This window comes from Onychostoma macrolepis, chromosome 04 (genome assembly GCF_012432095.1).
Source record: "Onychostoma macrolepis isolate SWU-2019 chromosome 04, ASM1243209v1, whole genome shotgun sequence".
Taxonomy (NCBI): Eukaryota; Metazoa; Chordata; class Actinopteri; order Cypriniformes; family Cyprinidae; genus Onychostoma; species Onychostoma macrolepis.
Genome location: NC_081158.1, coordinates 27287108 through 27359196, shown reverse-complemented (window position 1 = coordinate 27359196; position 72089 = coordinate 27287108). Strand labels below are relative to the sequence as shown.

General features: G+C 37.1%; 2 long non-coding RNA genes across 4 annotated transcripts; both read right to left on the bottom strand.

Annotated features, from left to right (window-relative positions):
• Positions 1 to 11968: 11968 nt before the first annotated feature.
• LOC131539487 (uncharacterized) lies at positions 11969 to 61864 on the bottom strand. 3 transcript variants are annotated; one of them, XR_009270883.1, is made up of 5 exons: positions 61757 to 61864; positions 50976 to 51049; positions 50803 to 50883; positions 37103 to 37209; positions 11969 to 12151 (listed from the first exon to the last, which is right to left on the bottom strand). It is a non-coding gene; the product is annotated as an uncharacterized LOC131539487 (long non-coding RNA). The 3 variants fall into 3 exon arrangements; XR_009270881.1 differs by lacking the exons at positions 50803 to 50883; positions 50976 to 51049; positions 61757 to 61864 and adding an exon at positions 37338 to 38446; XR_009270882.1 differs by lacking the exons at positions 11969 to 12151; positions 50803 to 50883; positions 50976 to 51049; positions 61757 to 61864 and adding exons at positions 14592 to 15012; positions 37338 to 38446.
• Positions 61865 to 69112: 7248 nt separating this feature from the next.
• LOC131539631 (uncharacterized) lies at positions 69113 to 71682 on the bottom strand. The gene is made up of 3 exons (XR_009270931.1): positions 71555 to 71682; positions 70939 to 71058; positions 69113 to 70364 (listed from the first exon to the last, which is right to left on the bottom strand). It is a non-coding gene; the product is annotated as an uncharacterized LOC131539631 (long non-coding RNA).
• Positions 71683 to 72089: the final 407 nt, after the last annotated feature.

The following is a 72089-nucleotide window of genomic DNA, read 5'->3' as shown; positions in this document are numbered from 1 at the left end:
AAAATATCCTTGCAAGGAAGAAATTCGCAAAACTTGCTACCTTCTTGTGGTCCCTTTGGGACAGCTGGCCTTGGGGAGCTCCAGACTCCAAAATGGAGGCGCTGGCAGGGATACCAGCCACTAAGGGAATGGCAAGATGTGCGTGTCGTATTGTAGAAAGTTTTTGATCACTCACAGTGGAAGTCATCAGCAGGGTTCTCCGTCTGCTATTTACCACGAATCAGTCTTACGTCTATCATGGTTTGCGCTTCTTGGTCACGGGGGATGTTTTACCTCTCGTTACTAATGCTGAAGTGTGAAATGTGAAGTGAAACTCGCTGGCAATAACTTTCGGTAACCGTCTCGTGCCTTCACATCATTAAAAAGCTACTGAGGCAACCCAAGTATTTCAGAAAAAGCTTATTTCTTAGAGCACACAAATATTTACCAGAAAGATCTCAAATGTTTTAATGCTTATGCAAAGGCTTAAATGATTGATAACTTAAAAACCTAATTTTATATCTGCTTTATACATAGAACTTATCGTTTGTAACCCATTTTTCTTATGCAAGGTGCCATATTTCCAAGTGAGTCACAATAAATTAATTTATTCAACAAGAAAATAAATATATATTCAACAAAAGGGCATTACGAACCAGAACACAGCCAGATTGAATTCATGTTGAAGTTTGAATTTGATGGCATGCTTTCTGACCAATTGGTGAGATTAAAAATTAAGTATCAATTCAAAATTATATAGAAAAGCAATTTTAACATGAATCATTCACAATAAAACCAAGAATGGCTTTTAAAGTAAAGTAAATGGGGCAGAGTTATTATCGTTAATTAAAACTAAAACCATAAAAAAATTAATTACTTGCAATTAAATAAACATGAACTGAAATAAAGTTTACTGAAGTACTATTTAATTATTATATTTAAAATACAAAAATTAAAAAATTACATCTTTTATATATATATATATATATATATATATATATATATATATATATATATATAGTCTATTATTTGTTGTCTTTTCTTTAAAGTGTCCCCAGATTCCCAACAACATAAACCAGTATGATCATCAACGGCTGTTAATAGTGCATTATATAGCATTTATTTTAAAGAATTGAAAAAAATTGCTGATCGTTTGCAGGATTTTTTATTAATCTTTCATTAACTAAACTTTGTGCAAATGAAAAGGTAAAAATGAAGAGCGGATGGCATTGGGCTTGCATCACTGGCCTCCCTGTCTCTTTACAGCATGTGCCATTGCCTCAAATTATATATCTGGTAACCCCGCTGCCCCCTGTTCAGATAGCTTTTGACTGTAATAAATTGCCTTCTGAGTTTTCGCCTCATAAATGGCTCCTAAATCGAGATGTGGAGTGGTCTGATGATGTTTTAATTGTAACTTGCAAAATGTATTTGCCGTGACCTACAGACTTTTTGTGGCAGCTTCTATTCAATATGTATGTGTGTTCCGACACCTTGGGGTTTAAAAAGGTTAATTAACCTCTGGTGGTAGACCTTTCCTTTGCACTTAACTTGGTCTATGTCCTGATAGTACCATTAACCCATGCCCTAGCCTCTTAACCTCCTCTATCATTACCCACATAAAATCCATTAAAACTTCCTATTGATCTTTCCTGTTCAACCGAGACGTGTTTTTCAGCAGCTGGTTTGCGATTTTTAATTCCTACAAAGCCACTGGCTCACATAACGGCTATAAGTGGAGACACAAACAAAGCTTTCAGAGTTTCTATGCACGAAACTTCACCACACCTAATTTGAAGCCATAATTGGCTGTGATTAACCTGATTATATGTACTGTATGCTATCCTAATGCATGCACTTTAAACCAGCAATTCTCAAAATTTAACATCCAAGCCGGGACAAGCACTTGTACATGACAATTCGCAGTGAGAGTTTAAAGAGGAAGGCATAAATGCGCTTGTCTCTCTATAAGCTGTGAGTGAGTCAGACCATAATTGATTAAAACATTTTCCACTGGTGAGGTGTTACTAGTGGTTAATGGAAACAACGCCCCGACTAAGTTTGATGGAGAGACATCGGGCTAAAATGAGAACATTGTCTTTATGAGCAGACGTCAAACTGAAGCCCCCTTTGCTCTGCTTGCTCTGTCTGAAACAATAAAGCACAATTAGCGGGGGATTCAGGACTCGCTGTTTATTCTGTTACTATGGCAGCGGCATTGATTAACACTTCAGCAGTCTCCAAATTAATGATGTAAAAGCTCCTATAAACAGCTACTCAGTGCATCGGTGCATCAATGCCTCTGTGCAGGTGTTACAGTGTGAGTGTTCGGGCTGGGAAACAAGGCATTGTGGGATGGAAGTGTTGCAGGTGGAGGGTGGCATCTAACTCGCTAATATCTTGAAATGTAGATGTTAATTTGAAAGCCTCTTACGACCACTTATCAAGTCGTACCGACCAAATCTGCGGAAAGAAATTGTGATTCAGTATTATTTTGTGTCTCGTCAACAGCTCTGTTTTCAGTATTGATCAAGTCTATTCTTTTCCTCGTCTTGTTTAATCAACGCCTCGTACAGCAGCGTTAACATTTAGTCGCCCAGCACACGTCTTTGTTGTTTAAATACATCGATTTCCACAGAAAAACAACACGTCACCTTGCTTGGTCTGAGGATAATTGTGAGAAGCAACCAGTGTTGCGGAAGTTAATTTGAAACTGTAGCTTGCAAAGTTGTTCGCAAGCTACTCATAATTTGATCTACAGTCTAGCTAATCATGAAGTAGTCAGTAACACTCATATACACACACTAAAATAGAAATTAAAATACTATAATTTTTTTAATATACTAAAAATACTATTTTTTATTTCTTAAGTAGGATATATATATATATACACACACACACACACATGCACATACACATATTACTATAACTAAAATTAATTACACCACTATTTGGGATCAGTAAGGTTTTTAATTCTTTTTAAAGAAGTGTCTTATGCTCATCAGGGCTGCATTTATTTGACCAAAAATACAGTAAAAACAGTAAAATTGTGAAATATTATTACAATTTAAATGACTGGTTTTCAATTATAATATACTTTAAAACAATTTATTCATGTGGTAGCAAAGCTGAACTTTCATCAGCCATTAGGCCTACAGTCTTAAGTGTCATATGATCCTTCAGAAATCATTCTAATATGCTGATTTATTGTAAATGTTGGAAGCAGTTGTGCTGCTTAATATTGTTTGGAACCTGTGATACTTTTTTCAGCATTTATTCAAAATAGAATTTTGTAACAATATACACTACTGTTCAAAAGGGGTCAGTATGGGTTTTTTTTTTTCTTTTTTGAAAGAAATTAATACTTTTATTCAGCAAGAATATTAAACGGATAAAAAGTGTAAACGATTGTTACATTGGATTGCACTGTTACAAAAGGATTTATATATAGACGGACGGACGGACAGACAGACAGATAGACAGATAGATGCATCAGCTAGCTTAGCAATAAGGCTATGTGTGCTAAAGTTTAACAATAAAATAGCTTTGGTCATTGCTATTTGTTGACCAAAACTGCTATCATGCTACTTTAAAATGTTTTTAAGTTAATAGGATCACATGTTTTAGTTTAGCAACTGCACAGAACGTAAACAACACAAGACAATTTGTGCAATTCAAAGCAGTTCAAAATCTGAGCAAATAAAAAGACAGTACCATACTGCTAGTCATGGCCAGTTCGATGCAAAGAGCACTACAGCACACCTCCACAAACGCACTTGTAATCACCATTGATGTGGGCTTAACGCAGCACTCTGTGGGTAGCGCGGCCGCGAGAAACATTAACTCCCATTAGCTACAGCTTCTCGCCAGGAGTAAGGCAACTGATCAAAGGTGGAACGCTGGGGAATAAGAAAATGTGGGCTTTGTTCAGATATCTTAAAAGTAGCAGGGATTTAATTATGCCATGGATTAGCAATAGCGCAGGAAAGAAAAGACTTGCTGCCAGCCAAAGGTCTGAGATGCGCTTGAAGACAGAGATCTCATATAGACTATAAACTCATGAGATCAGAGGTAAGGATTCACGCAAAACACATATTTGTCTTTAATGGCGCAGCTGGAAAGGTGTATAAATTCTATGGGGAGAATTCACATATGTGGCAGCTAATAGCAAAATTTATTTGTGCTCTCCGCTTTGTTTTTGCAACTGATTTAGCAGAGGTCTTCTTTATCTTTCCTTACTGCTACAACAATCAATAAAAATGTAAACAAATATTAAATAATAAGCTTTTACAGCTTTCTGTGGCCGCTAAATGCTAATGCTAACAGTTTTCCTAATAAGGCGCAAAAAGTAAACATTAGGGTTTAGAAGATAGATAGATAGATAGATAAGTTTATATGCATGCTGTCTGCTTTGTTTTAGCAAATTATTTAGCAAAGGATTTGGTCTTCATATATTGGTATCATAATCAACAGAAAATGTAAACAAATCTTTTTTAAGCAAAAATTGCCAACTTTAGGCTTTCTGTGGGCGCTAATTGCTAATGCTAACAGTTTTTCAAATAGAAGCAAAAAGTTAAAATGGTTAAAAAAGGCTATGGGTAGAATTCACTTGTGGCAGCTAATAGCTAAGTTTATTTACATGTGCTGTCTGCATTGTTTTTGCAACCGATTTAGAAAATCTCTTTATTTTGTCTGTACTTGCCATTACAATAATCAACAGAAAATGTGTACAAATCTTTAAGTCTTTAAGTTTTTTTTCTATGTAAACGTGTCGTAGACAGACATGTTTGACCACTGCGCTTGTCTTTTGCAATTCTAAATACGCACCACTCAGATTTAAAAAAAAAAAAAAACTCACTTTTTTAACGCAAATATGCCTTCTGTGTGAAAGGCATCTTGACCAATTTTGGTGGTTTGTGAAAAAGATGCCGTTTTTAACGCTGAAATATCAATAGTGTGCAAAACTGGCACAAATGGTTAGTGAATTAGCACCCTGTGCTTAAACAGACCTTATTGTTTATTTGTATTGTTCCAGCTTTTCGACTTAGGATCAGCCCCGGGCACCCCATCTTCAGATTTAAGCCTCAGCGTGAGGCAATGACAGCCTCCTTTTCCTGCTCATTTAGCCCACTAAATTCAAGGCACACGCCGGCTGTAACAAAGTGACAGGTGGGACGCACGGCAAGACAGCAAGTTCGCAAAGGTTGACTCTCATTAGGTTTCCAAAGCCCCACCGACAGGCCCTCGCAGCTGCCTCCTGATGCACGTTCATCTGCACCTGCATCTGTTAACTGCAACGAGACAGCGAGCCGGAGCAGACAAGGAGGACTTGGGAGGTGGGGGGCGGGTTAAAGGAAGTGGGGAAAACCATTTTTGAATCCCTTAGTCCACAGCGGGTGAACTTCCTGCCCTCAGCCATCTTGCCAGCCTAACTCCTGTCATGCATACCCTGACACACTGCACACTCCGGACTACGCGCTTTACGATCCCTAATCCCAATTAATGTCCAGGAGAGGTAACGGAGAGAGAATCAAAAGAGAAGCTGTCCCAGAGATGGGGCATGATGGGAAAGGGGGAGTGTGGTGGAGGAGGGGTGGGGGGGTTGGCTGAACCAATTATTTTGAAGGGTATTAAGTCATCAGATTTACTTTTATCTTGATTGCATTGTGGAAGTCGTGCATAATTAATGGAGGGAGCTTATTAGGAAAAGATGATTAGGCAAATTACACAGGTGTCGGATGCATTTTTCATGATGAATTTTGCTGGGACAATCCTGTATTTCCATCTGTTCTGCTCCTATCAGAATGTCACTGCAGGGGAAATTAACACGACGGCATCAATACCAAATAAATGAGGAGCCGACGGAACACAAAACAAAAGTAAATAAGTCTTTAGAGGTTGACTCTGAGCTACGTCCTTTTTCGCTAAGTAACTCAATTGTTAGCGGTAGAAAGACTTCATCAATAAAATGGCTTTCTAATGGCCATTTCAGCCTCCTGTTTTATGACTGCATGGAGCATGACCCAACATGTGATACAAGTTCTTCTATCGATAGGCTGAGGTCATTTATGCTTTAAGGTTAACACATTTTTGACGCTTATAATGAAGATTTTCTTCCACTTAGCGCACTAAAAGGAATGAACATAAGGAAGGAGCTCAATATTATGACCCTTTTACTTCCTTTGGACATAAATTTGGGTTTATGGGTCATTCAGCAATCCTTCTTTTATAATAGTACTAACGTAATTCAACACAGAAGCTGTGGACATGCATGATGGTAAAAGTGAAAAGGTGCTAAACTAAACTGGATTCTCAACCAGGGGGGAAAAATGTATGGAGGAATTTGATTTTATCTACCAATTCAATGAAGGCAACTGAAATTAAAGTATTTTCTAAGGCACCAAGTTATTATGTTTCAACAAAATAAGCCATTTTAGTATGTAAAGTAGTGACTTGTTTTACTTGCTTTCCCACAACATCTATAGTGTTTTCTTCTGCTGTTACAGTCATGTATATTTGATTCATATTGTATGTATTAAAAACAACAAAAATATATATATTTTTTTGACTGAAATTCTTGAATCGTCAGCAAGTGGTGATTGTAAGGTATACAAAAGTTATATATATATATATATATATATATATATATATACTTCTATATATTTTGGCTTGTAGAACCCCAATTCCAGAAAAGCTGGGACGTTTTGTGAAATGTCAAAATCAAGAATATGTTAATTGTTCATTCTCTTTAACCTTTATTTAATTGACCAAAGTACAAAGAAAAAAATTCCAGTGTTTTCACATGCCAACTTAATTAGGTTAAAAGGTTAAAGACATTTAGCAAACCACAGATTCACGATTTTTTTGGATTTTTACAAAACGTCCCAACTTTTCTGGATAAGATTGCCCCAAGAAAGTGGCAAGAATGTAATCGTAACTCTTATTCTTTCTGACATCAAAGCACTTGAACCCGACAAATTCGTAATAACAACTTCGGAAATGGGATGTAAGAAATTTATGACAGTACATGAAGGCAGCATAAGAAGCAAGTTTTTGAATAAAAAAAAAAAAAGAAAAAAAAAGAAAAAAGTGCGGTGAAGTGAATTTGTCCCAGAAATACCCTTAAAGTATTTTAAGCGAATTTTGCTTTCTTTTTATGATCGACTGAACGTTTAAAACTGAATTTTAACAAACTTAAGCCTTTTTGCCTATATAATTTTCCACCCTAGGTGCATTGTTTTAAAGGGAAACTAGCCTGAAATATATTTGCATACCAACTAAGGCATCGCTTATTGGAGTCTTTCAAAACCTTGTCTTTCAGGTAACCCCTCACAAAGATCTAACCATACTGTCGTTCCCATATCTCCCCCACAATCTTACAATGGCTTCTTTCATTACATGATTCTTCTTCCATGTGTAGTGGGGTTCCCCAAGGAGCACTTCAAGGACCCCTCCTGATCATTAGACGCAGTGCGGTTCCTATTCTCACCTCGTGCACCTGTGCCACTACTGACTCCTCATCAGGAATTCTTCCTCCTCTTGTTCTCCTTCTTCTGCAGGCCAGTCATTAAAGCCCTGTGTTCTCTTTCCTCTCACACTCCTCTGTTAGTCTGCTATTCCTTTGTTTTGTCTGGGTGGCGTGCGATTGCTGTAAATCAGCCAAATCGCACACATTCTTGTTTGGTCTGCTTAGGCATTCATTTGAGCTTCCCAAGCAAACATTCTCACCCGATGTGACTAATATGTAGGTGTGAGGCTTCAACCATCTGCCTCGGTGTGTGTTTAAAGGAAGGTGATAGAGTTTGTCTACACTATTTAGAGCAGAAGGTGCCTCTGCGTGACTTCTTAAGCACTATTTGGGTGGGATTAGTTTTCAAAACAACATTTTAGTTTCAATTATTAACATAGGACGTCCGATTCGAATGGTATTGGGTGACCTAACCAGTGTTGGGGGTAACGCATTACAAGTAACGCGAGTAATGTAATCAGATTACTTTTTTCAAGTAACTAATACTTGAAACTAGTATAATATTTATTGTAATATATAATACTATATATAATAGAAATATATAATAGAAAAACATAGAATATATAATATAAAATAAATTATAAATAATAAATAGTATTATATATTATAGACCTTTTTCACATTTCCAGGTTTCTCAGCAGTGGAAGTCGTCATAGTTGGGTAAACTTCGAGAGCAGTGAATGGAAGAGTACCACAAATATATGTTTTGCATTCCCATTTGCTCAAATAGCAAAAGAAAACTGTGAAAACAATAGTGTTTATCAGTCCTGTGCACTCAAATTGAGCGCTGTCTTCTCTCTATCAGTACAAGACACGCCCCCTTACTGCTGATTGGCTGCAAGTGGGTTTTGGGACTCGGTCATTCACTGCGATCAAAAGCGTTTTACCACATACACAGAGTAATAGACTTTCAAAAAAGGTAAAAAATTTACTGATTTACTGAAATTTAGTGTCCCTCCCATAGACACTGCATTAGAAACACCCTTGAATTTGTGTTAACTATTTTTTTTGTAGTTTTTTTTTTTTTTTTGTAATTTGATGCAAGGTGATATAAATGTACATACATTAAAAAAATAAAAAAATAAATAAAAATATAGAAAAACTTATTTATGATGCTGATGACCATTTATAAAATATAATACAATGGTCAGGAATTAAGATGAATATCATACTTTAAACTGCTACAAGTGGTTATTCTGAGTATAGAGGTTGGACTTTCCTAGCAACTTTAATTCCCTTTATCCATTGGATTGGATGCCAGCAGTACTTGAACCACCAACTGTAATTTTACACAGAAAGTTGGTCAAAATAAATAAACCAGACGGTGTAGAATTTAGCTTTAGTTATTCAAATAAATTAGGAGAAGGGTTGTGAAAAATATAATATACATCCCTTCCCGAACAGGATTAGATTTCTCAGAGGACCCCTGAGTTAGCCAAAAACAGGCCATTTTCTTCATAATTTTGTTGTTTGAGAAAACATGCTCAATTTGGATGGGATTGAAATCACAAATAAAATCACAACTACACAAATTTGTTCCCTCAGGGAAAGGCCATAGAGGTGCTGTTCCATTGGAGATGGGCGTGAGAAAATGAGTGTGAAGGGTTTGATGGATGAATGGACAGACATGAGACTGTAGAGAAGAAATTGGATGTGGCTCCTGTCTCTTGGCACTAACTGAAGGTGGCGCAGAGCTCTGTAAACACCCGGGTGCCGTTTCAACTGCCTTTTTTTTTCTTTTTTGCAAAGCATGAAATTAAAGCTATTTATAACCTGAGTGATAATTACATTATATTTATTCCATCATGATTAGATTCCTGCTTTTTATGATACAATGTCACAGTTTTAATTAAAACGTCTCTCAGGCAGCTCGGCTGGCCAACTGGGCTGTTTGTTCATTTGCTCTAGTTTTCAAGGGGGTCTTTCTTGACTTTGCATGCTGTCAGTGTCAGGCGTGCTTAAAACTGCAGATTGACTTGACCTAGAACACACAAACTTAAATCATAATGTTAATTTGGGTGATTTGTCGTCAATGTGTATATAGTTTATTTGAAATTAATGGCATGAGGCTGTATTGAATAGACCTTGACCATCTGTCAAGCTTTGATTTGCCAATTTAATAGCTAATTTTACTGAAAATCACATTTAATTTTAAAGAACTGGCATGGGCCCTCTTAGATTTTTTCAGCAAATTGGATGCAAATTTAGAATGCAATTTCCAAAATAAAATAAAATAATAAAATAAAATAAAATATTGCAAAAGGATTTGACAGTTTTAAATATGGTGTACAGGTTTTTTAATAGGGCATTTAAACCCAAGTCGCCTTACACTCTTAACGAAGAAAACAGCACTACAAGATAAGAAATTTCTCTTTGGTCATGTTTTATTTCGCATAGGACACCAAGTGACCCAGAACTGCCACTGGTGTTTGACGGCCTGTTTTTAATCTTGAAGGACTTATGTTAGAATTATGGAACATAAACTCCTGAGGTAGTTTAGAAAAGTTTTGAGTTAATGTTAGCAGTGATACTTGTGAAAAGAAAAAAAAGAATACGAGAATACCCTGTAGGTATTGTGCACTGAGACCTAACTTAGGGCGAAGAAAGAAGTAGGCAATACTCTGTAAATTTTTAATGGATGATATATACTCAATAATAAATAGCTGATAAATAAAATATGGTTACTTGTCTTGATTAAGGTGAGTGTATTCCCTTCCCCTGATGCCAACATGTCTTTGATTCTCATATCTGTGGTTGTGCAGTCCTCCTTCCTTTCTGTATTCAACATTTCCACTTTGTGTTGCACACTTGAAAAGAGAACGGCTCTTGGCTGGAGGGTTGTTGTACAGAAATGAACCGCAGAAACGTTTCGCCGAAGGCATTGGCTCGGGGTATTGTTCGAAGCTGAGGCCACCCCGGATATTCATTCATGTTTTATGGTGAAGAGGCTATCGCTTTAAACGTGTCCCACTTGAGTGAGTTTCGGCGATATGGCACCAGGTGATGGAGTGGAGCGGTAATTAATACCTTGTGGATATTCCACATATCTGAAGATTGATTAAATCATGCAAAACACCTCTAATAACAAGGCCCACCCAATGGATCCTGACTGCAAATGTCACGGTAAGGGTGAGAAGCAACAGTATTTAGATGGTTATGATTACAGTGGATGCTCTAAAACATCATGTACTGGGATGTGTCATCTCGGGTTCCATTTCTGACTCTGTGACATTTCATAGATCTGTCAGTTAGGCCAGACCAATTCACAACAATCATTATCACTGGACATTTCCAAAAGATATCAAGCTGTCATGAAGACTTGTCTTTCAAAATAGATTGATGAATGCCTTTAAAGAATCAAATTAACATGTAAATAATGTAAACGTATGTTAAAAAAGTACTACATATAAAAAGGTAGGTAGTAACTGATTACATGTATCAGATTCCTGGATTACGTAATCAGATTCCAAAAATTAAGTAGATTATACATTTGAAAATACTCGGATTATATATTATTCACAAAATAACAATAAATCATTCATAATTTATTGATTCTCCCTGTATAAGAGTTCATTTGTAAAAACATAACAAAAATCATGTTTTTTCATTGTGCATTCCAATTAATCTCAATCAAACTGCAGTTGTTGTTTTTTTGTTTTTTTTTGACTAGGTTAAAAAAAAAAAAAAAAAAACAGCTAACTAACACAATAAAAACATGATAACATAATAAAAAAACATAATTTTGGAAAAATTTTAAAAACCGAGTTATGTGTTTTTTGCAAATAAACTTCATATATATACACACATACATATATATATATATATATATCCTATATATAATTTTAAATATTTAAAAATCATTAAAAGTTAACTTAAACAGATACATTTATTTAGAAGTAAATGAAAATTATTATTATTATTTTTCATATATTGACTATACTTAAAATTAGTGGGGACAACATAACTTGTATATAAGATATATTCTCTTAATTTTTACAGTAATGCTTCTAAAGTTAACATAGATTTGTTTTTTATTTTCCAACTAAAATAATTGTATTTATGTAACTTTTATTTTATTCATTAATAACAGTTTATTAAAATAAAAAAAAAATAAAAAAGTAATAATTAAAAATCTCACCGCACTGGTATTTACACTTAAAACTATATATAGTGAAAAAAAGACAAAATACACTTGTGTTAAATATATATTCCCTTTAGTTTATATCGATTATTATATTAATCTTAATTCAAGGATTTTTAGATTGACAATAGTTTTTACTCTAATACACAAAAATATTTAAAGAATAAACATCATTTTTTGGTAGAAGGAGCAGGTCAAAATTCAACTTGATGTTTCATTAAGTTTCTGATTTAATATCCCCTCGAACTATCCTTTGGCATCTAGCTTTGTAGCTCGACAGTTCCCAGTTCAATGAGGTGATAGATATTCAAGTCAGAGAACTGCTCTTTAAACCCTGGGAGATAGAACTAAAGGATACAGGGGAGTAAACAGAATATATGGCCTTTAAGGTGATGTTTGGGTGCGGTGGGCTGCGCTCCTGAGTCGAGGGACACTAAAGGTTACACACCTTTCTCTCGACAAAGACCCGAACAGTTTTGACAGTCCCTCACCAAACGCCCTTCCTGGTGGCCAAGCAAAAAGACTACTTCAGGTTACGGCAAGAAGTAAACCTGACCTTTTCTCAACACTGAACGTATAGGAGAGGTTCGCTGGGAGCGCAGGCCTGAATCACAGCTGTTTCCTCCACCTACAGTGAACTTAACGTAAAGCCCAGATGACAGTTCCTGTTGAAAGACTGTTAGATGGTTAATTACTCAGAACAACAGCCTGACCTTCTCGGTAGTTCCTGCACAGAATGTTTGACACGATGGCTATTATTTATAGATCTAAGCATAGGCGGAGTTGCCTTTTTTACTTTCAGCTGTACAGGCACTAGAATTAACAATCAAGTCAGATATATTTTTTCACACAATCAGGGTTATTGGATAAGTATCTACTTCTGTACATTACAATCTGTGTAATTTTCTTTTATATGTCCAGGGTTCAAAAGATACTACTTGCTAAAGTCAGATTTTGCTTGCATTTGATGTTTAGTGCTAATTTTGGACCCTGCACTTACACAGGCGCGCAGATGGCACATGTACATGTACATGCCCGGCTCGCCGCTCCTTAAATGTGCACTAAGCGATTTTTGAAAAACGCTTTTGATCGCAGTGAATGACCGAGTCCCAAAACCCACTTGCAGCCAATCAGCAGTAAGGGGGCGTGTCTTGTACTGATAGAGAGAAGAGGCGCTCAATTTGAGTGCACAGGACTGATATTAGCAGATCGACTATAGATAGAGAGAGATGGCAGATAAAAAAAAAATATCAGAGAAACAAAACATTAAAAAGAAGGGTTACGATCAGGCAAGAGGTAGGAGCCACGTAAATATCGGAGCAGCTTTCCAGCAGTGGAGAGACAACTTATCCGTGTTGGCTTTTGCTTGAATATGCTTGTGTGTCATCTTCGCTCGTTTACCGCGATTGGCGTTGCCATGGTTGTGTACATACCTGTGGATGCAGAGATTTCAAAATCGTGATTCCCCCCCTGTATATAAATGTATATTATACTGTATGTAATTTGCGGGCATCAGGGAGCCGCTAATATGCCTAGCATTGAAACTGCTTTTGAATGTACGATCGCTTTTTAGTTTCACTTTCACTTTGGAGATTTGTGATCGCACGTACTCTGTTTATATTATGGAGCGGCAGTACTTACCACACATTTTACAAGATTAGAATGTCAGTGGTGCTCAGAATCTGTAAATCATTCGCCATTGTCCTCAGTCATCTCTCCTTACTCTGTGTATGTGGTAAGTGAAATTTTATGTAGGCTACTGTAATGTAACAGGCAACCGTTAGCAATCGTTATTTGTTTCCATGCCTTTCTGAATATGGATTCACGCTTCGGGCACACCCCTAATTGTGATTAAATAAAAGTCCAAAATAAAAATAAAATAAATCCAAAATAAAAGTTTGTGTGTACATAATGTGTGTGTGTGTACTGTGAATATTTATTATGTATATACACACACATGCATATATTTAAGAAAAATATGTTGTTTATATATTAAATATATTTATATATAATATAAATATGAATATAGATATGTACATGTAAATATTTTCAAAATATATACTGTATGTGTGTCTTTATATAGACATAATAAAAATACACAGTACACAAACATATATGTACACAAAAACTTTTATTTTTGATGCAATTAATCGCAATTAATCGTTGCCCAGCACAAAAAAATAAATAAATACAGAAAATAATAAAGAAAGAAAAAAGGTAATGCAAAAATACAATCAAATGTAAATAATAACAATAAAAAATTTGTATTTGTTTAATCAAGTCATTTATTGCTTTATTTATTTTTCTATAATTTGTTTATTTATTTAATGATTTTTCCCACTGCAGATTTGGGCCTCCATACATGACCCTGTTAAGTGACTGCCACATTTTCTGTGGCATTTCCTAAATGAGGAAAAATGATCATATTATTTTGAATTATTGCTCAATTAAGACACCAAATTGAATTATATCATATTAAAAATATATACATACAATTATATATGAACAAATAGACACTTGTTCCTTTAAACAAACAAATTAAATAATTTAAATAAATTAAACTTTGTCTATTCATAAAGAATAAAATAAATAGAATTAAAAATAAATATAGAAAATAACAAATAAAGGAAAAAGTAATACAAAAATGAATTAAGTTAAATGAAAATGTTATTTTATTTTATTTTTCCTGGCCTCCATACTTGATGACCACATTTTCCATGGCGTTTCATATATGAAAAAAAAAAAAATCAGATTTGTGAAATATTACTCACATTAAGCCACCAGATCATAATCCCAGATTCATAATAATATCATATTTAAAAGTAATATAAAATATATATATTAATAAGACGTAACAAATTGCATAAATGTTATTGACAGGTACGGGAAAGAGTCATTTGGACCCAAAGTATTCTGCTTCATATACACTGTCTGCCACTAAACTCCAGTGTCTCCATGATCTCAATGGCCAGATGGCAACTCAACCTAATGTTATTAAAATTATCTTTAAAAGAATTTAAAATATTCCTATTTTAAAGGTCTACTCTTCACAAGTATGCTTTCATTATGATGGTGAAAATAACTCATCATCAATAAACAAAGACCTTTTCACTACATGGGCTTACTCAAGGGACTGCATTAAAAACACTCTAGTTAATGAACACCTTTTCAGAAGTTGCATGTTGGAATGTCTCATTATGCTGCACTTAAACTGACTGACCTTTCGTTTTTGGAGGACACATACCTCTTAGTAAGCCAATCCCAGCTGCTCACTGAAGTTTGAAGTGATCCCATATGTAGCACTGTTTTCAATTGATGTGTCCGGTTATTAACACCAACTTGTTATTAGTAGTAGTTGCAGTTTCTGTATAAAACGGAGTGCAATGATCTTTAACAGAGTGTATTTTTTAATTTTTGTTTAATCTCGACCTACAATAAGACTGCATAATTAATGGAAACAATGCCAAGTGCGCAAATTAACTATAAAAGGTGTATATTGCAGCATTCAATAGATCTAAATTCGCTGTGTCAAAGGTTTCTATTTACAACATGATTTTGCAGCGTTGAGCTTTGTAGCCAATCACAGATGTTTCTGTTGAGCACATGAATGGAATGGCCAATCAAAGGCATTTACTTCACCAGAGCAGAAGAAATGTAATCAATGCCACTCAAAACGCCAAGGACTTCAACAAATATCAATGCACCAAACTCTCATAATAACTACCAAACTCCTAGTAACAATGCAAACAAGCTATATAACAAGAGCTATATAACAAGAGTACAATACTTCTGCAGATGTGCAGAAGTATTGTACAACAAAACAATAGCACTGCTATTCTTGTACAGAGCAGGGCAACTGATTGCATGTCATCTGGATTATGTAATCAGATTCCAAAAATGAAGTACTTGTAATTAGATTAAATTTCATTTTAAAATACTCATAATCAGACTACAGTTACTTTTTATTGATTACATGGTTTCATATTATTCACACATAGCAATAAATTATTCCTAATTTAATGATTCTCCTTAATTTGTCTTTTTCATCTGTTAAGTGTTCCTTTACAAAATAGCCTACTGCTTATATACATTTAGAAAGTATTTTAGTTTTGTTTTAGTTTTAGACATTCACGCAAAGAATGAACAAATTTAAAATGCACAAATTTACGTTATTTCTTATTTACATGTAATGCACGCAGTCCCAAACTTTTTGTCATCTTTCACCTAATATATTTTCTTGAAGTACCCTGAGATTTTATTTGAATAATTAAGTAGGTCTATAACATTTGCATGTTCACGGTTCTCTGTGGGTCACATGACATGCAGGAAAACAAATAAAATATTGTATTTTTTAGTAAATGTTTTATTTTTTATCAATTTTATTCTAAAATGACTTATTTTAATTGGACATTTTTCTGATTTAATTATTAGATTTTCTTTAACCTCACAAAACTCCTGCAGTTCCTTTGCAAACCTTGGTTTGGGAAACCTTGACATAACATATTTAATGCACTTCATGTTGTTAACTACAACGAATGAAATATATTTTCTTACTCTTTGTATTTTTCTATCAATATGGTACGAGATTATCCTATTGCGTGATAAATGACTTGGGTCAAAAGTAATCTAAAAGCAATCAAAAAGTATTCTGAGAACATGAAATATATGTACGTACGCACACACACACACACACAATATTAAGTTAAAAAGTTCTATTAATACATATTAATTGCTTAGATACCTTTTGTTATAAACATGCAGAAATATCTGACACAAAAACACAAAATTATACTTTAAAAATGTCTTTTGTGCAGACAAGTAGCAACTGTGTGATTATTTATAAGGTTAAAGCATTCTAATTTCACTGTATAATAGAAGCCATTATCTACTCAGCTACTGTAAAACAGACACAAATAAAAAGTCTGGCTCCCTCGTCTGGGTTACCTTGCAGGTGGCCTGTGGTGCCGTTTTCTCTTTTTCCAGCTGGTAAGTGTTTGAAGGTACATTTGAGGATGGGGTGCTTTACATACAATCACAAATCCCTAATAGCTCAATCTGAGGCCAAGCAGCAATTCTATTTTTAAAGGCAGTCGTGGCACTTTCATTAATGAGCACGCGGCCACCTCCCGCCACGGCAGCCGTCTCCATTGTGAAGTCTGCCACTCCGCTTTCATTAAGCTCCCACACTCCGACGGAGACAATAGAGCAATTCCAAACCGCGCTCAAGGTAATCTTTATGGAAGGGCGGAAAACAATGGGGTGCCGAGGGGGAGTTCACATGGTAATAAGTGGACAAACCCAGAAGCGATTAACTCTGTTGTAATCCCATTGAGTTCAATCAAAGGGAGCAAGCAGGGACTTTTTCAGAAATCAAGCGAAGAGCGTCGAGCCAAAGGAAATGGCTGACTTTGAGTGCGGCACCTGTAGAAATCCTGGAAATATGCCACTTTGGGTTTTTAGTTTTGATGGTTGGTGGAAGTTTGTTATAGGATTGTAAAACTCTAGCTGGTTTGAACTTTTCCAAGTTGGATTGTACTGAAATGATTCGCCATATGCTTGAACGTGAATGCAGTACTGAGTTTCGATTGCTTCAGTGAATTGATACACTTATACAATAGTATATAGTTTCGTTTTCTCCACAGGAAATTCAAATCCAGTAATAGATTCGGTGTTTACTGAAATCATGCACTGCTTGTGATATTTGAATATGTGACCAGTCTCTGTCACATAAAACATTCCCATAAGAGGAAAGATCAATTCCTCATCATCACAATAGCAATTCATAGGGACCCCGAGCTATTGATTTGTGGGAGTGTCTGCAGACCATTGGAGACCATTGGAGACATGGACTTAATGAGAAATCATAGAGCACTGCAACATTTGTTTTGTTTTTGACACAAGGGAAAGTATGACCCTCGGATCGATGAGGGACAAAGAAGATTGATTGAGGAATCCAATTTTTGTCATAACTTACACAGCACTTTTCCAGTTTACCGTAACTGATACAAGCTAAATATCGCAATCTTTATGTACTTAATATCCGACGGCCTTAACTTGTCCTCCTCTATTTATTTTCCTGCACGAGATGAATTTAGGAAAATAAATGAGCCCCTCTACTTCAATACTTTTAACTTTAATATGTTGGCTGACGCTTGCCTAAGGTGGTAAATGCTACTGACAACAAATCTGTCACATTGTTGGAAGAGAGTCAGAACTGGTTCTCTTGTGAGCAAAACTAATATTCGAAGCAATTTCTGAAGTCCTACAACTTCAGGTTTGAGGCGAATACATTTTAAAGGGACACATTTAATAGGAGAAAGTGCAATTAAATGGATGTTTCTCTCGAAAATGAAAATTCTGGTATCATTTAATCACCCTCATGTCTTTGCAAACTTGCATGATTTTCCTTCAACGGGACACAAAACTTTCAAACTCAAAAAAGAACAAAAGCTACATCAAATATGGCAACAAAAACCTCAAATGTCATGATGCTTGGTCACATGATGTGCAAGAACCAATGAAGTTTGGAATCAGCTGACATTTGAGCAGATATTAGCATATTTATGCAACTTTTTGGAAAGTTCGGGGTCCCTTGACTTTCATAAGGACAGGATTTCTTCAAAATATCTTTTTTTGTATGTTTAGCAAAACAAAACAATTTGAGTTTGGAATGACATCAAGGTGAAAAAAATACTGCAGAATTAGAATTTTTGGGTGAACAATCATTATTTAAATCAATGTCATTAAAAATGGGCAGTAGTCCAGAGACAACAGTGTTATTATTATTAATAATAATAATAATAATAATAATAAGGAATATAATAATACTTACAGTCAAAGTCCTGCCAATTTTCAAATAAATAATAATAAATTATTATTATTATTATTATTATTATTAAAAATACCAAGAGGTAAATTGAGATTATAAAATAAAAATCTATAGTAAAATATAACACATAATAAAAATATAATATATTAAAATTACAATGCTATATAACCTCATGTGTAAAGATATAATGTATAAAAATATATAATTATACAAAATTATTTGCTTTTACATTATTGTAATGACATTGAGAATACATGATCGCAGCATTTTTATTTTTGGGAGAGCAATCCATTTAAATTAATGCCATTAAAAAATGGCCACTTTCATTTGTCCAGAGATGATGGTGTTAATTAAGAGGACGCTGTGTACCACAAGGTTATGAAACCAGGAGGAGGCAGGGATCTAGGTAAGATAGTATTGATAGTATGGGAAATACGATCCCCCACCAGTCTGTCCTAGGATTCGGAGAGACAGAGACAGGTACTGATCAAGAGTCTCCTTGCCGCTTTCTATCCCTCTGCTCTGTTCTAATCAGCATACAAGCGACAGGCGTCCTGTGTTACAGCGGCTTGGCTGCCATTCCAGTGGCTATTGATGAGACTTCGGGGCAGGGGGGCGGCCCAGCCCAACACTTTCTCATCTAGCGCTGGAGTCAGGCCGTCTGTCCGCCGCCCATCCAAAATGAGACACCCTGAATTTAATCTGAAACGGAGAGGGGGTGGCAGGCAGGAGTTGGTGTATCATATCAACTCCTCTGATAGTGCCTCTCCTGCTTTCAGTGAGGGATTGGAAAGTGGCACCACTTTTTAAGCCAGACTGATCAATGGCGCTTATGTATTGGGTCGAGCGGCATAGAGCAGATGTATGGTTCCACTTGTCTGCTCGCAATTAAAGGGGGAAATAGATTGCCAAAGCATCGCACGGTAAGACGAACCCGTACGGGTGCCTGGTCCCATCGGAGCCATTTGTTTTTGAAGTTTGAGTGTGAAAAGGCAGTCTTTCCCTCTAAGGTGAATGTGAAGACATGTACTTACACTATTAATATCCTTAATTCAGCTTTGGATTCAAAACTGTGATTTAATACTTTGTTTTCAGAGGCAAAAGAAATGTCAAAAATATTTTTTTCTACTGTAGATCGGTGGTTATCTTGCTACAGCAATGCACACCCAAGTGCTATGTGGCAGGACAAACAAAAATTTAAATACTAAAAAAAAAGTAAGCTGTTTCATTTTTCCATGTGTTATTTGATTGATACAGAAATCTTTGTCCGTCTCTAATAACTCTAAATGTTTCTAATTGGTCAGTATCATACAGAGTTGAGCTTCAACTGAATTCAAACACACCTGAATGAGCTAGTTAGGGTCTTCAGAATTACTTGGAAATTATAGGCAGGTGTGTTTGATTAGGGTTAGAGTTAAACTCTTCATGACACTGGTCTTTCAGGGGCAGAACCGAATAGCCCTGAATAGACCTTTCACAATGGTGAATTATATTTTATATAATACATAAACATACAATGGTGGAATTGTATTCACAATTTCACCATTGTATGTTTATGTATTATATAAAATATAATACATAAATATACAATATATTATAGGAATATATTAAGATGTAACAGAAAATTAATATATATGTAAAAAATACAATTATAATGCTATATATTTTCATGTAATGTATACAAATACATATTAATAAAAATAATTTACTTTTTACACTGACTACGTTTACATGGACATCAATACTCCGATTTTAATACGATTAGGACAATACTCTGATTAAGAGTCTACCATGTAAACAGAGATTTTTGATTACCTTAATCCGGCTAAAGTCATAATCGAAGTAAACACAAATCAAATTAAGACGTGGAGTATTCCTATTTTATTCGCATTATTGAAGTGCAGTACAGACATGTAAACACCCTAATCACACTATTATAGTCGTGTAGGACTTTTCGCCGCATTTTGCAACAGGACACATACACGGCAGTGATCAACCGTTTGACGGCAAATAAAAGAGCTTCAACAACCGCTGTCGCCTGTATGCGCATACAAATAATTAACTGCACTTGAAGCTTTCATAAAATTAAAAATTAAACACCCAAAACTGTATATGGCATCATCACGAAGACGATCTATATGTTTATATGTGAAATTCTGGAGGAGACGTCAGATAGCGTCGCGTGGTGACGTAATGACGCATGCCATTAATCGATCTATGTACTATAACATGTAAAACGGGAACATGAAAGGATTATTCTAAATGCAACTCATGTAAACACCTTAATCATAATATTGTCTTATTCAGAATAAGGTAAATAATTAGATTACTGATGTCCATGTAAACGTAGTCACTGTTGCTGCACAATAGTCAAAGTAAATTTTAAAGCACTGAATGTAAAAAATAATCACATATTATTAAGTGCATCTTTTTTTGTACCCCCATTATAATAATATAGATATATCAACATGAAGAGATTTCAGATCACTACAAATTTACTATATAGCGCTTTTCACAAAATAATTTTGCTAAAATTAGTTCAAACACTGGACTGGAGCATGTATGGATGGATTGAACTGACAAGCAAACGGCCATTAAGTGGCCAAAATGCCTTTCAAGACCAGTTTAACCCCTGGGGAACACTGTTTTGACTTGCTGATACTATTATTGTCCTATTTACTCAAATGTGTTACTTTGGTCTGAAAAGTTCGAGAACCATTAGATGGTTAACATTTTGACGTTCATGTGACGGTATTCAGGTCACTCCGAGTTGACGGCCATCCCATTTACACTCCCTCAGGCCACGTATCAGGTAATTAGAGGTCACGCGAGAGAGGGGTTAACAGACCTCACTTGGCGTGAAGGAGCGCACCGCTGCACCTCTCTTTTGATGTCTCGGCACTTGGCCCTCCCCTCTATCCACCTGAATGTCAACCAATTGGGACGGCACAAGGGCTTGACATTATGTCTGCGGGTTATCATTATGTGTATTTTTTTTCCGCTCCAACTGATCGATCGGCTCCCATCCGCAGAGGTGCTTCTGGGGGGAACTGTCATCACTAGTTAGGGATTGACCAGTGGGGATCATTAAGAGAGAGCCCAGGCTTGGGGGAGGCTTTGTTGGGAGGTGGAGGGGATGAGGGAGGGGAGCTTTCTGAAGAAGCCAAGCCTTTCTCTTTTAGCCTCCTGGACTTGCTTGACCTTTCACTTAGGGAGCAGCTGGAGCCGAGAGATATTTAATTGAATGGAGTCTTCAGATGTATTTTGGAGAGAGCGATGCAAGTGAGAGAGCATTGGAGATAGTGCCAGCTCGAGATGAGCAAGTCCAGCCAGGGGAGAGCGAGAGAGAGAGTGAGAAAGAAAAAGACAGAACTGCAGAAGGAGGCACAGAGAGAGTTTGCTTGACCTTCAAAGCCTAATTGATAGGCTTTTCATAGACCTTGTTTGAGATGTGCGTGGTCCCTGTTGTTCGGCAGCCCCTTACAACTCCTGGAGAAGTACAAAGTCAACTGCAGGTAGGGAGCCCCTAGTGGCCCAGTACAATCAATAACGAGCAGGCAGCGCTAACGAGGGCTACAGTCACTCTCGGGCTCTCGCAGACGGCATTAACAGGCAGAGGCGAGCTTAATTCTACAGCCGGCACTCATTAACACGGCCAAATGCGGCGAGATTAAGGAGGCCGTTTGTGGACGAGCAGATGCGGGGTTGCTGTGCCGAAAGATCTGGAAGGGTATTGAACTGGACCTCAAAGACGTAGCAAACAACTCAACTTAGTCGTAATCTACTCGGAAGCCTCAAACTTTCTCTAGCATATTCCGCTCCCCCGGTTTCTGGCATCGGCCTGTATTATGCCGAGGCTAACGGATGTGAATGACAATTCAATTTTTGCGAAATCCCTCCAAGCAGCTTGGTAAAAGACTGGGGCTTAAGGTCTGCCTGAAGCCCCTGGAAGTGACAGGGGAGGCATAAGAGGTGGAAGCCTGGTCCTCATTGTCTTTGAGAGCAATTTAATTAGGCTTAGTTTCCCCTCTGTGGGCCAGGGAAGCGAAAGAGAGTGAGAGAGATGACGAGCACAAGCGAAACAGAGACCAACAAGGTTCCTATAGGCTCTTGTGAAGGCTGTAGCCTTGGACACACAGAAAGGATTTCATAGGGATCATGTACGGAGATCAACAGATAAGCAGCTAATTTTGTGTACTTAGGGGAGCAAACGATTGAGCGCAGCCCCCTCCGGAATTCCACCAGCGGAGAGGATGAAAGGCAGAAGCCGAGCCGAGATCTTAGGCTGTTTCGGCCATTAATGCTGATCTCGAAAATTAAAGATTTATACCACTTGATAGAGCTCACTAACGGCACATACCGGAAGAGAGGAGCTCTCATTAAAAGCTATCTTGAAAAGAATTTCAGAGAATGAAAGACGTACAGTAATAAAGATCTACTTTGGGCTAATTGGTTAGGTTAGAGTTGGTATCCTTCATCTCCTGAACAGGTTTCCACCTGTTTGACTATTAAACTTCTGAGGTACAACATAAATCACACATTTCGCCACAAGTCATCATATTTGATTTGAGAGCTTCAGTAGATGTGAAAACAAGTTACTAATCATTATGCAAATCTATCAAATGGCATCAAATATAGTGCATAAGTCAACTTTAGTTTTTTTTAGTCTGGTTTTGAAACTGAAAGCATGTAATCACGGTGGCATTTGGTGATCCAATCGATTCCTGTTGGATAAAATGTAATTTTATGTTAACTGTCCAGTTTTATGTGCAAATGCATTAAATTATGGAAGTAAAATGGGTTGCAAACCGACTACCACATGCAAAAATTCCCCAACACAAACAATCACAATAAAGACTATACACTTAGTAAACTTTACTTGTTACCTGAAAACTCAATTTTCATACAAGGAGTACTACTACTGGAAAAACTGTCCAACCTAGTCCTGATTTCATTAAAAGTAGTGCAACTCTCTCAGAGAAACCAGATAGAAATATCCTAGTTTGAGCTCCTACTTTGAGCATTTTATGTTTCATGTAAAACTTTTAACACATACATGTGGCTAAGCTCCTAAAAGTGACATAATATTGCCTTGTTATGCATATCAAGCAAATAAAAAGAAATGCAGCTAAATTACCCATGAAGATGTGCGTCTGGCAACCAAACCCCTCATTTATATATTCATTCTGTTCTTGTACTTCTTATCAAAATGGGACACGGTTTACGCAGGGACCCCATCCCTCTAGACTTAACAGATCTATGACAAACATGAATCAGCATGTTCTGATTAATTCAAACCTTGATGTTTAGCATATGCTGCCAATCAAAACCCCTTCCAAAACCCAATTCAAAGTTTCCTTTTGTGGTGTTTTTCTTCTTCGGTACAAATCTGAGGTTTGGAGTATGATTAGTTGGCTGTAATGTAATTTTTAAACTGCCAATGTAAACTCTCTTTCTCTCGCTTTCTATATATATTAAAACTACAAACTACTACTTTAATTGTACTGATTTTCTGTTGGATGGGCACCTGTAGCCACGTCCCCAGCCGAGGTGGACAGTGGACTCACGGGAGTCCAGGGAAAGTCTGCTGAGCCGTCCATGACTCTGTTCTCTGCAAGAGGCCAATCCTCAATGTTTAATCAAAGGCAGGATCTGGCATGTTGTTGGTGTTTTTTTCCACAGAGCTCCACCTTCATTCTGTACACGGTTGTGCTTCAGAAAGATCAAACCGTCCAGATAATATGATCTGTTGCCAAGATTGATAATGAGCATCTAAATGAGTTTGGCCCATTAAGTGTACCTCTGGATAATGAATAAATAATTCACCTAACAACCCCGATGTGATCCCTAATTGGGTTTTGAAAAAGAAGCCCGGTACTGTTTTCAGATAATCTCCAAGCACCCCTCAATTAGCTCGATCTATAATACACATTTTTCAGTAGATCAAGTCCATATGTTGTTACGATATTATGAAGCGTAGCACAAAAATTGTTGCAGGTGAATTATGAAATTAACTTACAGTTTTCCTCAATAATAACATAGCCTTTAACTCTGTTTATTAGGCACAGACTTGTGTCCTCGGTTAATTAAGGCATGCAGTCATAGCAATGAAACCTCTAAACTCCACTTTGCAGAAGCCAGAGCCTTTGAGCGATGAGAACGAGTAGAGAGCGAGCGAGAGTTCAGAGGGAAAGAACCAAAGAGAATGAAGAGGAAGGCTTTGCTAAACAAAGTAAACGGAGCAAGGCTTTTTTGCGAGCTAATCGCAGGAGTCGTTTTAGAGTTGTGTAATTCATTTCAATTGCTTTGTGACATTTGGAGAACCACAGCCTTAATCACCCTACCATGACTCTTTGTCCAATAATTATTCAATTATAAAACCTAATTGACAACCGACATTGTCTTTTATTGCTTGATTTATTGGGTAATTGCACTGCTGCTAAGAAATGCCCTTCACCCAGGACTGTGAATAGTTTTGGAAGCGGAACTCTTGTCATGCCAATGAAATACGCTGGGGAACAAAAAAATGAAAAACTAAGAGGATCCTTCAACTGTCAAACAAGCTCTCCTGATGTGTTTATGTCCTTGTTCGCAATTATGGCACATCAAAAAAGTATCTTTTGTCTGTGACATTAATTACAACATCTGCGGTGCATTAAAAAAGCAGAAAACGCGTCCAAGTGTAGAGTCCTTGTGTTTAAACCCTCGCCAGTTGAAACAACGGCGTATGTCATAGGTCTGTTTGGTGTGGTCCCAGAGTGGCCCACTTAAGCGTTCCCTTGTCCTTTGCCAACAAATGAAGATTTTCGTTCCCCACAGCGGGTGAGAGAGACTCGCGTGTGCTCTTCCCACACATATATCTCATCTTTCATTTCCTTTGATGACTAGTGGGAGAAGTTTCCCTCTGCAAAAGTACTCTTGAAAATAATAAATCATGAGAGTTTCTTCCTGCACTAATTGACATTTGACAACATCATTTGCATAATGATTCAAAACACCCTCGAGGGAGATGCTTAAAAGGAGGGAAACATTATGGATTTGCTAATTAGCTATCGTCAATTCTTTTTTTCCCCGCAGTTGTCGTCGTTAGTTGGAACGCAGTAACTTGATCAGACAACCGTAGCCTTTATGACAGTCATCATCACTATTCAATCAGGATTATTGGTGATGTTGTCAAGAGGATGCTGCATTTTCCATGCAGTGACATTAATCTAGATTCCAAGTTTTAAAGTTGGGAATCTTGTTTCAAATGCATACTCATCTTAAGTTCACAGTAAAATAATAAGAGGTCCAAAGTTTGAGTCCACTAGTGTTTTTATTTTGCATTATTTAAAAAAAAACTATTAATTCATTTTAAAATGATATTACATGCATAAAACTGAGTGAAATGTTGAACTTAATTTTTAATTCAATTAAAATGTCAGACTTTGATAACTTTGCCCCTCTGTTGCTGTAATGACAGCAGCACTATAGTTTGAGATGTCCCCATTCAACTTTTTAGTACAATCCAGATCCATTTGCGCCTAATTTAGCATCATTTGTCGCTTTCATGGCTCATTTTAAACAGAACATGCTACAGCGAGGACCGAGAGAGGGTCAGCTGTACACAAGGCCCTTTTGGTTGGAGTGCCATTGTGTTTTTGTTTACCTGTGTTTGTGGTTGAGAGGTGCTCGATAAACTGTTGTACCATCTCTCTCTAAAGAGGCTGCGCCGATATCTGCTGTAAAACTGAATGTATGATCTGTAAAAGCATTAAATTGTTTGATGGAGCACGTTGTTTGTTTAAAACGCCTGCTGCTAAAGTGTGAGGTGCTAATAGATGTTGCCTCTTTAAGTGAAAATAGATGAAATCTCAATTCCCAGGTGTGACTCATTCATTAATTTTGAACTATAAACATTTGACAGAAAGACATTACACCTGTGCCTTTCATAACAAGCCAGATTCTGTCTATGTTCACCATTTAAATGTTCAATATGAAAACTATTACAGCAGTATCTCAAGAAAAGAACAGAACACATCAACAAATATTGGACAATAACAACTTGCAAATACCAGAAAGACAGCCTACATGGGATAATCTGTTCCAGGAAAAAAAAAAAAAAAAACTTCTCACAAACACCCACAAATGTTCAATAAACTAAGTGTTGAGTATCTTCGATTTTAGATACAATCTTGCCAGTTGCCAAAATATTGCATTTAAACAAATTTGCTGAGTGAATAATTCAATGACTCTCCACTTGTTTTGTTACTGAATTAATTCACATTTTTGAATAATTCACAACTCATTCATTACATGGATTCAAGTGTTTTGTTTCTGAACAAATCATACAGACAGTTATGAATCTGTGTATCATTCATTCACTATTTTTTTATTTAATGTTGAAAGTAGAAAAATGCAAAAAACGGCTTATGAGTGAGTTATTCACTCAAGCAGTAGTTACGTGAATAATTCACTAACTCATTCATAAATGCAGTCAAATGATTCATTTCTGAACGTATTTCTTTACTGAATGAATCTGAATTAATAAATGAGTCTTACTATATGAATGAATGAATGAATGGGTATATACTTAAACATTTATATACATAAAATATAGATATTTCTTATGTATATAGGTCTGTAGCTATTTTGTTTTGTTTAGAGGCTTGAACTTGTGTCTGTTATTGCTAGTGTCTGAAATGATTGTCATCATTGTCACAGTCTGTTTGTTCAAGTTTGTGGTTCAAAACTTTTCAAATGCTATTCAGATGAAAATGTGTTCCAATAAAATTAATCATTAGAGCTGCAGACTAACACAGAATAGCAGCAATATTCAGCTCTGATGTACACTCAGATTTCACCTTATATGCTCAAAAGTCTGCCGCCTGTCCCCCAAGTTCTGCAACATGCTCAATTAAATTGAAGCGATAAGTTCTAAATTGGTCGAGAAGCCAACAATGGGCCAACGGTGCCTACACTACACTAACATTAACAGCCATAAACAAATTTGACTCTCAATTGTACAGTTCATATGATTTGTTTTGCCAACAACAACTGCAATATTATGGAAGCAAGGTGCATACTTTTAATACAAATTTAAAGAGCAAAAAATGTCCCATTTTTGACTGTCAGTGCAATTCTACATTCGATTTACTTTCTGCCACTTGCTACATACTCAACACAAAGGGCAAATACGGGGAGTAGTCAGAATAGCAGTACGCCTCTTTTCCATCCATTCTGTCTTGGCAGTTCCTCCACAGAAGAAAGAAATTAGTTAAGGTACCCGTTGAGAGAGGCCTCAAAACACAGAATAAGTGTTTATACTCGAGGTGAATGTAGAGGCCAAGTTATTTTGTAAGGTTAAGAAAACATGACCATTGGAAAGAGCAACCGCAAGAGAAGCTGTGAAATAATTTCCTGTCAAGGGCATAAAACGTCTCTCAATTGAGGTAAACATTTCTACTTTCAAAAGCAATTTATTTCCTAACAACCGCTGAAGGAGACAACATATCTCATGTTGCTTTTCCCCTGAATTTTCATTGTGTTGTTTCTCTTCCCTCCAAACCCTCATTTTCACAAGTTGCTGTTTACCACCAGCTTTGTCTTGGAGCCAAGATCTCAGATCTGCCAGTGCGAAATCACGTGTGAAGAGAAGCGGTTTAAGGTCAATGTAATATTGTTCTCGTTAAATGGGAACAGATCTCCTCGGAATTTCAGTGTTTTGATAGTTTGTTCATTGTTTTATTTATCGATTAGAGCATCTCAATGTTACTGCTATATTACTCAGGTTTAGATATTTAGAGGTTTAGAGGTCAAACTCATTATTTTCTTGGTGATCACCAATTAATGAGCATAATAAAGTGAAACTGAGTCAGATTCTGCCGTTTTAAACAACTGATGCAAGGATGTTATTTGATGAATCAGTCATGTGCATCCTCATTTTAATTACTGGCTGTTTGTCCAATCATCATAAATACACTGATTGAAATCCTAATGTCCTGTATATGTATGTATATGTATGTATATGTATATATATATATATATATATATATATATATGAATTTGCACATATAGACCCCCAATATCACTTGATTATCTCGGTTGATTTACTCCACTCAGGAAGTAAAAAAAAAAAAAAATCAATTTCTAGGTCTCCCGGCCTTCTCAAATGTGGAATTGGCGGTGCCGGCTGTACTTCAGCCGAGTGGGACTTATCTCCTCACTTATCAATTTGGTTGAGCGTCCACCTCTCTGGCAGGTTGGTCCTGCCATACTCCTTCCACACCATGGCTTAAAAAAAAAAATCCCACTTTAACACATTAGACTTCCCATTTCAGCCAGATAATTACACAATTATCCGGCTTCACACCAAAAAAATCCATCCAGGGGTAATTGGTGCGGAAGGGAGGGGGGAAGCTACCCAGATTCCACTGCTCTTCCTGAGAGAGGGTCTAGGGGAACGAATGCAGATAAGTCAAGCAGAAAAAGGAGGGAATGAAGAAACCGGGAGGAAGAAAACCTAAACACCTATTTGATTTTAATCTTGCCACTTTGCGTGCATTTAAAGAGCCTTCGTTGGTTTACCGGAGCTGACTCCTGCCAATAAGCTGTTATCAATGTTGAAAATGAAAATTTTAAATGTCAGTGTGGATTCTGCGTTGAAGAGCAGTAACAGGTGCTTAGCTCCTGGTGAACCGGAATAATGTCCCCATTATTGGTTGCTCATAGAGCTGTTACAAGTCGCTTTGTCGTGGTTCTGGGAAGACCATTCTCCTGGAAGAGCAAGCGTAGCTCAATTATTTGGCCAGAAACACAAAACGCCCGCTTTCACTGCGCCCTCGCATCAGCGCTGTCTATCATGTATGAAATAACCTTGATAAAAGTAATTGAATTTCTTTCTGAAAGGATTAACGAGTGGTAATTGCACGAAACAGAGGTGCTGAGCAGAGATATTCTCACTTACAGCCGGGAACAATCGGCCCGGCTTTCTCATCTCCAGACACGCCGCATCTTTTCAGAAATCGCTGGGAAAACAAGTGTGTGTGTGTGTGTGTGTGTGTGGGGGTCTGTCTGAAAATAAGATTTCCACTCAAATGCCAGCGGATGGCCTGATTACCATGCGTGCGCGTGCACCCGCACGGTCCTCTAAATGTGCTGAGATGGTCTTTAAACAAGATTCAACACTTTTAAACCCCAGCAGACTTAATTACGGGTGGGACCTCGCGCAAGAAGGGGGAGGGGAAAGAGACGACGAAGCAGGAGGAAGGGAAGAAGGAGTTTCGCACGGGGTGTGTTTTTGTAGCACTTTCTCACCATTTCCCGCAATAAACGGCCTAAAGCTTCCCCTTTTAGCTCAGCGCGCTCACACCCACGTTCGCACGCGCACATGCTCGCGCAAAACCTTGACTTAAAGTCCCCATTACTTCTCCAAAACTGTCTGAAATATCAAACAATGCGCTGCCGGTGGGGGGTGCGCGGTGTGGAGTTAAATCGGCCCAGACTCATTTCCATACAGCTTTACATGTTTCAAAAAGATATGCATAATTACAGGGTTTGTACATAATTGCTCCAACACATTGGAAAAAGCCAGGTTTGTTCTTTTTTTAAATGTTGGCGCTGCGGCTCAGAGACTTCGCTTCTCTTCCGTTGTGGCTCGAACAATTAAAACAATACGGATGTCTTGGAAAGGAGCTCAGCTCTCATTATCGCCTTCTCTTCTCCTGCGTCAGAACATTTACGGCTTAAAAGAAGGCCCTGGCACCTTGGCATTGAAAGACACTCTTTTTTTGGGCTCCTTCCCTTCCCTTTTGCGTTTCTGGAACAGTGCGGCGTATGTGTGTGGGGTGGGAAAAAAAGAAAATGTAAATAAGATGGAGTTTGCGACAGCTCTGTTCTGTTCCAAGAGACGAACGTCTGCATCTGAAGCAATCAAAAAAGGCTTTTCTTAAAGAGTTTCACCCATCTTATTCTGACTCTTTGAACAGATGCACACATTGTTTGACTTGATACCAACACGCTCGACTCTAGAGGACAAAAAAATCGGAATGTGATTCAGGCAAAGGATGAATATTTGACTTGAACTTTTAACATGAAGGCAAATTGAGACTCGCTTTTATCGTTCCTTAGCACGCTTAGAAACTGGGAATAGTACCACTACGACTCATAATGATATGTTTGGAGGAGAACTTCGTATTACATTTACGCATGGGAATTCCTAGGACCAGCGAAAATCAGATTTTTTTTTTTTAGAGGAAATCTCGAGAAAGGAGATTTTTAATGTGCGATTTTGAAGGAATGATTTACCCAAAGATGACATTTCTGTCATTGTTTACCTCGTTTCAAACTTGTGGAATTTTTCAGTTGAATTTTTGAATCATCTTTGTGCAGCTCCTTTCTTTAGAACAAAAGATCAAACTGACTCTAAGTTAGAAAAAAAAAAAAAATGAAAACAATGGCCACATTAAAATAATAATGCTTTAAAAAAATAAATTGAGAATAAAGCTGTAATTTTGAAATTTGACTTTGACTAGAACAGACATCAATATTAAAGTAGTAATACTTTGAGAATAAAAGTCAAAATTACAAGAATAAAGTCATATTAAATTAGTAATATTTTAAATAAGATAATGTAATAAAAAAAAAATCTAAATTTTGAGAATGTCATAGTATGAAGTCATAACTTTTACAATACTTTTGTGACAAAGTCAAACATTAAAGGGTTAGTTCACCCAAAAAAAAAATTCTGTCATCGCGCCGCTGTATGAGGTTCTTTCTTCAGCTGAACAAAAAAGTAACCAAACAGCAGCTATTGACTTTCGCAGCACCCCCCATACTATACCAAACATACAGGTTTGCAATGACGCAAGGGTCAGTAAATGATGACAGAATTTTTATTTTTGAGTGGACTGTCCCTTTAAAACTGAATAAAATTTATAATACCAAAGTTTATAGAAATACTAAGATGCTTCACTCCTATACTGATGAATGGGAGAAACTGCGATGTGCAATATGGCTGAATAGTCCCGCCTTCTAAATGAAAGAGCCAATCGCTGGTTGGTAAAGTTACTGCATCACTGCAGCAGACATTAGAAGCTCCGGTTCCCATAGAAACCTGAGGTTAGACCAGCCAATGTGCATGCGCCGTCTTCTTAGTTCACGCAAAAATGAAAATTCTGTCAGTAATTACTCACCCTCATGTCTTTTCAAAGCTGTAAGACCTTCGTTCATCTTCGGAACACAAATTAAAATATTTTTGATGGAATCTGAGAGCTGTCTGACCCTCCCATAGACAGCAATATAAGCAATATATTCCCAAGTCCAGAAATATAGCAAGGAGATCGGTAAAATAATCCATGTGACATCAGGGGCCCAACAGTAATTTTACGAAGCTATGAGAATACTTTTTGTGTGCAAAAGAAAAGAAAAAAAACAAACGTCTCCTCTGCATCACCCTAACGCCATTCTTGAGCGTATCCGCTAGACGTAAACAATGTATGCTATTCTGCGTCACACCAGATACGTTGTTTTCGTTCAGATCAAATCACAACAATTCAATTCAAGTTTATTTGTATAGCGCTTTTTACGATACAAAACGTTGCAAAGCAGCTTTATAGGAACTTAAGTTTCTACAATATATTTATATATTGTAGAAACTTAATATATTTAACTTATGGCAAAATTTGGTAATTCTGTATATTGTCTGAGGGTTGGCATCATCTCTTCTCGGGTGTTTGGTCATCTCAGATCATTTAAGGGTTGGATCCAGACTGAAGCTTCAGTAATTCCTAGTTACCATGGGATGTTAAACAAATAGAGACATAATTAGCGTAGCTGTTGTTCCATCCAAGCAAAAATGATTTGTTCAACCCAAGCTAAAGAATAATAATGTGCATTTGAGCAGATATAACTGCAGTACAAGATTATATGATGCATTATGTGAATGCTTGGCTTAAGAGATGTGTCTTTAATCTAGATTTAAACAGAGAGAGTGTGTCTGAACCCCGAATGTTATCAGGAAGGCTATTCCAAAGTTTGAGAGCCAAATGTGAAAAAGCTCTACCTCCTTTAGTGGACTTTGCTATCCTAGGTACTACCAAAAGTCCAGAGTTTTGCGACCTTAGGGAGGGGGTTGGATTGTAGCGTGGTAGAAGACTAGTTAGGTACGCAGGAGCTAAACCATTTAGGGCCTCATAGGCAAGTAATAATATTTTGTAACTGATACGGAACTTAATAGGGAGCCAGTGCAGAGACTGTAAAATTGGGGTAATATGATCATATTTTCTTGACCTGGTAAGGACTCTAGCTGCTGCATTTTGGACTACCTGTAGCTTGTTTATTGAAGATGCAGGACAACCAGTTAGCAGTGCATTACAATAGTCCAGTCTAGAGGTCATGAATGCATGAATTAGCTTTTCTGCATCGGAAACAGGTAACATGTTTTGTAGCTTGGCAATGTTTCTAAGATGGAAGAATGCTGTTTTTGTAACATTGGAAATATGATTTTCAAAAAACAAGTTGCTGTCTAATATAACACCCAGATTTTTGACTGTAGAGGAAGTAACAGTACATCTGTCTAGTTGCAAATTGTTATCCAAGAGATTGTGTGTACTGTTTTTTGGTCTAATAAGTAATATCTCTGTCTTATCTGAATTTAATAGGAGAAAATTATTGGTTATCCAATCTTTTACATTTTTAACACACTCTGTTAGCTTAGATAATTTAGAAGTTTCATCTGGTCTTGTTGAGATATATAGTTGATATAGAACAATGTAGGAAACATATCCGGTGTGACGCAGCTGAAACAGAATAGCATACGTTGTTTACGTGTAGCGGATACTCTCCAAAATGGCGCTAGGGTGATGCAGAGGAGACAAATTTTTTTTTTTTGCGCACAAAAAGTATTCTCGTAGCTTCGTAAAATTATGGTTGAAACAGCTCTCAGATTCCATCAAAAATATCTTACTTTGTGTTCTGAAGATGAACGAAGGTCTTACGGGTTTGAAACGACATGAGGGTGAGCAATGACAGAATTGTAATTTTCGCGTGAACTAACCCTTTAAGTGCGTTATGATTGCACATTCGGCATTGGCTGGTCTAGCCTGAAAAATAAGCTATTTTAAACGCTATTTGAGCATAAGAAGCAACATTCATGGGGCAGTCCATTTCAGATTTTGTTGCTGATTTGAAATATGTAATTTAATTGCAAGTTAAGCAAGCAGTTTTTGAGATTTCAGGATTCCCCCATTCATTTAGATAGGACTTGCCCGGAGGCGTTGCAAATATGGCCTCCGAATGAACACTTTCCTTGAAAGGGGCTTTGGTAATACTTTGGAAATTATGATAATAAAGTCTAAGCATAATGACATTTAAAAAGCAATAGTTTGAAAATAGTAAAAATTTTGAGAAAAGTAGTAAATAATTCATAAAAACAAACAAACAGATAAATAAAATTGTTAATAAAAATACATATATAGTTATAAAATAAAATTATGAGAATAAAGTCATAGCATATTTTGGGAAGAAAAGTCAAATGACAAGAATAAAGTCATAGCATTTTAAGATTAAAGTCATAAGCCATTTAAGTTCACCTGACTCAGTGTTGACTAATGATTTAGTCATAGTAAATCTTGAGTTAACAGCTCACTGGAGGGGAAGATTAGCAGTTGACTTTTATATCAGCATGTTCCTTAAACAAAGCTGTCAAATGTTTTATAATAAAAGAGCTGCATGAAGATTTTTCTGTATATGCACTTCATGTACTACAGAAGACAGAGAGTGATACAGGTTAGTTCAATGACCTAAAGGCGAATAAATAATTACAGATTTTTCATTTATGAGTGAACCATTCCTTTAATTCTTTAAAGCTGTCAAAAAAATATATATATTCAGTATACGGCAGAATATTGGAGAGCGGATACTCTAACTTAATTAATGTCTTTTTTGAAAAAGACACCCTCATTGCAAATGAGTCCCATCAAAGTTCTCCCATGGCCTTAAAACGAGATCTAGGTCCAATTATTTTAGAGTGAGGAAATTATGGAAATATTGGACTAACACTGATATCAGTTATATGACTATTTTAATGAATTCTGCCATGTTGAGGGTACAATAATTGTATTCAGAACTATCATAGCCAACACTAAATTAGTCCGTTTTGCTGATTTAAATGTTATGGTCAAAGTCTTTGGGGTCTAAATTGGTCTCAGAGGATCTTTCACAGACGATGATTGCGCTTGGCTTTTGTGATGTATCAATACAGTGATGAGATTTTTTCAGCTCGGCACAATGCACACCACTCTTGGGATGGGCCGGCTGAAAGAAAAAATATATCCTTTACCAGATAAAATTACTTTTTCCTCCTGAAAGTCAGAAAAATGATCGGAATAATGCACTATTCATGGCATCGGACAGCAGGAGGTGGGAAAAACAAGGTAGAATAAGGTTCCCTTTTATATCCTTTTTCTCATCCTCATACACCCCGCTGCTGACCAGTGCAAAAAAAAAAAAAAAAAATCCAGGTATCCTAATGTTTAAAAAAAATAACACTATTATTGGCCGCTATTGAATCCAATTGCAACCAATGCAGGTTGTAACAGATAAGGACCTGATGGAATCTGTCTTTGCACTATCTGAGCCAAAGTGGTCTCCGTATGAGTCAAATGGAACGCCAACGCATTGACAATTCAAATCGGACAGCAGCTTTGCAGGCAATTCACCCTGCAATCTACATGCGTCCCCCCGCCGGCAGACCCAGACGAGATTGCATTTTATACACAAAGGCCTTCACTTTGGAAGACCCTTCATATTCACTCACAATCTAATAAAGTCCCGTGGTTTACAAGTGTGCTGAAGAATTCACTTCAAACGTTTTTACACATGGACCAATAAAATGGAAATTAGCTTAATTATTAAAGGAACAGCTCACTCCGAAATGAAAAATCTATTTTTCAATGACAGTTCCTAACGACTCATTAAAATGGTCTATACACGTCATATATAATATATGTATATAGCATGGTTCTCATGCATCTTCTGACCAAATCAGTGTTGTTATTGTTAAACTAAAACTAACCTTATACAAAATTAAAACTAAATTATATATATATATATATATATATATATATATATATATATATATTAGAAATTTACAAAAGCACATAAAATTCCTAACATTTTTAAATTAAAATGAAAACTAAAAAAATAAAAACAAAAGCTAATTTTAACTAACAAATAAATACTATAATAGTATATACAGTAAATAATCCTGAAAAAACACTGGACTAGATGTCATTGTGGTCAAACCTGGTGTCTATTCAGGGTAGTACATAATTCAAAATGTTTGTATAACTACCGGCTGACTATCAGTAGTTGAAGGTCAACCAAACAACCCAATTCAGGCATTTTAGGGGCTGTCTATTACCCTTATTCACTGAACTGTTTTGTTAGCTCTGTATAGCCTAAAAACTAGCTTAAGGTATAAGATGGACACTGGGAAAAGAAAGAGTGAATTGAACAATACACTATGTACCAGGCATGCCCTTAACATATGCAATTTGTTTTTCTGCACTTGCCGAAGGGATAACGCCGATCTCTGACCCCACTGCAAACTTAAGCAGGTCCCCCGATGCCCAGCCTTCATGAATCTTTTAGGCAGAGGGAGTCTGGAGTTCAAAGTTTCTGTGAACTCAAGAAATAATAAGCTGCCTGATTAGCGTTGCTAAAAATACCAGCATGGCCAAAAGGAGCCAGGTGGTAAGACGGGCCTCCGGCCCATTTACATGTTCAGAGGCCGATCTGATACACAGAGACACGCCATACAATGAGAGGGGCCCTGGTGCTTTTTACTGTGACACCATCCCCTCAACACGTTTCTATATACAGTAAACGTATCTTATAGCAGTCTCGCACTGTGCCTTTCTTCTGCCAGATCATTTTAGCTACTGTTCGGGAAAAGACAAACAAGAATGCTGTTGCATCAACAATATTCAACAGCTTCACTTTTCTCCTGCAGTACACTGGATTGGAAATTGTGATGTCAATCATGTATCAGTCAGTCACCATATTGTTGTTCACACAGACACTCAAATGCAAAGAGAAAGGAAATATACACTTTCGTTTTCATTCTCCTTTACAATACTTAACAATACTGTTGCTCCGCGTTTCATCTCAAAATAGACTTAAAATCGACATGAAATAGTAGTTACATCCATTTTTTATTGAAATATACTTGGATTTTTTCTATAAGGAAAGCAGTTTCAGATCAGTGTTATTTTAGTAACACTGAGGTATGTTAAGTTTTTTATTAATAGTATGAATTAGTTTTCATTTTTATATTTTCTACTTTCATTTTTATTTTTGTTAAAGCTTTAATTGTTCTGCGTTTTTGTCTTTTTTTAATTTTTATTTTTATATGTCTATGTATATAGTTTGTTTTATTTTTATTATTTCAGTTTTAGTTTAAGTTATTTGATTACATCAAATTAAACTAAATCAAACTGACAAATGTCTTGGAAATAAACTTTATTTTAAAAAAGTAACAAAAATGTATGTTTTCCTGTGTTGACAATGCATTTCCATTTGAACGGATCAGTTTTTTTTTTTTTTTTTTTCATAAGTCATGTTATTGCTGCTATTTTTTACTTACTAGTTGGTTGTATGCGGCGTAAGGAGGTGGGGCGTTCTCCTTCAAGAGGGCATCTGATTGGACAAAAATCTTTGTAGTGCAGGATGAGTCATCACTGCTCCATTTTCCTGAAAGAGAAAAACATTTTAAATATTTATATCCAGTAAAAGTGAATTTAGTCAACATTTTGGAGTAGACCAGCACATAGATGACCTCAAAGCTCCCCCAAAAAAACTCATTTTGAAATCATACTGACTTTAAATTTGTCTTTTACAGCATGGCAATGCTGTTTTTCGTCAGGGTAACAAGAAGAGGGCAAATTCTTCATTTGTTCACATCAAAAAGACTTTAGTGGGAGAAAATTTGGAATTGCTTGGATGAAAGTCATTTGTTTTCCTGCTCCAGAGATCTGCCACTCGCGCAGACGGCATCAGCCGAGATATTGCGTTAAACTCTCGGTACCCCGCCATACGCGTTTTCTCCTCTCCTTTTCCCTCACTCTCTCCTCCTGTTTTATATTTAACTTCAACCTGTCAATTAAAGAGTGAGAGGGCAAAGAGGAAATAAGAGAGACAGGGAGAGAGAGACAGCAAGAAGCACAGAACTAATTAGGCAACTGTGTAATTTTAATTAGCTGTTTTGATAATTAAACTAATTAGTTCCCCTGTGTTTCCACTACGTGCTACCGACTGGAGTTTTTTTCTTTTTACAACACGGCTTCAGAGCTCCACTCCGTCGGTTAATTAGTCACTTTTGCATCAGAAAGCTTTATTGATAGCCTTAATTTGCAGTTGAAATGAGAAATCTGCTGTCAATAATTCGGATAATTGCCCGCCGTTTGATTGCGGAGAACAAAAGTGGCAGGCCTTTGAGTTTGAAGCTGCTGGAAATCCCTCGGGTTGTTTCCTGGATGCTTAGCTCTCCGTCCGATCTACATTTCAGCAAATAACATCGCCGTCCGCAACATCTCGACCTCGCTAACAAGACGGGATTCCTGCCAAATAAGGAACGTTTTGACCCGCCCCACCTACGTTTCCCATCATGCTCTCCTCTTCTCGTCTGCCTCAGCCCTCCTCCCCGCTCCTCACACCCAGTGTCCTACGTTCGCGGTAATTGAGGAAGGAGGGTGGGGGGAGAGAGACAGAAAGTTGCAGCTTTGCTTTGTAGCTAATTAGTGTCCTTGGAATTAAATGAGCAGCTCTTTGTGCACCTCCAGCTCCTGCGGCCCATGTTTGTGAATTGAATAATTGATTCCCCTCCACTAATCAGAGAGCGACATAATGAGCCAGTTTAATTAAATGGGGATCTAACCTGGCGAACACTGGGAAAATATTTGCTCGTTTACAGCTAATCAGAAATAACAGAGCGAGATGGTTCGGGGGGTGGGGGTGGGGGCTGGAAACCAAGAAGAACGCGCGTGATTGTGTGCTTCAAGAGGGAATCTTAAAACGGTGCATGTTGCTGAAGGAATATATGAGAAAATGCGATGCTGGCTTTGACGTTTCTCAACATCGGGGCCTAAAGTGAGGAAAACTTGAGATATATTATGTCTCTTTGACTTCTCTTCTGGTATTTTTGGAGGCCTTGGGCCATGGGATGATGGTAGCAGATTGACCTTTCCTTATCAGAGGCACAACACGCTGACACGTCCCTCATGGGCAGCATCCCAGGACGAGGTCGAGATAGCCGAGGTACCCCTGAGCATTGACCTCTCCACCTCTTCTCACCTCCTTGATGTGCCACTAGAGGCACCACTTACACTCAAAGGCTTGTGGATCCTACAGACCTTTAAGTACGCTAAGATAAAATAATGGTGGCTCAAAGGTGTCTATGGCCAGCCACCAGCCGGGTGATGGAGATGGATACAATTTGTTAAAAAGTAGAGTTTAAGAGGCTGGGATTTCAGCCTGGCACAGTCTGAAGGATTTAAAAAGTGTGTTGCGGGATTTTTTCGGGCTACACTGTAAAATAGGGTTCAATTTGTGAAAATTAGTCAAAGAAAATGAGGTTATTTTTATGAAGCATTTATCGATTTAGGTTCAATTATACATACAATATTGTTTATTCGTGTTTGCTTAAATATTATTTACTTTAATATTATATACTTGATGTAAAAGTATTCTATATTGCTAGTTCATGGTATCTTATACATTAATGTCAACAAATTGAACCTTATTACTGATTAAAACGTTGCCAAGGTTTTTGAAATGATGCAACTTGACTAGATTTATATTTTTATAGTTTATACTGTTAAATTGTAAAAAAGAAAAATTGCTTACTAAAAAATTAGAGTCCAAAATAAACTCTTGCCAAGTGCCAAATGATTATTCAAAAAAAGAAGATTTTTGTCCCCGTTAACCTTAAAGGAACTGCAACATGATACATCTTACATACTGAACAACATCTGTCACGATTTGTGCATCTTCTAACAACTTATAATCTCAATGGAAAAGTTATGTAGGACACCTACGGTACTTTTTTTCTCTCTCTGTGCCAAATGGAAATGAACAAAACCATGGTTTCTTTATTACATTTTTGTATAGGAGCAGTTTCACAGAAAGGTGGACACAGTGTCCTGTACCGTTTGCATCAAATATCCAGTGAAATTAAGGGAAAAATCCCTGTGATGAGTACCTCAATAAATAAATAAAATAATAAAAAAAAATATTTAAAAAATAAAATATTTAATGTACTTGGATTTTATACATAAGGAAAGCCGTTTTTTCATTGAGATATGTTCATAGTTTTTTAAATAGTTTTAATTGGTTTTTATTTTTATATTTTCTTTTCATTTTCATTTTTGTTAAATCTTTAATTGTTCTGCATTTTTGTCATATTATACGTATATAGTTTTTTTTTTTTTTCAGTTCTAGTTTTAGTTATTTTAGTACGTCAAATTAAACTGAAAGAAAATAAAAAATAAAAAAATAAATTCTTGGAAACTATCTGAAATAAAATAAGCTTAATTTTAAAAACAATTATTTGATTATTATTTTTTTTTTTTCCAAGTAAGAAAAATTTGTGTTTTCTGTGTTGATGATGCATTTCCATTTGAACGGATCAGCTGTGTGTGTTTTTTTTTTTTTTTTGAATAGCCATGCTACTGCCATGATGAATTATTACTTTCTAGTCAGTTGTGTGTGGCATAAGGGGGCGGTACATTCTTCTTCAAGAGAGCATCTGATTGGACAAAAAATCTGTGTTGTGCAGGATGAGTCATCACTGCTCCATTTTCCAGAATGAGAAAAGCATTTCAACAGGCTATTTATATCCGGTAAAAGTGAATTTTGTCAACATTTAAGAGTAGACCAGCATAAAGATAACCTCAAAGCTACTCATTTTGATATCATGTTGGCTCATGTTGGAAATTAAAGGGGAACATCCCTGATGAGTACCTAAATAAAGAAAATAATAAAAATAATAATTTAAAAAATTTAATAAAATATTTAGTAAATTGCAATTTTATTGCTACATTTTATTGCTGCCATCTGCTGAATTTTTAGTTTCCAAATGCAACATGCCCGTAAAAGTCATGACAACCTCACATGTTGGTCATTTGCAGCATGGCTGGATTTGTGTTGATATTAGTTTACTAAAACACATCAGCACTATAAGAGGGCCACTGTGGGACAGAAGTGGATCATTGAAAGAATACACACTCATCCTGCTCCAACCTCCTCACCCTCCCCAACCCCCCAATGAAAAATGAAATACTGCATTGAAATTCCACACCAGAGGAAGGATAGAGAGAAGCTAAAGCTTTGAAGCTCCAGCCTGTCAGTCTTTTTTGTGTTTTTGTGTGTGTGTATGAAAGAGAGAGTGAGAGGATGAGTGAGAGAGTTCTATGTTCTAGTGCTTTTTCTCCTTCTCTTTCTTTTTCTCCATCCCATCCTCTGTCTCTCTCTGTCCCTCTCTACCTCTCCCACCACTCGATTCCACAGGCCCCTTTTCTTTTCCACCGCTGTCATTCCCAAGAGCCTGCACAAATCAGAAACACAGATTTGAAAAAAGTTGGGTTTGTGAACTTTGGAAAGGAAAAGGAAAACATCCCTTTGCTTTTGAACCTGCCAAGCAGCAGAACCACACCTTGGCCGTATCTCGGTTGTGTCCGATGAAGACAACAAGAAAGGGTGGAAGAAGAATTAGGAAAGAAATGTAAACAAACAACATACAACACTGGTCAATGAGGACAGCCTGCTTTCCTTTAAACTCTGCATGAAGCACCTGAAGTTTACAATATCACTTCCTAAGGGAAGGATTGTGGTTTTTCTTGTTTCTACTTTACTTTATAATTTTTTTTACTTGCTTCTCAAATCCAGGATTGCCATTTATTCATTCCTGAATAACTTAATGCCATTTATTTTAATTATCATCCATCAATGAGTCATTTTCTCACCCTAATGCCATTCCAAAACCCATGTATTTCCATAGAGTATTTCTTTCGTAAAACACAAACTGAGAAATTTTGATTCATTGTAGTGGTTGCTCTCTTTCACATCAGAGGGTTTTTAAACTGTTTGATGCCATGGATGATGAGCTTCTTGTAAGGGACCCCTTTCGAAAATATGTAAGCAAGCAGAATTTTACTGAAAATACTGTGTGAAAAATATATTAAGGTTGATATTATCAAGAAGATATGTCTCCAAACAGTAAGCTTTTAAATATTTTATTTCATTCAAAATAAAACAGTTGAACCTAACGTGAATCAATAAAGTTTTATTTTATTTTTAAAATGTTAATAAATAAAATAAAATAAATAAAATAAAATAAATAAAATAAAATTTAAAATGTACTCATTTACATTTATTTGCTTGTATTAAATATTACATATATAATTATTTTATTTTCTATATTATATTATATAAGAAAAAAAAAGATAAAACACCCAAAAGCCATAGCTACTTGGTAAAATTTGATCTGGAAAGTATTTACTAATTTATTACAATTTTTATTTATAATTATATATTTTATTAATATTTCAAGTCAAAGTCACAGTGTTGGCAACCCTAGATAAAATATATATATATATATTTTTTACAAAAATTACTTTTCTGTGGACCTTTAAATACGTCTTGTGCACTATATACTCAGTCGACAGACAATAATTTAGTGTGAAAAGCAAGAATCTGGTACTGAAATAACCCAACAGTATGTGTACAGAAAGCAATTAAGCACTTAGAAGTGACAACCATATTTACATGCAACCTGAACCTAGCTGATGATGACCTTCAGCTGCTTTGAGAAATATCATCTCTCATTCTAACCGTACCGCAGGGGATCTTTTTCGAAGCTCAGGTCCACGTGAGAGCCAAATCCACCATCTATCCTCCATCTTTACTAGAGAGAGGCGCGTGTACGAGATGAGACACTGTGGCTGAATATCAGACAGACAGAGGAGGATAACGAGCCTCATCCTTGCCGTTCATTAGTGCCGAAAACTCCCTAGCCTCGAGGGACGGGATAATTCCCACGGTAACCATTGCACATTCTTAACAAGCATCTATGCTGAACTTGCTCTGAGTGAGCGCTGCAGCTAGTCCACCTGATTTGGCGGGTCCAGCCCACAAGTGTGTGCTTGGTTACATGAGAATGATTAGCGGGATCTTATGGGACACTTTGAAGCCCCCGCTGACACCGCTTGCTCATGTTTGCAAATAAACACAGAGCCGCTTTACAGAAAACAAGGTATTTAGCAGTCATTGAGTGTACTTAGTTGTGTAACTCTTTAAATATGGTGTCTGACTAGCATTAGCCGTTCCAATTCATCCCAAAGGGTTCAAGTCTGTGTTTTGTGTAGTCCAGGTGAAGTTCTTTCACTCCAGACACCGTTTCAATTTCTTTAAGACCTGAAGGAGTTTGTCTAAGGAGTTGTATTCTTGATTTTATGCACCTTTTAGCAATTAGCAAGGGGCGTCCATGTAGTTTTGGTCACGTAGTGCTGCTAATTTCTTCGCTGTCACCTTTTTGTGCGATTTGGTGCTTGTGAAAGAAAACGCTATGATTTTTTAGCCTCAGGAGTGTGTGTTTTCTGGGCGAAGGCCTTGAAGAGAAGCATTAACATTCGTTTGCCACTTTGAAGGGGCAGCCATTACTAATCGCTAAGAAATTTCCTTACTACCTGAGGGCCTGTCAGGTTGTAAATGAAAAGGAATTAAGAAGAAATCCATACGTTTCTACACCCAACCCCCTTCCCTCGAGTTCGCTCTCCCAGCTTGCGCACACTAGATGGGAGTCTATCATTAGCAAACCAAATTAAACATTAGCTCTTCGGCTGCTGGTAGTTTGGGCTAATTGCTAATCAGCAGTAAAAGTTGCCTGGCACGGAATATTGCTTACCATAAGCTAAAGGTAATTTGCTGCTTGAGACAAGCTAGGCCAACTTGTCTGTTGTTGTCCAGAGTCCGTTCCTAATTACTGCCGGAGGGCGATGACAGTCATTCAATGGAGATTAAGACTGAGGCGAAAAAATGGAAATGCGCCATAATGCAGGAATGAGCTAGAAATGCTTCTGTCTGCTTTTCTTTAATTTCCCCACTCTCGCTCTGTTTCCCTTCTGCACTCCGTTTATTACCAAGAGGGATGGATTCTCGCATGGCAAATCGACAGCAGGGAAGCTTGTTGATAGCCAAAGAGTCAGTTGAAAAGCTCCATCTTGAACTGAGCTTAGATCATCAAAAGATTCCTTGAGCTTTGGGTAATTGGCACGACATTTACAGATATATACAGTTATATAGGGCACATATAGCATACTGCATGTACTTAGATTTCCAATTTTAATTAACTTACATTTTTTACATATCATTGGGAAAGTATTTCTCAATTAAGGGAGGAACTACAGTAATTATAGTCTCGCGCAGTCAAACCTTCAGACTGATAACAGAAGGTCAGGGAATCTTGGCCGATTTGAATGGCCAAGACACGCCCAAGAGGCCGTATGACTGACAGGTAAAGAAACCAATCACGTTTCGTTTTGTGTCGCGCCATGTTTAGGGGCGTGGAAATGTCGACACAATAACCGACCGCGGTGTCTAAAACTCTTGGACATATTTTAAAGATTCTATGCCGCAAACTTTAAATATCTCACTTAAAAAACAGCGTTTAGTTGATCCTGATAAGCGCTCATTATCACATTTGTAAACACAACGGCTTTCTTCTTCCATGAGGGGGTTTGGCATCACAGCATCTTGTTTCCAGGCGGAATGTTAAAAACCGCGACACACATGTCTCTTGGAAATCCTTGTATAATTTTAACCAATCTGATGACGACTTCGAAACTCCTGAAGTTTTTCTAATTTTGTGTGTGATATGTATCAGATTCAGACATTCAGCCAACTGTCCGTGGCTGTGACATCTGAGGCTACAGTAATTAAAACAAAAGTATGTTTTTGTGAATCTTAAGTGAATCATTTTGTTCACATGATTTATGTAAACAAATGATTCACTGACCAAATAAAAGATTCACCAATTTAATAAAGAATTATTCAAACCATTTAAGTTATAAAAATTAAAATTACATTTATATAAATTAATTTATATATAATGTAGGGTAACAAGACATTCAGTTATATGCATATATGCTGGATATGGTTAACTGCATATAAGTTATTATATGCATATATATTTGGTAAAATTATTAAGTTTATAATTTTCAGAATGCTATAATTTTTTTGTTTGTTTGTTTCATCAGCTGTATTTATTGTAAAAATTAATCATGTTATCCTAATTTCAGATCCTTGCAGTTAAAAAGCTTCAATGTATTTAGCAATTTTTTTGTTAGCAACTTGTAGCATAGCTAACTTTTGTTTTTAAAGTGTAGCCCAGCTATTTGATTAGCTTGTAGCTATGCAAGCAGCCATTTCAAATTCATTTTTTAGCCAACAGAGTATTTGTTCTACAAGATGATACTTTTATAAGAAACTGCATAGTTATGCTAGTTATGTGCTGTATTAGCGCTACAGATCATCCCGATGTTCACAGATGAAAGTGGCGCTTTTTTCCCACCGAGTTCCCATCAAGTGCCACATCATCCTGTTCCTGATTGTCTCAGTGTCAGCCAACCCGGCTCAGCTGATGTCCCACAGGTCTCTGACTGCGGGATAAAATCTGAGTCTACAGCTATCATAATTAATAATCACCCACCCACAGGCTTCTCAGCCTAACCTTCAAAATCCAATCCAGCTCGTCTTCTGATCCCCGGATTGATAGATGTGCATGTTTCCCGCACGCGCACACTGTAAATATGTATGTACTCATAAACTCAAACAACATTCGTCCCTTTCATCTGCAGGTTCGCCGTACGGGGAGGAAAAGACACACGTGTACAGATACACACTCGCGCACTTTTATCTTATGTCAGATATCAAAATGTCAAACCATCGGTTGGGGGGAAGGGGGGGTGGAGCGGGTAGTCGTGGATGTCTCACACCCCCTGGTCGAATCCCAGTGCAGTCCGATCAATACATCGTTATAGATCTTAATCACGTGAAGCATATAATCGCCTAAAACCTATCAATTATAGAGAGAGAGATAGCTGGGCCGCCAAATCCTGGCCTGCAGCCTCCTTCCTCCTTGGATTAGGATCTGAGATTGGGTCAGGATCATAGGAGCCGCGCCCTGCCCGGCCAGATAGCACATTAATGACCACTCCAGGGGCAGCTGTCTCTCAGGCTGCAGTCTGGCAAAATAAATAATAAATCATTTAGGCTGGAGCTGACATAATTACCAACTAAGAAGCTCGGTACAGGCCAGCGAGGCCAGTAACAATGGCAGAGGAGAGAGCGATAGGCCGCTGATTAGCTCCTCTTTCTGCACACATGAAGCTCGGCTTCTCTCTTTACAACATTCGTCTACCTTTGCTGCCTTTCTGAAGTTTATACAAAAGATCACGGAGTGCTGGTGCTGCACTTTTGGATGTCTGCATCATTAGTGGCACCAAACAGAATTCCCAAATAATGACTGTTATTCAACAGGTTTCACATTCGCTAATGGCGGGAAACTGTGACGCGACTGACGATGGCAGCAATGGCGACATGATGGAGGTAGTATGTACAGCTGCATTCATACTACATGTACACTCATAAAATATGCTTTATTAGCGGTCGAAAGGTAAGCCCACGCAGATCTCTCAGACAGTATGTGATTTCAGGTTCAACTAAAGTATAGAAGATGGATCACTTGGAAAAAATAAACGCAAGAAATTGTAATGAATGGCGGATGTACAAAGTCCTGATTTCAGTTAAAAAAAGCTTTTTTGATTGAGACGTTTGTGTTGTTTCTATATTAGCTCGACCAGAAAAACCTAGATTACGATGCCTCAAACTGTCCTTTAGATATCTTTCTTTCCTCACTCAAGTAAATATAAGCTTTATTCGATTGTCTGTTGTCAACATAAGAATAGCCGCCCAGGGTGATTTGTCAAGATGGCTGCCAAATGAACTTATTTTTTATGGTGACCCAGTAGTGCACAACACAACTAAATCTCCATAACACATGAAACTCCCACAACACAACACATAGGACTAATTCTGTTGTATTGTGCTAATTTTGTTGCATTGCGGCTTGTTCCTGTTGTGTTGCAGCTTGTTTCCATTGTGTTGTGCTAATTTTGTTATGCTGTGACTTGTTTATGTTGTGCTAATTTCATTGTGTTGTGAATTGTTTACTTTGTGTTGTGCTAATTATATTGTATTGTGGCTTGTTTCCATTGTTGCGGCTTGTTTCTGTTGTGTTGTGGAGATCTCCTTGTGTTGTGTACTACTGGGCCAACATAGATTTGCCGTAAAGGGACCTTAACAATATTTGCACTCTTGATGGAAATTAACCATTTAATTAAATATTAAATAAACACATTATATAGAATAAAACTAAACAGAATTAAATGAAAGGAAAAAGCTTTAGGTCTGCATTAACTAAAACAGTTTTGTTAACTGAAATACAGCTGAAATAAAATAAAACTGAAATATTACATGAAAAACGGACAAACATTGACAAATGAAATACGTTAAAGTTTAACTATTAAAATAGCTAACTAAAACTAAAATTTAAAACTATTTAAAAATATTTGTATAAAACAAACTTATGACAAAAAAATATGAAAAATATAAAAATAAAAGCTTATAATAGTATATCAATAAAAATAACATGTTCAGCTATGTTTTATTTTAGCAATGACTATAAGCACAAATTGCCACTTTTTAGTATAAATAATTTAATAAGAAATAAGTTAATGCCAACTAACCTAGAGGTAAATACACTATCCAGGGAATGTTGCCCAGTAGATGTGAAAGTGGTATTGACCCAGCCCCCCTCTTCCTGCCGGCAAGCAATTGTCATTCCCTCCCACCGAAACACCTTGTTGCCAGTGGTGATGCAATTAAAGGGACGGAGAACTCATTTTAGATGCATGTCTCTTATGCTCGAATTTCCAATAAGGAAGCGCGATTTTTGAGGTAACTGCAAAAATGCCACCAACTCACCTCATTCATTTGTTCAGCATTCAAAGGAAGACTTAGATAGAAATATATAGAGAAGAGGGAGGGCCGAAACAAATATGTTGTCTACATGTTCTAATTTATCTCACCTTACACACCTTTTCTGTCCCGAGAAGCTTCTTCACTTCCCAGTCCAAATTTAAATTCAGAAAAATTCCTAAGCGGATTTTCTCAATTTAGCCATACTTTTAATCTTTGGCAAAAATGAGTGATGACTTCTTTCAATAAAAAAAAAAAAAAAAAAAAAAAAAACCCTGACAGGCTTACAGCGCACACCGGCGGATTAGTTTCCCGTGGAGATGAGGTTTTCCTTTGTGCTGCCGTGTGTCTGTTTGATGGGGGTTTAACAGGAAACGTTCATGCTGAAATTGGATGCAGACAGGGATAGTGGTGCGATGGTCGGGTTTTGATATGGACCCCACGCGGTAACTCTGGTCTAACATACCCTCATCTTCCTCTCCCTGAGGCCAGCCTTAATGCCTATGAAGACTACTATATTCCCTATATATACAGAGCAACAAACCGGGATGTTATTTAAGAGCATAAATACCTAGATCTACAGGAAAATGCACTTTTCTCTATGTTTACGCCAATTCAAAGTGGTTTCCGGAGGAAATGCAAGTCCTATCGTTCTCGCTTTTAGATATATTGGATTCCTGACACGTTGCCGTTCTGCCAAGGATGCTGACGAGAGATGAAAATACTGCGCATAATGCCGGACTCTTGTAAAGTAAGATGATTATGACATCTCGTTGCGTAGAAACAGGCCGTTCTCAGCAGCGAAGCAAGGTTAACAGGTTGTTTACCAGCTAAATCAGTTCAGGGTCTCAGAAAAAACTGCTTCATGACAGTGCATTACAGAAAACCAAGAGCTTTCTTCCAATTTGGGCGGTCTTAGACAGGAAGCATCATTTGAAAAGTATTAGGACCAACACAAGGCACGTGATTGGAGGACTGCTGTCCTGGTATGGCCCCCCTTCCTGTGCTGGCCAGGGTTCACGACAGATGGGCAAAGGCAGGCCTAAGCTCAGACTGTCTGAGACACTCACCAGGGCAGGATGGGTATCCTGTCCTATCAGACTCATCCTCTCAATCCTGCAAACAGGCATTTGTTTGTTGATTTGGCTCCTTTGATGCCCCATTATACACCCTGTGCTGACAGACAGAGAACACTGGCTTTCCCCTGATTTGCACGATGTTGTGTAAACAGACCCGAAATCATGAGAAAATGTCTTTTTTTAAAGTGATGTATACCGTTTTATTAAAATGCTCCTGACAGTTATTTAAGGTTAAGCAAGGAATAAATGTGCATTCAGGTGGTTGTTACAGAAAAATAAATCCCTTTGATTTATCAGCTGATTTGTAGATATATCGGTATTGGATGATATTTGATATTTAATTATGCATGCTCAATTCTGACTATTTTTACATTTACATTACCTTGACCACCATCTAACCTTTACTTAAACATAATTTTTGAAAATGCTAACACTGTTCATCTTTATTGAAATTTTAAAATGATTACATTTGTACTATAATAAAATTGTGATGTCTTTAGTTTACATATTTAACTTAATATATTTAGAGTGCAAAGTAAGTGTGTGTATGTGTATATATAAATGTGAAGTTCAAATATTTGTTTCTATACTGGATATATATATATATATATATATATATATATATATCGATCGGTGCATCCGTCCATCCACACATACGCACATACAGTATATACCTTTAAAAATATATACAATTCTGATTCAAGCATTCCAGAGAATCGTGTAATAAGCTAAATATAACCTGACCATAGGCATTTCTATAGGGCCAAAGGATCATAACACAAAATAACTATCCTTTTAAATTCATAATATTTTCTAATGTCTCGTATGCGCTGCATTGCTACCAACAATACCACAACTTTATCCAAAATAACCTGATCTGGATGCATGCTTTGATGTGCACTTGTATTTGCTGGTGCTAGTGCTGAGTTAGGACTGAGATAAACCACTGGGGTGGCTTGCTAGTCTGCAGGGTTTTTTTAGGAGAGAAGTAAGGAGAAGAGAAGTGTATTGGCTTGCCGTTTAAAGCCTCTGCTCTTGACCTACTTTTCTTTAATGGAGATTCTGAGTGCGAAAAAGAGCTGTTTATCAGACGATGAAAAGCATAATGACACAATTTATTTATTCAAAGCTGAGCAGCCAGGATTCAAAATGCTGACCCTTAAGGGGGGGGCTGATGGTCAGCCTCAAGGTAAGGACTGTTGTTATTTAGCAGATGTCAAATAAGTGCTTTTTTACGCATTAGCATTTCACAAGGCAGGCGTTTTAATCATCCTACGTGATTTACTGTATAAGGAAAGGTAGTGAGAAGATGGTTTACCGTGGAGATCCGATGAAGCACTGGCACTTTGAGATTGTTCTTTGGAGATTTGGACAAAATTAGTTGAAGTGAGTCAAAATGAACTGGTTTCAAATACGGTTCCTTCATACTGTTGGTCCCGAGTGGGTTGAGCAGGTGTAGGGGGGTCTTCACGAATTCAGCGGGTGGGTACGTGCCGAGCGTCGGCAATTAGAGTCGCGTCACACTCATGAGGTCTGTAGCACTTCAAAAAGAATTATTCAGGCCTTCCCTTTATTTGATTACGGCCAGTCCCCTGACTTTCCCTTGCCAGTGACCACAATGCATTTCACCAATTAGCTGGTGCACCTGGCCACAATTGATATGTTGTCAGAGCACCGCGTTTGGTGCAGAATGCTTAATAGTTGCATCTCAATCCCCAAATTATTCACTAAAGCATATAAATATTTGATTCCTGTACCCTGTAGCTGTGTATTGGATCTTTTTTTTTTTATTCCAACCTCCATAAAAACACAGATGTTTTATATAAATATTTTAGGTCATCAACTCTTCTCTTCCCCACTTTCTCTCCCTCTATATATCCTTTCCTCATTTACTATTTGAAGCAACTATTAGTGTTTTAACACCACAGGAAAGCGGCTTCATTGAAATGCAATGAAAACTGCACAGAAAAGGCAAAGTTAACTAATGGGCTAAAATTTTCAAACGAATGCAAGATTAAAGTCAATTGAATCTCCCATTGGGTTTTGACTGAAACCCTTTGAAAAGGAGCCCCGTAGTGGTTTTCAGAAATGAAAAATAGGACTTGTTCTAAAATATTAATAACATTTTATACCCTCATTATGGCAAAGCAATTACATTTATTCAGAAACTTACTTTCGATTCTACCTTGAGGTGATTCGCACGCAGGTAATGCCTTCCGAACAGTCTTCTGCGCCGTTCTCCAAATGTACCGACCTGACACATCAGAGGAAGAGATATAATTTAATATAGGCCAAATTCAAATTTGATCTGTGCATTGTAAGTGAGAGCTCTAATACTCCGTGTACCGGCGGCCTGTCATGAATCTCCAAGTGCAAACGCCAAATCTAGGTACGAGACGATTCCTTTTTTTGGCGGTCGTCTGGAGGGGAATCAGAATTAGAGATCAGATGTGCAATAAAACAGTAGAGTAGCGCATAAACCTTTCGGGAGAGCATAACTAAGTTCTGTATGAGTGTTTTATATCAGTCTTTGTGCACTAGACATCTCCCATCAACTAGTCTGGCCTAGTTTTCCATAACAGACGCCATTAATTAAATATATTACACAATGTGCACCCTCATAGATATAAATGAAGCATGCAATACAAAAACAATTCAGAGAGGAGATTAGGCAGAAAAGTTGCATTTGTTCTCCATTGACTCCTCTCGCTCCAAACCCCCAAGTTCCTCCCCGGCTCTTCAGAGGGTTTTAGCATATCTCAAATCACACACCGCAATCCGACAAAAAGCAGCACACTTCCTGGAGCTCACACACATTCAGACGAGAGTGACAGGGAGGAAGATTTGAAACTCCTCTCTCGTTCTCACTAGCGCACGCTCTGCCCGTAATGGGGTAGAAGTCATTAAAAACATCACTGCAGGCCTAATTAAGACGGGACATCTGGTCTCTCCTCACAGAACGGATCGCAGCCGAGTACAAATAACTCCTCCATGACAAGTTGAGAGGTGTCATACATCTCAGTGATCGTCAATCAACAGGGGACTTAGGCAACTCTTTCATCGTTAACGAGCGAATGCTTTGTTTTCCCCTTATAAGAGAAAACATTTTGACAAATTTCAAAAGGGGGGTTGGAAGCAGGGTGTCTTCTGTCATTTTTCAATTCCCCTTTTATGTTGCTGCCAATTAGTTGGTGTAAACTTTAAGTTGCCTTTGACAATGATGATTTTCGCATAGCAAATGCCTGTACAATGGCAGATCTGCCACTGGTTGGTCTGCAAGTGACAATACGAAGGAAAATGAAGATGACACTTTCGATGAGATCTGACCCTAACCGCAACGACCTTGAGTTTTGTTTGAGCCATCAACACCAAACTGCATTATAATAATTCTTTCCAAACAGGTTTCCTAAACACTCCCCTTTTCTTCCATTGTTTGTACTTAAATATATAAACACTGCATGCATTTATTTGCGAAAAATAGCATCTTCATTTTAATAGCATTTGAAATTGCATAAAAAAGGAATATTGTAAAATATTACCATTTAAAATAATTATTTCCTATTTTAATATATTTTAAAATGTTTTTTTTGAATTTTCAGCTGCCATTTCTCCAGATGATCCTTCAGAAATCATTATATTATGCTGATTTCATAATCAAGAAAAAAAAATTCTTATCAGTGCTGAAAACAGTTGTGCTGCTTAAAGTTTTTGTGGAAACTGTGAAGTTTTTAATTCTATGAATTATACTGGATTAAAAGAACAGCAGTAACTTGAAATCTAAATGATTTGTAACATTATAAATGTCTTTACTGTCATACTTTCATATATATATATATATATATATATATATATATATATATATATATATATAATGATTAAGTAATATTTCTTGGTATGTTAATACTGTATATTAGATATATTAGATAAAGCATACATATAAAATGGATCAAAAAAAGCTGACTAAAGCTTTCACTACTCAGCCTGTTTAGTACACTGTTAGCTATTCAGATGTTGTTCAGCATCATGAACATTTGGTATCCACTTGGTGATTTGATATGTTCGGGTATTTGTCACTCTTTTATGAGATTAGACAGCTTATCAAACATTAATAAGTGGATAGGAATTCACAGCGTGCTACAAAAACGATAACACGTGCAAAAAGGCAACAGCACAAAGGGTTAAAGTTGTACAGCGCAAACTCTCCAAGAAAAAGAAGATGGATAAAAAATAAATAAAGAACAAAGGCAAAACAACCAGACCTAGTCAGAAGCTAAGGGAGACAATGCATGAAAATAATTGGAGCCCAAGGGGTGATATTTGTTCTCCTGAAATAATAATTACTCTTATGGACTGTGTGCAAACACTTTAACACTGGGGGGGGGGTTATTCACATTCCTATCAATAATCATTTCTACAGCGATGTGGTCGAGCTTTCTTTATATATATTACTATTTCTGCACTTTGCTGCTGTGATTTTTTCACCAATATCACCTTGCATTTTAATTAGATAAATAATAGAAGCAGAACTCTCGGACTGAAACCTATGACAACTTCAGTACGCTTCACAGTCGAAAGGCACTCTCCAACCCTGATTGTGTATAATTCTAATCAGAACCTCGCCATCTTATAGATAAGACAGAGTAGCAGATAATGCATTAAAAAAAAAGCCCATTGAGTCTAAAATAAGGCAATTTCTATGTAAATCGGCAATAAAGCAGAACTTTCCTAACTGCTGAGGGCAGTCGCATTATTGACATGCGGGCTGTTCGGAAATTGTTTAACTGCTTGATAGCAGGTATCTCGCCAGATATTTGCTTACCTTTCCTCTTCCATTAATGTTCCCTGTAATATTAAGCCATCTTCCATGCACGCAAACAGACGCCGCTCGCTCTTTAGCATCTGATTAGCGGCTGGTAATTCTATCTCCACCAACGACTGCACTGTAAGATTGCCCACAATATTATGTGCAGGATAAAGCATATCCATCCATCTCAAATTGAACTCTGGGATGCATTATTGATTGACCAGCGAGATTGTGTCAGGAAAATAAGTGCCACTGGGTTATAGTTTAATATGAATGATAATGCACAAGGGCCTTGGTGAACCATCAAAGCTAGGTCTGTTTTCATAGGTAGCAGCGTGCTTCTATTATGAAGCCTGAATCTGACTCATGCTCGCTCTTTGTTTGACGTAAAGTTAAGTTTCCACAACTTTGAAATGAGATGATAAAAGAATTCGGGTGTCAGCGGTTCTCTTATTGTAACTAGGGCTTATATTTCCCTGCAGGCCTCCTAGAGGGATTATGATTATACAGTAGATTAACACTTTTATCCCTATCTGTAAGCAGCGAATTATCGGTAGATGAGGCACAAACCAACGAAACACGTCATATTCGTAGAAACCCCTCACAATGTTCTATACCCTGTCGACTTTTAACCCTAGAGCTGATCGAACTTGCCTGTAGTGCAAGTTTAGGTAGACTGGATGGGATTTCTAATGTAATTCTATGTGTGCATGTGTCTGTGAATGACACTGTAAGCTTAAAATGTAAAGGTTAAACCTTCTGAGTGAGAACTAGATGTTAAAGTATTACGCATGTATGTTCTGTGAATGCCAGTTAATTCAGAGTCAAGGTGCATGGCCATGTCTCGTGCCCTGCTGAAATTTGTTTTGGGTTTCTAGTGGAAACATACAAGATATCATTCATTTAAAAGTCAAACATAGCAGGTGTAAATGTTACAGGGATAGTTTATCCGAGCATGAAAATTCGGACATCAATTACTCACTCTCATGTCGCTCCTAATCTGTATTATTTTCTTCTGAATGTCTTCTGTCATCCATACAATGAAAGTAAATGGAGAATGGGGCCATCAAGCACCAAATATGACAGAAACACTTTAAAAGCACAAAAACTTCACTGAGAAATTGCGAGTAACCCATATATTTTTCCATAAACCCATAATTGTTTTTACGTAAATACTTTCTACCAATATATTTAGCCTATTTTTGTATATTTTTGACGATGTGCTTTAATATCTATATTATTTTAAAAGCATTTTAAATTATACGGTGCCCATATATTTCAATCCAAGAAATCCATCTGTGAACATAACACATTTGAATAAAATTCAGCAAGAAACATACTCATTTTTTAATATAGCTATATTTTACTGTATATAGTTTGAAACCAAATATATTTTCTATTTCAAAATATATTTCATTGAGTTATACAAGTCACTATTATTGTCATTTTGTGGGTGTTTTGGTCATTTTGAAGTTTGACAGCTTCCATCCCCATTCACTTTCATTGTAAGGAAAAAAGCAGCTGAAACATTCTGCAAAATAACTCTTTCGAAACAACTTTCGAAAGGCACGAGGGTGGTTAAATAATGACAAAGTGTTCATTACTGGGTAAGCAAACCCTTTAAGACTGCCATCGGTTAAATAATTACAGGTTTACAATAAAGCACCTAGCATATGGCCCTGAACTATCTGTGCTTTTATCACTTACATGACTGGTCCCAGCATATGCACAACCTTTTTTTCATTTAAATGGTATAGGAAAAAATATAGAAAGAGCACATGCAATAAAAATAACATTTAAATGAAATTATAATGTTTGTAGGATCCAAGGGCAGATTGCACAACCTGAATATCATGCTATGGTGATCTCATTTCAGTATTTCGTGTCTAGGACAGTGCTAAAGAGCATTGTTACATCACAGTACTTTCTGTTGTCCAAGTTTGCAAGGCATGTACAGTAGCTGTGGGGCGTTAATTTATTCATGTTGTTTTCGTTAAATATTCACACAGTGGCAATCTGTTGAGACTCATTGGCCATCTCCTGAGCACTGGCCAGAGTGATGCAGAGAAGAGAAAGAGAGGGTCTGATGGTAGTTAATTATTAAAAATGTCAAAAATAATCACTAACTCCCTGCAAACTTCCACTGTCATCAAACCTGTGGCGTATATCTGAATTCTATTCAGCAGGTCAAAGGGGCAGTATGGGAGCCGCTAATAGCAATGCAACAAAAACTCTCGCAGATTCATTGAGGAATGGTTTTGTAAGCTGCTACACAGAGGCTCAATAAATGACGGTTAAAACATGACCTCCATCCTACCGACATATGTCGTAACTGAAAACTACTTTCACCTCTATTTTCACTGCTTTGTGCGTGAGATGTTTCAAGGTGGCCTCATTTGAATCAAGGCTGTCATAGTGCTTGAATAGGAAAGGATGTATAGAATCTTAATAAAACCCTCCACCATGGGCTGCTTTTACATGAAAGAACTTCATCTGTCCTTTAAATGCCATAGGAGATTATTTAGCTAAATGATTGTGTCTCTCATTGTAGGCTTTTGTCAGGGCTCTTTGTTAAGCTTTTGTCCTGTGTAACCTTTTGTACACATCTATTTGCTCTCTGTATATAATTTCCAATTTCAAGAAGACTGAATCAAATTTTTTTCTAACAGTGCTTCACAATTTTCCTATAGGCAGACATATAGATCGATTGATGGATTCTAACAATGCTACAGTTTTCCTAGATGGATGGATGCATAGATGCATAGATAGACAGACAGACAGACAGACAGACAGACAGACAGACAGACAAATAGATAGAATGATAGATAGAACAACAGAACAATAGAATAAATATAATGAAAGAACGATAGATAGAACAATAGATAGAATGATGGATAGAACAATAGAACGATATATAAACAGACAGACAGACAGACAGATAGATAGATAGATAGATAGATAGATAGATAGATAGATAGATAGATAGATAGATAGATAGATAGATAGATAGATAGATAAAAATGTAAAAAAAAATCCAATTAACAAAATGTTGGAAGGGCAGAAATATTTAACTAATTTTATTGCTTGGGCTTAGTTGAGAAGACATATTATATTAAGTCTTAAAAACATTAAATGAATGGTTATTTTCAAATCCAGTGAACATTCAGAATGCTGAATATCGACTAAACTAATAAAAACAAATCCAGCCAACACTGAGATCATTCTGCACGTGCACGCGCCTCAGTGACTTCGCGGGAGAAACAGCGCCGCCATCTTGTCAAGTTCACGGCTTAGGTAAGAGCCACTAAATAAATGTTATTTTTTAGACTAAATTTAACGAGAAAATCATGCAACATATTCGATTTTTTTGAGTGGACATTTAGTAAGTGTTTTATGAGCTATATATCCGAAGAAAAGTGGATATTTAAGTGTAGGCTATGTCAAGTTCAGGCGTCAGGTGTGGCACTGAATAAATATTTGTACTTAACTTTAGACTGAATTTATCAAAACGTATATTAAAAAGGTGTAAATGTTTTATTTATGTACAACATATATAAAAACATCGAATAAGCGTTGTATGAAAGCCTATGATTGAGGAATGTGGTCTTTCACCTTGTTTAATCCATAAAACACTTAATATCAAAAGCTGTGTTACTATAATGAATTTTAGCTAAATTTGGCGTTGTATGATATTTTTGTCTTTCCCTGACGTGAAAAGATATAGAGAGATCGCGCAGTCTCTCTTTATGAGCCATTATGCTTAATACGACTAACGCTAACCACAGTAATGCGCTCATTTGAAGTTAACATGGGCGTGATGAATGGTTTTTTGCGTGTGTAAACTTTTGCAATTGTCCCGTGAAGTAAAAAGACGACATTAAACCTGACTAACAAGCCACGGTGAAATGTATGTATGGGGCGGATTAACGTTACACGGCGTTTCTGGTTTTGTGAATAGCGCTTCGGAAGAAGAGTTCGTCTTTCCAAACATAGATAAAGGTTTATATATATATATATACATATAGCCTACTGTATGTACAGGTGCATCTCAATAAATTAGAAAGTCGCGGAAAAGTTCATTTATTTCAGTAATTATACTGAAATTGTGAAACTCGTGTATTAAATAAATTCAATGCACACAGACTGAAGTAGTTTATGTCTTTGGTTCTTTTAATTTAATTGGCTCACATTTAAAAAAAACCCCACCAATTCACTATCTCAACAAATTAGAATACTTCATAAGACCAATAAAAAAACATTTTTAGTGAATTGTTGGCCTTCTGGAAAGTATGTTAATTTACTGTATATGTACTCAATACTTGGTAGGGGCTCCTTTTGCTTTAATTACTGCCTCAATTCGGCATGGCATGGAGGTGATCAGTTTGTGGCACTGCTGAGGTGGTATGGAAGCCCAGGTTTCTTTGACAGTGGCCTTCAGCTCATCTGCATTTTTTGGTCTCTTGTTTCTCATTTTCCTCTTGACAATACCCCATAGATTCTCTATGGGGTTTAGGTCTGGTGAGTTTGCTGGCCAGTCAAGCACACCAACACCATGGTCATTTAACCAACTTTTGGTGCTTTTGGCAGTGTGGGCAGCTGCCAAATCCTGCTGGAAAATGAAATCAGCACTGGTCAGCAGAAGGAAGCATGAAGTGCTTCAACATTTCTTGGTAAATGGGTGCAGTGACTTTGGTTTTCAAAAAACACAATGGACCAACACCAGCAGATGACATTGCACCCCAAATCATCACAGACTTAACACTGGACTTCAAGCAACTTGGGCTATGAGCTTCTCCACCCTTCCTCTAGGACCTTGGTTTCCAAATGAAATACAAAACTTGCTCTCATCTGAAAAGAGGACTTTGGACCACTGGGCAACAGTCCAGTTCTTCATCTCCTTAGTCCAGGTAAGACGCCTCTGACGTTGTCTGTGGTTCAGGAGTGGCTTAACAAGAGGAATACGACAACTGTAGCCAAATTCCTTGACACGTCTGTGTGTGGTGGCTCTTGATGCCTTGACCCCAGCCTCAGTCCATTCCTTGTGAAGTTCACCCAAATTCTTGAATCGATTTTGCTTGACAATCCTCATAAGGCTGCGGTTCTCTCGGTTGGTTGTACATCTTTTTCTTCCAAACTTTTTCCTTCCACTCAACTTTCTGTTAACATGCTTGGATACAGCACTCTGTGAACAGCCAGCTTCTTTGGCAATGAATGTTTGTGGCTTACCCTCCTTGTGAGGGTTGTCAATGATTGTCTTCTGGACAACTATCAGATCAGCAGTCTTCCCCATGATTGTGTAGCCTAGTGAACCAAACTGAGAGACCATTTTGAAGGCTCAGGAAACCTTTGCAGGTGTTTTGAGTTGATTAGCTGATTGGCATATCACCATATTCTAATTTGTTGAGATAGTGAATTGGTGGGTTTTTGTTAAATGTGAGCCAAAATAATCACAATTAAAAGAACCAAAGACTTAAATTACTTTAGTCTGTGTGCACTGAATTTATTTAATACACGAGTTTCACAATTTGAGTTGAATTACTGAAATAAATGAACTTTTCCACGACATTCTAATTTATTGAGATGCACCTGTAGATCTCTGCATAAACTGAATTATTATTTTTTTCTTCTTTATTTATTTTTTATTCCCAGTGAATAGGAGTTAAAACTTCCACCCGGATGACAATAATAGACCATGCAAAATACCAAAAAAAAATAAAAATAATAATAATATCTTTAAAATATTGCCAAGTAAGGTTGCAAACAACAATAAAATCACAGAAGGACACTGTAACTGTAAGCGAAACAAGTATAGGGCATAAGGTATTGCTTTTTTGGGGGGGGGTTTTCCATTTAATTTCGTCGGGTTAGTTTTGCATCAAACACATTGTAATTTTCGGCAATTGAGATCTGGCAGCAACAGCGCATTTTTCCACTTGGGCGAGTGCTTCGCGGACAGCTTACCACTTGAGTGTACTAGTGTATGAAAGATGGGTTCAAGTGTACTACTATAACTAAATTCATTTTTTAAATACAAAGATAGTAGGCCTAAGTTAAAAGTGCATTTTAGTTAATATTCATGGTTTCTCAAAATGACCTTAAGAAGTAGGCTACTAAAGGATCATTTTTAGTATATTAAGTACAAAATTAGTGCGTGAAAATAGAGCACTTTAAGTACATTATGGAAGTGCACTTGTTTTTCACCTGGGATAGCAACAGAGCGGAGGCGCCAAAGCTGCAGAGAATCCACTTACCCGGAAGCTTCCGTAGATTTACAGAAAATGACCGCTGTTTTTCATAAATAATTTTACGTACTTATTCCCAACGCTTTATTAAACTTTAAGTCTCTCAAATTATAAGGTATCAATTTATATTAATTAGCCCATGAACTCATTCTCTCAGACGGCCTGGGTATGCGGTGCATTCGCAGCTTATATGGACGGAATGCCACTGATTGATATATATGTACAGTATATGGCATCTATGCTGGCATCTAATATCAGTCTGTTTCATTCTATGCTAATATTAGTCTGTTTCATTCTTATTCCGAGGTAGCCACCTAGATCCAGTCCTTATCCATAGTATATATATATATCGAACGAAAATGAACAACTGAATCGTTTCAAAAGGCCATTCAAAGCGTCCAGTCAGTTCCCTAGGTAGTGAATCAGTAGATTGTGCACACGGCACAGAGAAAGACATGGCTCAGTAACACCGGGACAACTGATCAATCAATTTGTAAAACGTCACCACTGGGATTTATCAACAACAGGCAGGACCGTTATATTTTGATATTATTTTTATGCTATTTAAGGTAGCCCTATAATATGAAATGTACATGTTCTATTGCCAGTCCAGTCAGCATCAATGCTCCCTGTTGTGCAATGGATTGTGGAATGGATTTGTGCCAAAAAAAAGGGTTGCAACTTCTTGTTTCATCACAAATTTAATTAACTGATATTGATACATTGTAAATGATTTAAAAGGCATCATTTCATTTTTTGAACTTAAAATGTACTTTTCTTTCTCCATCAGGGTGTAGCCAAAGGTTTTATTGGTGCTTTGTCATCATTGCAAGATTTCATTGCAACTCAGTCAGTTCTTCCAAGGCACCAGACACCAGACTGCTCCACTGCAACTACATACTGTGTGTACTTTCAAGACTAGGAGTTTATTGTTTTCATTCCAGGTAATATGTGTAAATGTTTAGAGTTTTTACTACAATTATAATGTGCTTTATTGTTCTCAGTGGCATCTACGCTAGTTATATTAGTCTGTTTCATTCTTATTCTGAGGTCACCATAGCCACCCAGATCCAGTCTTCATCTAGATCAGATGTTTGCCGTAGCCACCCAGATCCAGACTGTATCCAGATCAGATGGTGGATCAGCACCTAGAGATGACCTGTACAGCCCTGAATGTTTGCGGAGACCATGTCAGCTAGATGAGCTCCAGAGACAGATCCCCACTGAAGACCTCGTTGGCCATTGGGACAAGACCACGAGAACCAGACAAGTCCTCTGCTCAATCTGACCTGTGTTGCAGCCTAAACCACGCCATGCTGGTTTCGTCTGGCCAGAGGAGAACTGCCCCCCGACTGTGCCTGGTTGCTCCCAAGGTTTTCTACTCAATTTCTGTCACCGATGGAGTTTTGGGTCCTTGCTGCTGTCCCCTTTGGCTTGCTTATTTGGGGGACGCTTGGCTGATTGCACAGACATTATTTGAAGAGAGCAGAACTGGATGATGTCAACACTGAATCACCAATGAACTGACTTTTACTTGAAAAATTACTCTTGCACACTCTCAGAAATAAAGGTACAAAAGCTGTCACTGGGGCGGTACCTTTTCAAAAGTACACTACCAAAATGAACCCTTTAGGTACAAACATGTACCTTTTGAAAAGGTACCGCCCCAGTGACAGCTTTTGTACCTTTATTTCTGAGAGTGCATTATTGACAAACTATTTTCCGGTTTGACTCTGTAAAGCTGCTTTGACACAATCAGTATTGTATAAAGCGCTATGTAAATAAAGGTGACTTGACTGGTTTTTATATACTCTAACACCTTGTTCATTTTTTTTTTTTTTTTTTTACTTCTGCCTCGTTTTAAAGATGTAACTGTGAACAGTAGTAATATTTGTAAATGGTTGTTTGCTAACATTTTGTTTAGCTTGTTTCGTTTTTCTTATTTTAGTCTTTCTTTTCTTAGTTCATTAAACAAAGTTTAAACTGAATTTTGCAGTTGTATTACAGATGTAATGTTTGTCAACTAGAGCTTTAAAGGGATAGTTCAACCAAAATAGAACATTTTCTGTTAATTTACTGACCCTTAAGTCGGTACCAAGCCGAAGGTCGGCTTTCGGGCAGTTTTTGTTCGTCGGCTGACTAAGTTTTCTCAGTGTGTTCCGCACCGTCGGCTGAAGTTGGTCCTCGCCGGATTTTTTTCGGCCGATTCGACATGTTGAATTGGCATCGGAGCTCATTGGTCAGTTGGGCCATCTGATCATTCTGATTGGCTGTTCAGCTGGCGAACCAGTGGGCGAGAAAGGTGCTACTCAGCCGTCGGGTGTTGAGCGTGAGCATGGTGTGTCAGGGCAACTTTGGACCCAGACGCTGCCGAAGTGAACCGACCCCGCAGACTGCTTTCGTCGCCGTTGCCTTGGTGTGGCTTTAGGCCATCCAAGATGTAGGTGACTTTTTTCTTCATTCCTGTATGTTTAGTCTGTATGAAAAATGTTATAAATGGAGATTGTTATTAAATAATTATGTGTTGTAATGTGTGTGTTTTTAGTGATTGATAAACACCAGTTAATAATTTTTAATAATTTTGTTAAACTATAAAAATATATGTTTATTTATTTCTTACGATAATTGCCAAATAATAAATCTTAGTTGAGGTAACATAAAACACATGGAGTAAACGGTTAAATTTTAATTGACATAACTTGCTGTAGTTTTCTAAATGTTTGACCAATTAAAACGTTTTAGTTGAATGGACTATAAAACTAGTTCAGTAAAGGTTGAGCCAACTAAAAAAAGAACAATTCAGATAACACTTTGAAGTCAGAAATTGACTGAACTTAAAATTTCTGTGGAACTAGTTACTAAACAATAATTAGTTGAAACCGCTTGAAATTTTTTACAGTGTAGATAGATAGATAGAACGACAGAACAATAGAATAGATAGAATGATAGATAGAACAATAGATAGAATGATAGATAGAACGACAGACAGACAGATCGATAGATAGATAGATAGGTAGATAGATAGGAAAAGGAGAGAATAAGAAGGTCCAATTAAAATATGTGGTTTATATGATGTTTGCTATTCAATCAGTGTGAGAAACGTGGCGTTATATTCAGTTATCTTGTTCAAGTGCATCCACTGAAAGCAAAACTAATGGAATTCTGTGCGGTGGGCTGTCTGCCGTTTTCTGATCACTAGAAGATTGCACTATTGACCAAATGTCAGGCGCTGAGAGATGCAATGATTGAATAAAAGAGTATACATAATCGAAGGCGAGAACTCTGCCAGGGCCGCCTTCTGTTGCCTCTCTAACTACACCCTGGGAAATTCTCAAAAATCATTACCCCTCCCATCACCACACACACACGCTTGCAGCCACACACGCTGCTGTCATCCCACCTCTGCTCTCTTGTGATGCTCTCTTGAAATGCTATTTGTTTTTCTCATTAAAAGCAAATTTTATATATGTCTCTCTCGCACACGCCACATCTCTCATTCCAATGCATTTCTGCCCCGTTGCCAACAAACTGCTGCTTGGTATCTGTCTGAGGATATGTTATGAAGTATTTTGGGCCCAAATTAATGTGCTATTACTACAGGAGGACTGAGCTGAAGATGACAGAGAGCCTCAGGATATTTAGATCACTACCAGATTGGTTACCGGAAGGAAAAGTGGGTGTTGACCCCTGGAGACCAATAGACCGTCCCAAAAAAACATAACTCACCTAAAGGGGAGGAGGAGGCAGCTAACAGATTAAATTCTGATTAGGGAGAAGATGCCCAGAGGAATTTATTGGTCACTTGAGAGGCTGAGTGATGTTCTACCAGCTTGACAACTGCTTGAACATGCTAATGACGCTGTTGCATTTATAAATGCAACACAAATGTGGCAAATGAAAAATGTATTCCCTCAAAAGAGTATCCCCCACACTTCTGTTCTAAAGTGATCCAAATCTGTCAGAGGTGAAATAAATTACACCTTCTCAGGAAAGCAATGGATTTTTTTAAGGTTCTGGCTTATAGTCTGTATTTTATATCTATTCAGTGAAAACACATTTATAAAACTGTTAAAGGTACAGATCACTCAAAAATGAAAGTTTTGTCACTATTTACCTACCCATTTGTCTTTCCAAACCAATAAGACTTTCTTTCTAAAGCACAAATGGAGAAATTTTGAACATTGGACAGGATGCTTATTTCTATGCAACTGAAATGATTGAGACTACAAAAAGGACACAAAAACATAATAAAGTCTTCTTAAGTCAGATTTTTATGTGAGGAATAGACTTAATTTTAAGCAATTATTCACTGATAATCTTCAACTCCAGTGGGCTGTTAAGTGCTGTGACCAAATCATCGAATCAGTGAATTGAACTCAAGAACTGGATGTGAATGAATCAATTAATTGTATTCTGACTTTAAAACAAAATGAAATGAAACAAAACTAAATAAAATAAAATAATTTGTTCACAAATTAGACAGTTACATGACATATTGGTAAGTGTAATACACAATATACAATTAATTTATTGTTAATTAAATTATATAAAACTAATTAAAACAACCTATGTGATACATTTATGGCATAAATATATAAATTAAATTAATTAAACATTAAATTAATTAATTTAAATTCAAATATATTAAAACATATAATGTAAATTAAAGTATAATTAATGTTTTTAAATAAATACATACATACATTTTTTGTGTTATAAAATTATAGCCATGATATAAATTTATTATTAATAATTAAATTAAATTAAAAAAAAATACATCATACAAAATAATTAAATAATTCAAATGCACAACCTACTTTATACATGTATGGTGCTTTGGCATCCTTTTTGAAGCCCCCCAAAAAATGTAACTGTACTTTCTTTAAAATTCAAGACAGAAAGACAAAGTAATAAAGATTTTGGAGGCACAAGTAAATGTACCTTTATAAGTGTGATGGCAGAACTTTTTTGTTGCACCTGTGCTCTCATAGAAACAGCTCAAGTCCCTCCCTCTTCCACTTGTGCATGCAATTACACCTAAATGCACTAAAACGATTGACTGAACCATGTGAAGGGCATTTACTTTTTGTGAAGCGTGACATAATCGGAGAGGTTTAGATTCCTTTTTATCAGGAGGCTCAGCTAATGATGAAGGCCTGGGATCCATTCAGAATTCTCATTTACAGCTAGGAGAGGATGGCCCCATCTGTTCCGTGGCAAGGCCCCTTCCAGCAATCTTTGATATCACTGAACGCTATTAGCTGAGGAAGAGGCTGGGCTAATGGACCTTTAAGAGCTCATTTATTTGAAGCAATTATTTTGAGGCGACCCCTTTTTGGAGTTGAGCATTGCCCTCACAAACGGGAAGATTATGCCATGTTTGGAGGAGAATGCATTTGACTGAAGGACACAAGGAACTGGATAAAGAGGAAGGAACTCATTTCAGGGAGGCAGACCCGCAAACAAGTGCTCAATGTACCCTGATGTCAACTCAAGGTAGCGGTTTTCAGTATTCACGAGCGCAGGTTTGAACCAATCAGTTTTTAACAGAACGTTGCAATAGCTAAAAAGAAAAACAATCTCGAAAAAGAAGCAACTGAGTCAGCAGCGTTGCCTTTACAGTGGGCCAGGCCTTCACATCAAAATGGAGATTGAAGAACTCAAAGACGCCGATCATATGTCTTCTACTGCACAAAGGCATTAATACATTGGATGTCCGACTGTGGAATAAGTCTTTGCCCAGTTCTGACTCCAGTTATGTTTACACACTATAGGGGGAAATGTTGTGATGAATAGACCTCAAACACTTTTTTAAAAATATTATTTATGCTATTGTTTTGAGGAGCTAAAATATTAAATAAAAAAGCCCAAGAAAAGCATTTCTAGAGGGCAAATACTCCATTTAAGAGGACATTTTTTCAAAAAATACACAAAAATACACAGAATTTCTGTCAATTTGTCAAATATGGTATTGCTGCTACCAAATCCAACAAAAACAGCTGTGAATAATTCACAAGATAATGCAAATAATAATAATAATAAGGCATTATTTGCATAACATTATACATAACATTATGTACAAAAAAAAAAGACAATATTTTGGTCACCGTTTAATTCAATTTAAATATTATATTACAAAAATACTATAATATATTTATATATATGATATATACACACTATAATATATACACACCCTGGTATGTAAAACCTATTGCATAACATCTAAAAATCTACTGAATGCTAACATTTTGTTAACATTCACATATCTCTGTTCTTGCCTTAGCAATGCAACTGGCTAAACACTAAACTAAACAGAAAAATTACAAGGGCATAACCAACTACAAGAAGAATTGAGTGGCACTATGACTTGAGAAGCGAATCAAAAACTCATGTTGCATGTTTTGTGTTCCAAGAGCTTTTCTTTTTTTGCAACACATTCAGAATCTCAACAGATCGACTTTCGACTTTTAAAAAATTGCCAGAAAGAACACTTAGTCCCTAGCTGCACATATAAACGTCTCCTTCTCCCTCCCTCATGACCGGGGTGCATTTGAGAATATCACTCACTTTGCTAGGATATGAAAGAACTAAGAGCTGAAAGAACATTGCAGTGGCTTCAATACATGACATTCCCAAAGTAAAAAGATCAATCAAATCTTTCATGATTATGCCTCTTTCATTGAATGTTTCAATCAACCAAATATAGGCAACCTCTGCAATTTACTCTAATCTCACCCGCAAGTACTGCAAGTTTGTGATATACTTTGTACCCTTTTGAAACGGGTACATCCGCTTCTTGCCAGCCTTATTTTTTTTTAACCTTAGCTGCATTCTGAGATCAGACAATGAGCAAGTGATGCAATATCGTGGCCTGGCGGACTCAGTAATGTAGTCAATGGTATAAGTCCTACTGCAATTTAAAACTGCTTATCCGAGCTGAATCCAGATGGGAAATCACTCCCAAACAGTTTTCTCTTATAAGCACTCGTCAGGGCTTAGCCAGGGTGGTGTTCATCTCCGCACAGAGGATGCGCAAATCGCTTTAGTAAAAAAAAAAAAAAATGTAAGGCCTCATGAGCCATTTGATGAGACGCCAGCTCATAGGCCTCTGTCTCCTGCCTTCAATTTGGTGGGCCCAATGCTTCAGCTCAGTTGCGCATCCACTTCCATTTTCAATATTGCTTCTCCTATCATGGCGAAAGAGTCCCTGCAAAGACAGACAGCCTCATATTGGAAAATAATGGGCCTTGAACTACCTGAGATGTACAGTCTCTCTACACTCAACTACATTTTTGGTGTTTCTTTCTGTTCATATGCTATTAAAATCTTTACATTTCCTGACAAAGCCACAGATATATTCATCCCAGTTGTTTTACATGAGATAATTCAGCACGTTTGAAGAAGGTGCACCTTATGGGCTACTGTGAAGATGGTGTCAGAGCAATCTGAACTACAATGGGGCGCGATGTGAGAGGAGGGTGTCTGAAATGCCTTTTCGCACCCTCCTGAGAATGGTATCCGGTCTGATCGTCGCTGGAGGATTAGTAACTATTCCACCGGGTCCCCTGACATGCAAAGAGAGCAGCCAATTAAAACATGAAGGAGGGGACTCGCAAGCTCCTACACAAAAACACGGAGGGAAATAAAAAAGGAGAAAGGGTAGCGCGTGCGAGAGAGAGGGAGACGAAGAGATAGGAGTGAGATGTAAAGATCCTCAGTTTGCTTGTACATCAACCCCGTTTTCGTCGCTGTGTACCATATGAATCAGGGAAAAAAGCCTCAATCCTGGCTAGCTTTGAACCACCAAAAGAAGCTTGAACTACACGCCTAATTTGCAGCTTTATGCCAGAACACATTCCCATCAAGCTCACAAGGGTTGTGACATGAGAAACCAAATGTAAAAAAAAAAAAAGGAACGGTGCGTCATCCGAGTCTGCCGGATGTTTATAATATTCTCTGTCTTCCATACTAGGGACTGTATGCGATGAAGACAAACTGGCTGATCTACGGATATTGCTTTCTATTAGCTTAGGGGATTTCAAACTTTTAGAGCCCCAAAGAGCCCATGGGTCCATATTAAACAAAATTTGTCCAGTTTATCATACCAGTATAAATGGTTCTTTATACATGAAAATATGTTGCTACCTTTATATGTTAGGAAGAGGCCCCTTGGAAGGGTGCCATCATATTGGCGGATTCTTGGCATCAAAAAGTTTCTGATCTTACTAATTTCTTCCAGGGTATGTCACGACTTAAAGCTCATCTATCAGGTCATGAGTTAATTATTTTAAGTGCTGTTGGAGAAGCTAAACCACTCGTTAAGGTAAAGCATGGCTGCATTTGAATAGCCGTTGTGTATTAACATACTTAAAGGGATAATTCACCCAAAAATTAAAATTCTGTCATTAATTACTTGTCCTCATGTCGTTCTAAGCCCATAAGACCTTTGTTCATAACACAAATTAAGATATTTTTGATGAAAGAGAGCTTTCTGACCCTCCATAGACAGCAAGGGTCCTACCACATTCAAGGTACCAAGAACATCGACAAAATAGTCCATGTGACATCAGTGGTTCAACTGTAATTTTATGAAACTACGAGAATACTTTTTGTGTGCAAAGAAAACAAAGATAACGACTTCATTCAACAATTTCTTTACTTCCACAAAAGTAACAAGACACATGCATGTGCATTCCTATGCTTGTAAACAAGGCGCAGCGCATCTGGGTTTTACGATAGAACACCAGCTTCTGTGCATGCATCGTGGTACTCTTGTGAACACACATCGAAGATTAAGACGGAAAAGTGTTTTTCTTTGCACACAAAAAGTATTTTCATAGCTTCATAACATTACAGTTGAACCACTGATGTCACATAGGCTATTTAAACAATGTCTTTACTACTTTTCTGGGCCTTGAACGTGGTGGTTGCATTGCTATCTCAGGGTCAGAAAGGTCTAGGATTTCATCAAAAGTATTTCAATTTGTGTTCTGAAGATGAATGAAGGTTTTACAGGTTTGGAATGACAGGGTGAATCATTAAAGACAGAATTTAAATTTGTAGGTGAACTATTCCTTTAACTTGATGATAAAGTATTTTCTGTAGGAATCCAAGTATGTAGCATATTACTTCTGTAGAATCATATGTTCACTCTAAAAATGGCTGGTTTAAAAATAACCCAATTGGCAACCCAGCACTGGGTAAATATTGGACAGAACACATGCTGGGTTAAAGTAACCCAGCATGCTGGTTTACACATTTGAACCCAGTAGGCTGGGTTGTTGAGAAAACCCAAGATATAGTCATTTTTACCATTTATGTGTTTGCATTTTTGTGTTTCTGGGTTATTCTTGCTGGGTTATTCTCATAATTTTGCCTATGCTTAACAAGATAATCATGGATTAATAAATAATGAAGAATACAGGTTATTTAGACTGTTAAAAATAATTTTTAATGCCAACTGACATTCACAAATGTGTTAAAATTTGTACCAATGACGAATATTTTTTCAGAAAATGCAAAAATCACAGAAATACAGTTGCAATAAATAAGAAAATTAGTTCTGAATGACATGTGCCCGTTTAACTGTTTAACTATTACATTTTGCCATGTTTAACTATTTAAATACACAGTGAAATTACATTGACCATTAGAATTTAAAAAGAAAGAATGCAAAATCATTTAAAGATGTCCTAAAATTTATATCAAGTATATAAAGTCTCCTAGGTAGATGCGCACTGCTTAGGGTAGTTAAAGGTAGTTAAATTCTGTCATTAATTACTCACCCTCATGTCGTTACAAACCCGTAAGACCTTCGTTCATCTTCAGAACACAAGTTAAGATATTTTAAATGAAATCCGAGAGCTTTTACACCAGGGTAATTAATGACAGAATTTTCATTTTTGGGTAAACTATCGTCAAACACTTAGAAAGCTTTGAAGCAAAGATCTACAGCTGAGAGCAGTGTGCTCTGCTATAGAGCCTGTCTATGAAAGGATATTCCAAGCAATTTTCAAAAGGAATTGCAAATTATATTTTCCACATGTGACAAATTGTGAGAATCCAAACACAATTGCAAATCTTGCATTACTTTTTGCGTTTTCACGAATGCACAGTGACTGCCACATTTCAAATGGAAAAGCAAAGTCCATTTGAAACTGTATTTTCCATGTATTACGAGTAATGAGTCGGTCATATTTTAAAAATACAGTGTCAAAGCAGCTTTACAGTATTAAATCTGAAAATAGTGTGTAAATGCAAAAGGACAACAGTAAACACTCAATTTTCAGTTAAAGTCAGTTATGGTCCAGCTCAGTTCAGTTCAAATAGTATCTGTGCTTTCAAGCTCACGATATCGCTGGAAATTAAGTGTCCCCAACTAAGCAAGCCAGAGGCGACAGTGGCAAGGAACCAAAACTCCATCGGTGACAGAAATGGTGTAAAAAAACCTTGGGAGAAACCAGGCTCAGTCGAGGGGCCAGTTCTCCTCTAGCCAGACGAATCAGCAGTTCAATTCCAACTGCAGCAGAGTCAGATTGTGTAGAGGACTCATCTGGTTCCCACGACCTTGTGCCGATGGCTGTTGAGGTGACGTGGTCTTTGCTGACATTCAGAGCTGTCGCGGTCATCTCTAGGTGCTGATCCACCATCTGATTTGGATACGGACTGGATCCGGGTGGCTTCGGTGGCCTCGGAATAATAATGAAACAGACTAATGTTAGCTTAGATGCATCATAAGAACAAGTACATCGGGTGATGTTATTAATTACCACATCTGCTTTTTCACTGTGTCGCACATGTAACCTGCCAAAACTGAAAATGGAATTGCAATTACTTTAGCATTTGAATTTCCAATGCCTCACATGGAAACCTGTCAATCCATGTCAGGGGTGGGACCATACTATGGGGCGTGTTTATATTGGGAGGTGACGTCACTCACAGACGATTGTGCCAAATGCTTTGAACAGTGGAGGTAAATTTTTACCCCGAATGCAGCGACTATCCCCTGCTAACATCGAAAAAGACGTGGTAATTAATATTGCTATTTAAATATGACAGGCTCATTACTTGTAAGACAAGAGAAATACAGTTACAGTTGCTTTTCCATTTGAAACGTGGCAGTCACTGTGAGTTCACAAAAGCGAAAACGCAAACGGTAATGCAACATTTTCAATTATGTTTGGACTGTCACAATTTATGTGGAAAAATGCAATTGAAAATACAATTTGCAATTCCTTTTGAAAATTGTCCAGAATATCCTTACCTGTCCATTGATTATGATCAATGCCTGGGAGATCTGCTGGCAATTTCAAATCGCCATGACAAATGGATGGGGTTTTGTGGACTCTGCCCAGTTAAGGAATTCCACCATGTTTGTTCCAACCTATAAAATAAAGTAAACAATATACAGATTGTTTTAATAGCAATGATTCAGTTCAATTAACTGTGTGAAGTTCATCATGAAATTGAGTTCATCAGGATTATGAGTTAAATTCACATATGAGTAGCTCTACAGAAGCGGAATATGCTATACTGATTGGCTGAAAGGTGTGCTTTCAAACTGTGTAATAGTGATGGGTCGTTCTTGAACGATTCGTTTATTTTGAACGAATCTTTAATGTGACTCGGGAAAAACGAGTTGTCTCGGGGAATGATTCGTTCAGTCACGCATGCACAACATCCTATAGGTTCTGCACTGAATTAGTTCACCTCTTTCGAGTCTTCGGGTTTTTCGAGTCGTTCGTTCATCACGTGACAGCCCCATAAGCTAAACATATGCAAATTTATGTGTGTTTAAGTTAAGCGAGGGCTAGTTGATTATCACAGACAATCAATCATGTATGTAAAATCTGTAAAATGTATAATAAACATGAACTTACCGTTAAAAGTCTCAATAAGACTGCACTCTGACAAGAAAAAAACGACATTTTGAATTATATTACTTACCAAAAACCTTTATTTACATATGTAAAAAAACTTTATAAACCACAGAAGCATCGAATCACCTCACTAACGCGGCCTACGGCACTAGCTGTGCATGTGTGCACACGCTTTGAAATGTATCCAGGCCCTGAGACGTCAATTCCTTTCCGGGAATCACTTTGTTCGAGAATTGATGAACCGGTTTATTTAAACCGGATTGTCGGTTCTTTTAGACGTGCGGTCCGACGACATTGTACGTACTTTGTATGTGATTTACATGTCGATATGGACAATTGCAGGCGTTTACATTAGAGCAGAATGTCAAATTCACTTATTTTAACTCATTTGACTCACATTGTTAAATTCGCTTTTCAGTGACAGAAACAACTCTTTCCTCTATTTTCACAGATATCCACATATTTCAGCCTTCCTTCACTGTCTGATACTTAATAAAACTGTATTAATCTGTCATCTCAGATAACATGCGAGTAC